Source organism: Narcine bancroftii, unplaced genomic scaffold, assembly GCF_036971445.1.
Source record: "Narcine bancroftii isolate sNarBan1 unplaced genomic scaffold, sNarBan1.hap1 Scaffold_266, whole genome shotgun sequence".
Taxonomy (NCBI): domain Eukaryota; kingdom Metazoa; phylum Chordata; class Chondrichthyes; order Torpediniformes; family Narcinidae; genus Narcine; species Narcine bancroftii.
The window spans coordinates 159,093-231,181 of record NW_027212001.1 but is presented as its reverse complement, the minus strand read 5'-3'; the positions used below and the strand labels follow the sequence as shown (position 1 = coordinate 231,181).

General features: G+C 42.3%; 1 long non-coding RNA gene across 1 annotated transcript; it reads right to left on the bottom strand.

The window, feature by feature from the left end:
- Nucleotides 1–31,152: 31,152 nt before the first annotated feature.
- On the bottom strand, nt 31,153–58,382 carry LOC138750788 (uncharacterized). Its single transcript, XR_011349505.1, has 3 exons — nt 57,985–58,382; nt 33,525–33,659; nt 31,153–31,266 (listed from the first exon to the last, which is right to left on the bottom strand). It is a non-coding gene; the product is annotated as an uncharacterized lncRNA (long non-coding RNA).
- Between the last annotated feature and the right edge of the window lie 13,707 nt (nt 58,383–72,089).

The window sequence follows — 72,089 nt, the reverse complement described above, 5'->3', positions numbered from 1 at the left end:
AAATAATTATCCTTTTTTTTATGATGTGGAGTTTATATTTGGAATATATGGGTTTGGATATTAAATAAATGATATGTAAAGGGTTGGCACACCAAACAGTAACCATTAAATACCTGGAAATATATTTTTTTACCTCTGAGGGGGGTGGGTGGGATGGATAGTTTAGGTGTGGAGTGCAGGTGTTGGGGGGTTGTGGTGAGGAGTTTGTCTGTTTTTTTGTTGTTATACTTTTTTATGTTTTATGTTTTGTAAAATTTTTAAATAAAAATTTCAAAAAAGAAACAAGCTTCTGCGCCACATCGTTGATGGTAGAAACACCAATGGGTGCTATCTTCATTCCCATTGTCTCCTGGCAATGGATTTGATCTACACTGGTGCCAGTCTAATGTTGAAATTGCATGGTCCTGCTGCTATGAGTGGGATCTGATGACCTGTCCTACAGATGTCATGCTTTCTTGCTTAGCCCGCTATAGAATGTCAGCATGGGCTGCGACTTTCTCTGGGTCACTGAAATCCTCATTGGACAGCAGCACGTGGATATCTTCTGGCATCTGCTCCAACAAAATCTGCTCGAACATGATGCCCTTCCGCTAGCGGAAGCATTTCATTCATGAGCACGGAATGGGTCCTGTCTCCCACGCCATCCATGTGAAGTGAATGGGCTACTCACTCATGTCATGAGAGGCCAAAGGTGAGGATGAGCAGACTCTTGAGTGCCATATACTTGCCCTCCTCTGAAGGCTGCTGCAATGTCTTGATCCAGGACACTTACTACATCGTAGCATCACGTGGAATCAGATGTTATTGGCCCCAACTGGAATTGGGCTTCTGCTTGGTCAAACCATACATGTGGCTGTGTTTGTGTTGGAGTCCAAATATCATTTGGACTGTTGGGGTCACCAAGGAGCTACTGAGCTACTATAGACATCAGTGTACATGTTAAGGAATTGCTGTACACATTGTCAATTTGATGTACACACTGTGGAGTCTAGTGCAAGACTGACACCTCCAGGCTTGCATGCTGGGCTTGTATACATCACTACTGCTTTCACATGGGAAGTGATGTCATCAGTTCAGAATTTTAAAAATTGTTGTTTTACACAGCACATCTGCCATTTTTCGAACTGGTTCACTTGTTGGTAAGTGGGTCGCCACAACATAATTCTTGGAGTGTGGCCTCACATATAGAAAGACTTGCAAAGCAATATTATTGACTTATTGGCCTTCCAAATTTTGTGTATAGAAGTTAAGATGTTATGGTGAAGTGGTATGATATTTGTGAGTCACCATTTGGAGTATGGAGTGCAGTTTAATTGAGCTAACTACAAATAAATTACAATTAGATTGAAAGGGGGCAAACCAGATTTATAAAGATGTTGCCATGATGTGAAAAAATAATAACTTGCAGGGAAAGGTAAAACAAGTTGAGGCATTATTTCCTGGTGAGTAGAACAAGGGAGTTTGATGGAGGTAAAAAAAAAATCATTGAGATGCGTGTATAGAACAGAGGAACATAAGACAATGGAGGAGAGGTTGGCTGTCCAGCCCATCATGCCTGCTTCACCATTTAATGAGAGATCATGGCGATCTGATGATAGGCTCAACTCCAACGACCTGCCTTTTCCCCATATCCCTTAATATCCAAACTATGTAAAATCTATCCACTGCTTCAATGGGCAGCATATTCCATAGATTCACCACCCTCTGGGAAAGGCACATCCTCCACATCTCCATGATTATGCCCTGAGTTCTATTCTCCCCCACCTATGGAATCAAGGTAACTATCTCAGTCCTATCTATCCCTTTCATAATTTTATATGTTTCTATAAGATGCCCTTATTCTTCTAAATTCCAGCAAGTACTGACCCAGGCAAATATCTATCCTCATAGACTAACCCCATCAGCTCTGGAAGCAGCCTGATGAATCTTCTCTGAACTGCCTCAAGCAAGGAGACCAGAACTTCACGCAATACTCCAGTAACTGCCTCAGCACTGTCTTGTACAGTGCAGCATAACATACCTGCTCCTAAACTCAATGCCTATAGCAATTAATGCCATGGTTTAATTTGGTTTTTTTGATAACATGTTGCACCTTCAACTCTAACGGCCCGCCGAATGTGCCATGTTCAAAGTGGCCACCCGACATCGGGAGCCCGCAGCCTACACAGCCAGCTGAGATGGGCTATGTGCTTCTAAGTCACTGCTCGACTCATCAGCAAGCGGCTACAACACCCCACTCCAATGGGCTGGCAAGCGGCAGCCAATTGGGTGGTGCTAAGGAAACAGCCACACCAGGGGATTAGAAGGGCTCACTGATTGGCTGTTTCCCAGGTAGCACTAAATGACCAATCCCAGGAAGCAGATTGTAATGCCACCAGTTGGGTGGGATGATGTCGTCAGAGATGGGCTTCTGAGCCCTTTATAAGCAGAGCTACCAGCACAATAAACTAGTGTTGAATTCACTCCCGTAGTGTGTGTTTCTTCTTTGAGCGTAACCTCTCCAGCAGCAGCAGCCGCAACAATGGTGACCCTGACTGGTCCAACCAGCATCGTGGATCTGAGGAATGAGCAACCAATATGGTCTCATTGAAGCTGCCCAGCTTCTGGACTTCACAGCCATGGGTGTGGTTCCAGCAAGCCAAGGCGCAGTTCACTGTACAGAACATCACTACTGATGATACCCACTTCTACTATGTGGTCACCACCCTCAAGCAGGACACGGCAGCACACATTACCATCTTCCTCCAGAACAAGGGAAGTATCAGGCCATCAAGGAGCTACTAACCCAAGCTTTCGGGCTTTCTTGGCGCGAGGGTGCTGCCTGTCTGCTACACATGGACAGTTTTGGGGACAGAGCCCCGTCCACCCTCATGAGCGACATGCTTGCCTTGAATGATGGCCATACCCCTTGTGCTCTATTCAAGCAGATTTTCCTGGAGTGGTTACCCAAGGACCTGGCTATTCATAGCCGAAGAGGACCGCAGACCCCAGAAGGGTAGTCACCAGAGCCGACCTGCTCTGGACACAAAAAGGGACGCCTGCATTTTGTTAGACCATGTGGCTTCTTCTCGTCAATATCTGCTTACCAGGAGGCCACTCAACAGACTGCCCAGCATATCTTCCTTCGAGCCTGCAAACCCCAGTGAGTCTTATTGCTTCTACTATCAGCGATGGGGTGCTGAGGCCTACTGATGCCAATCACCCTGTGGGTTCCCGGGAAACGCCAATTCCAGCCGTCATTAATGGCTGCGCTGGCTGGCCTACACAGCAGACTTCTCCACGTCCGAGATACAGTGTCAGGCCGATGCTTCCTGGTCGACACCAGGGCTGAGGTCAGTGTCCTCTCCTCCCTTCATGTCCGACGCATGCCACCAGAAGGTAGGGCATGGATTATGGGCTGCCAATAACTCTTCAATATGGAGTTACGGCACCGAACTATCCCCCCCCATTTCGGCAACTGCCACTTCACTTGACGATTTGTCTTTGCAGACGTCCACCAACCTCACCTCGGGGTGGACTTCCTGAGGGCCAACTCCCTCCCAGTCAACGTCAAGGGCCGCCAGATAGTACACACAAAGACCTTCAGACCCTTGCACTGGAAGGCACCAAACTGACTGCTCCCCACCTACACTTGGTGGTAAGTCCAAGTAATGAGTTCGGCAAGAATGCCCTTCGGCCTAAAAAACGCCGCACAGATCTTTCAAAGGCTATGGTTGCTATGGGCAGGGATTTGGAGTTTGTGTTCATCTACCTCGATGACATTTTGATTGCAAGCCGTAACCATGCTGAACACGCTGCTCACATCAGACAATTGTGCCACAGGTTGAGTGAGTTTGGCCTGACAATTAATCAGTAAAATGCCAGTTCAGCAAAGACTCAATCAACTTTTTAAGTCACAGGATAGACTGCCACGGGGCTAAACCACTACCCAACAAGGTTGAGGCCATTCAGGACTTCCCCAAGCCTACACAGGAAAGGGACGGCAAGGGTTCACTGGCATGGTGAATTTTTAATGCAGATTACAGCCAGGGGAGACTCGTACCATGAAACCTTTATTCTTCCTTATGACCAGTACGAAGAAAACAATTTCATGGAACCAAGAGGCATCTGATGTGATCCAGGAAACAAAAGATGCCCTGGCTAATGCTGCCCTCCTGATACACCCTAAAGCTGATGCCCCCACCGCTCTCTCAGTGGACGCTTCTGACACAGCAGTAGGGGGACTCTTGGAACAGTGGGTGAGTGGACATTGGCAACCCCTTGCATTTTTCAGTAGACATTTGCGGGTGCCTGAACTGAAATATAATACTTTTGATAGAGAACTCCTGGTATTGTACCTGGCAATCAGACATTTTAGATACTTGAGGGCAGGAAGCTCCAAATTTTACAGACCACAAGCCCCTCACCTTCGCCTTCATTAACATTTCCGACCTGTGGTCAGCCAGGCAACAGAGGCAACAAATATAATTTCATATATTTCAGAATTTTCTACTGACATTCAGCATATTTCAGGAAAATGCAACGTGGTGGCTGATGCCTCATCATATCCCACATTATAGGTGGTACACACCTCAACATTGACTATAAGGCTTTGGCTGAAGAACAAGCAGTGGACAAGGACATCGATGTGTATTACCCTGCAATTACCAGGCTCCAGTTGGAGGATGTACAGCTTGGCCCTGGGGGACGGCTGGGGGGAGGGCAGACCCTCCTGTGCAACACATCTGCGGGTAAGCCTCATCCCATCATTCCCATTACCTGGAGGAGGTACATTTTTGAGGCCATACACAACCTGGCACACCCCACCATCATAACGACCGTCAAAATGGTTGCTTGATTCATCTGTCATGGCCTCTGCAAAGAGGTCAGCCAGTGGGCCAGTACACGGTGCCAGACCTCAAAAATCCATACCCACACTAAAGCCACCCCCCCAAGTCATTTCAACCACCACGACACTGTTTCAGCCCCACATGGATCTGGTGGGGCCCCTATCAGTTATCCAGAGGTGCACAGACAGGTCGACCAGATGGCCAGAAGCCATCCCTTGTCAGAGACCTCTATGGAAATGTGCACCAGGGCCCTCCTGCACAACTGGGTGGCTAGGTTTGGGGCTTCAGAGCATATAACCTTGGACCGGAGCTCCCAATTTATCTCCGGCCTTTGATCTAATCTCGCTAACACCTTGAGTACTCAGCTCCCACCTGGAGCCAGTGGTTTGGTGGAGCAATTCCATAGACATCTTAAAGCAGCTCTCATGGCCAGACCCAATGGCCTGAACTGGGTGGATGAGCTCCCGTGGGTCCTCCTGGGGATCCGGACTGCTCCTAAAGAGGACCTGGCGATCTCTGCAGTCAAAATGGTGTACGGCGCACCATTCAAGATTCTGAGGGAATTCCTGACCGCCAAAGACACTGGGGACGATTTCCCTGCCGTTGCCTTTGTACCGCCTGAGGGACCATCTGGGCACACTCACCCTGACAAAGCAGCATGGCTCATGGACGATATTCATATCTAAAGAACTTTAGATTTGTAAATATGTATTTGTTGGACGTGGGGATATAGATCCCCTCTACAGAGAACTTACGAAAGCCCATACAGAGATATACGACACAATGGGTCAACGTCTTTTGGATATTGGGGGGAGAAACGAGACTTTCACCCTTGACCAGCTCAAGCTGGCATTCCTTTACTCTGACCACCCAATCCATGACCAACCCCTATGCCGAAGGGGCAGGCCTCCCAAGTACAAGGCCTCGCCGAGCATCAATTCTGGAGGGGGGGGGTGCAGTTGTCATGTAACGGGCCGCTGAATGCACCATGCCTGAAGCAGTGACCCAATACCAGGAGCCTGTGGTCTACACCACCAGCTGAGACAAGCTACGAGCTTCGAAGTCGCCGTTCGACTCACCAACTCACAGCTGCAACGCCCCACTCTGATGGGGTGGTCAGCAGCAGCCAATCGTGTGCAGCTATGGAAACAGCCACACCCAGTAATGAGAATGATTCATTGAATGGCCGGTCCCTGGGTAGCACTAAATAACCAATCCCAGGAAGCGGATCATAATGCCATCTATTGGATGGGATGATGACATCAGAGATGGGCTTCTGAGCCCTTTATAAGTAGAGCTGCCAGCACGATAAACCAGTGTTGAATTCACTCCCGTAGTGTGTGTCTCTTCTTTGAGTGTAACCTCTCCAGCAGCAGCAGCTGCTGCAAAGCCAACATTTTTGCGATTCATGAACAAGCAATCCCAAGTCCTTCTGCACGTCAGCACGCTGCCATCACTTGCCATTTAAATAATAATCTGATCTTCCATTTTCCTTCCAAAGTGGATAACCTCACAGTTACCAACATTGTACTCCATCTGCCAGACCCTTGGCCACTTAAACTATTTATATCTCTCTAAAGACTCTCTGTGTCCTCTGCACGTTTTGCTTTTCTACTCAATTTAGTGCAATCAGCAAACTTTGATGCCCGACACCCTGTCCCCTATTCCAGATCGTTCATGTTTATGAGTGAATGCAAAGTATTAGGCGAGACAAGAACTGGAGGACATGGTTTGAGAGTCAAAGGATAATGTTTTGAAGGAGACATCATGGGAACTTCTTCGTGTAGAGTGGTGAAAATGTGGGAGTGCAGAGTGGGAGATCAAATTTTACATTTGACACAAATTTGGAGAGGCAAATATATTGGAGAGCTATTTCCCGGGCCCAGGTCAATGAGGCGAGACTGAATACACAGGTTGCACAGACTAAATAATCCGAAGAGACTGGGTCTGTGGTGTTCTGGATCTTGGTGTTTTCAACTTAAAAGATGAACCAATGTCTGTTGCGCCATCTGCTTAATTGACTGTTCATCATGTATTTCAGATTCCAGTTCATCAGTTTTGTCTGGTTTAGTTTGCCAATAGTAGAGGGAAGATAGCAAGATCGTTACAACATCAGTACGATCATCCTTCATTTTAACAAGAAACAGAACGTTAAAGAGAGACATTTGTGTCTTTGGTCTACATGTACTCTGCCCCTTACACTGAATTGCTTTAGTATTTTGGGGATATAATGCTTTGGACCCTGGTGTCTCGTAAATTTTAAATGTCATCAAAAGACCTACCATGATCTCTTTATTGATCTCAAAAGGATATTTTATATTACCACATCATGCTTTCTGTCATGATATTCCAAGTTGTTATCCTTGGAGAATACCAATACAAACCACTCATTCAGTATATTGTTCTCCTTCTTCACCAAGATTTGGACCCCAGCCAGTCATTACAAGTGGGGAAACACTTCACGTGTGAATGAGTGGTGCTCATCTACTGCATCCGATGGCTGGGTTGTGACCTTCTCTACATCGCAACAATGGGACAAAAATTGGGAGATCACTTTGGTGAGCACTTCTCTCTGCATCAGTGATAGGGATCTCCCAGTGGCCAACCATTTCAATTCTTCACCCTACTCCCATAATAACGTCTGGCAAATAGCTTCAAGCACTTGTAAATCAGGGCCATCTGTAAATTGGAGCGGCAACATCTAATATTCTCTCTGAGTACTTTCCAGGTAGATGGTATTAATATCAACTTCTCTCGTGTCTGTGAGACCAGTCCCCATTCTACCTGTCTTGCATATTCCTCGATCTGCCTTCCCTCTCTATTCACAGAGCAATCCCCTCTCTCCTGTTTGCTGTCTTATCCACCTATTACCTCTTTCCTGTGCGCCTGGTCGCCTCTGCCTGCTCCCCTAAAGCCCCAGCATTTTATTCAGGCATATGCCTACATTTTCCTCATTTTAATTGTGGGATAAGACTGGAACCTTGGTTATATATCTTTGCATTTTGCTGTATAATGTATGCTTTTTGATCTATGAAGTTTCTGTAGCATTGTGTTTGTCATTTAACCCGATGAAAGAGCATTTCCAGATTTATGGAGGGGGTAAAGAGTCCACGTCAGCTGCAGGCTCGTTTGTGGCTGACAAGTCTGATGCGGGACAGGCAGACACGTTTGCAGCGGTTGCAGGGGAAAATTGGTTGGTTGGGGTTGGGTGTTGGGTTTTTCCTCCTTTGCCTTTTGTCAGTGAGGTGGGCTCTGCGGTCTTCTTCAAAGGAGGTTGCTACCCGCCAAACTGTGAGGCACCAAGATGCACGGTTTGAGGCGTTATCAGCCCACTGGCGGTGGTCAATGTGGCAGGCACCAAGAGATTTCTTTAGGCAGTCCTTGTGCCTTTTCTTTGGTGCACCTCTGTCACGGTGGCCAGTGGAGAGCTCGCCATATAACACGATATTGGGAAGGCGATGGTCCTCCATTCTGGAGACGTGACCCATCCAGTGCAGCTGGATCTTCAGCAGCGTGGACTCGATGCTGTCGACCTCTGCCATCTCGAGTACTTCGACGTTAGGGATGAAAGCGCTCCAATGGATGTTGAGGATGGAGCGGAGACAATGCTGATGGAAGCGTTCTAGGAGCCGTAGGTGGTGCCGGTAGAGGACCCATGATTCGGAGCCGAACAGGAGTGTGGGTATGACAACGGCTCTGTATACGCTTATCTTTGTGAGGTTTTTCAGTTGGTTGTTTTTCCAGACTCTTTTGTGTAGTCTTCCAAAGGCGCTATTTGCCTTGGCGAGTCTGTTGTCTATCTCATTGTCGATCCTTGCATCTGATGAAATGGTGCAGCCGGGATAGGTAAACTGGTTGACCGTTTTGAGTTTTGTGTGCCCAATGGAGATGTGGGGGGGCTGGTAGTCATGGTGGGGAGCTGGCTGATGGAGGACCTCAGTTTTCTTCAGGCTGACTTCCAGGCCAAACATTTTGGCAGTTTCCGCAAAGCAGGACGTCAAGCGCTGAAGAGCTGGCTCTGAATGGGCAACTAAAGCGGCATCGTCTGCAAAGAGTAGTTCACGAACAAGTTTCTCTTGTGTCTTGGTGTGAGCTTGCAGGCGCCTCAGATTGAAGAGACTGCCATCCGTGCGGTAACGGATGTAAACAGCGTCTTCATTGTTGGGGTCTTTCATGGCTTGGTTCAGCATCATGCTGAAGAAGATTGAAAAGAGGGTTGGTGCGAGAACACAGCCTTGCTTCACGCCATTGTTAATGGAGAAGGGTTCAGAGAGCTCATTGCTGTATCTGACCCGACCTTGTTGGTTTTCGTGCAGTTGGATAATCATGTTGCGGAACTTTGGGGGACATCCGATGCGCTCTAGTATTTGCCAAAGCCCTTTCCTGCTCACGGTGTCAAAGGCTTTGGTGAGGTCAACAAAGGTGATGTAGAGTCCTTTGTTTTGTTCTCTGCACTTTTCTTGGAGCTGTCTGAGGGCAAAGACCATGTCAGTAGTTCCTCTGTTTGCGCGAAAGCCGCACTGTGATTCTGGGAGAATATTCTCGGCGACACTAGGTATTATTCTATTTAGTAGAATCCTAGCGAAGATTTTGCCTGCAATGGAGAGCAACGTGATTCCCCTGTAATTTGAGCAGTCTGATTTCTCGACTTTGTTTTTGTACAGGGTGATCCTGAGGCAGTTTTCCTTGGTCCCAACAAAGCTTGAAAAACTCATGCAGTTTGGCATGCAGAGTTTTGCCGCCAGCCTTCCAGACCTCTGGGGGGATTCCATCCATACCTGCTGCTTTGCCACTTTTCAGTTGTTCGATTGCCTTATATGTCTCATCCAGGGTGAGAACCTCATCCAGCTCTAGCCTTAGGGGCTGTTGAGGGAGCTGGAGCAGGGCGGAATCTTGGACTGAGCGGTTGGCACTGAAAAGAGATTGGAAGTGTTCTGACCATCGGTTGAGGATGGAGATCTTGTCGCTAAGGAGGACTTTGCCGTCTGAGCTGCGCAGCGGGCTTTGGACTTGGGGTGAGGGGCCGTACACAGCCTTTAGAGCCTCGTAGAAACCCCTGAAGTCGCCAATGTCTGCGCTGAGCTGGGTTCGTTTGGCGAGGCTAGTCCACCACTCATTTTGGATCTCCCGGAGTTTGCGCTGAAGATGGCTGCATGCGCGACGGAAGGCTTGTTTCTTCTCTGGACAGGACGGCTTTGTAAGGTGAGCCTGGTGGGCAGCTCGCTTCTTTGCCAGCAGCTCCTGGATTTCCTGGCTGTTTTCGTCAAACCAGTCTTTGTTTTTCCTGGAGGAGAAGCCCAGTACCTCTTCAGTGGATTGCAGTATGGTAGTCTTCAACTGATCCCAGAGGGTTTCAGGGGACGGGTCCGTGAGGTGGGTTGCATCGTCGAGCTTTGCTTTGAGGTTTGCCTGGAAGTTTCCTCTCGCTTCGTCTGACTGCAGGTTTCCAACATTGAACCTCTTTCTGGGGGCTTTATTGTTCCTGGGCTTTGGCTTGAAGTGAAGGTTAAGCTTGCAGCGAACCAGCCGGTGGTCAGTGTGGCATTCCGCGCTAGGCATGACCCTGGTGTGGAGCACATCTCGTTTGTCATTTTCTCGCACCAGGATGTAGTCCAGGAGGTGCCAGTGTTTGGATCGGGGATGCATCCAGGTGGTCTTAAGGCTGTCCCTCTGCTGAAAAAGGATGTTTGTAATGACAAGCCGCTGTTCTGCGCAGAGCTCCAACAGGAGGCGCCCATTGTCGTTGCACTTGCCGACGCCATGCTTGCCCAGGATTCCTGGCCAGGTTTCTGTGTCTTTGCCGGCACGAGTGTTGAAGTCGCCCAGGATGACAACCTTGTCGGCTCTAGGGGTGCGTTGGATGAGGTTGCGCAGGTCGGCGTAGAACTTGTCCTTTTCTGCTGGTTCCGCCTGGAGGGTTGGAGCATAGACACTGATGAGGGTGATGTGACGCTTGTTTTGAAGGGAGAGTCGCATGGACATGATTCGGTCCGAGAGGCCTGTCGGAAGGTTTTCGAGTTTGGAGGCATGAAGCCTACACCAGATAGGCGTCGTTCATCCGAAGGCTTGCCAGACCAGTAGAGTGTGTAGCCCGCGCCGCGTTCTTGGAGGCTGCCTACATCTGCCAGGCGGACTTCACTGAGAGCGGCTATGTCGATGTCAAGTCTGAGGAGTTCATGTGCAATGAGGGCAGACCGATGTTCAGGTCGGTGGCTGTCAGCCTTGTCTAGCATGGTTCTGATGTTCCAGCATGCTAGCTTGAGTTTGTGAGCATCTTTTGAGGGGGAGGACGTGGAGGGGGAGGACGTGGAGGGGGAGGACGTGGAGGGGGAGGACGTGGAAGGGGAGGACGTGGAGGGGTAGGACGTGGACCTGTCCTCGGGCCTGCGCAAAGGAGCTTTTAGGTGGAGTGCAGTGTGCGCAGTACTGGCCCCACCCTTTACACCCATGGTTCGTGTGCCGTGGCCAAGCAAGCTGGGACGTGGCAGCGAGGTCCTTGGGTCGTAGGTTTTATATTGGAGTGGCCTTCTCCTAAGCAAGAAACCTGCACACACATATACACACACAGAAATGCACATAAATATTTTGGGATGATTTATTCTGTAACAAGTGTGACGGATTATATTGTGTTTGTATTGTTTATAAATATGTTTGGGGAGATAAATTGAGTAGGTTTTTTTAGTATAGGTCACATACAACACTTTAAAACATCTTATTTAAAATACTGGAGCTCTGCTCATGCTGGACATGTTGGTGCCAGGAGCCTTTGCAAGAGTTTTGGGGAGTGTCCAATTGACTTCACTAATGGATTGTTGTTTAGAAAATGGCAACAGATGAAAGAACTCGTCAGAGCTGCAGACTATCTGGAGTGGAACTTGCTGTTCTCATAGGGTCATGTGGTTTTGCAAGAAGAGAGAGTAAAACAGTCTCTCTGTATCAGAGAGAGAGAGAGAGAATTCAGTTCTGCTGTTTTACAGTCAGCAGCAGCAGCTGGGACTGGAACAGGACAAGCTGGAAAGTTTGTGGAAAACCCCATTTGGAAGATGGGTTGTGACTACTTATTTCAGCCTGGTCAAAGCCCTTGTGGTTCATGCAAGAGGAGAGGACTGACTGTCTAATGTTTCACTTGAAATAAGAGAAACAAAAAGGAACGAAACTCTGTGGTGACCTGAAAGAAAGAGGTTGTCACCTGGAGAATCCTAAGGGAGCAAGTTTCTTCAGCAAGACACTGAAGTGTCTGGTTACAAGGAATCAGTTGTGGGTGTCCAGCGAACAACAAAACTCTCTCTGAAAACTGACAAGAACCTTTCTGAGTGGTAACCGTTTATCTTTCAAGCACCAAAGCCTGATGAACTTAATGTAAAATTCTGTGCACAGTATAAGAATTGCCTGCAACCAGTAAACTTGGAGGAATGAGAAATGAGATTGGACTGTGAATCAAATAATTTTTTTAAACTTACACACACATTACATACACGTGAGCTTAGAATTAGAATTAATGATAAGATAATGTTTGATCCTGTTTTCATGTTTAAAGATAATTAAAAGCAACTTTTGTTTAAGTTACCTTGGTGAATATCTATTGCTGCCGGATTTTGGGGGTCCCCTGGGCTTGTAACATAAGATACTGTTCATCAATCCCACAGCTGGCAGAAACAAGCTATTTACCAACTAGGTAGTCTTGGTTTTGCTAGTCCAGGAGCATGGTTTTGGTGGATCTTAGGAAACGACATTGTGCTCTGGATGGGATGATACAGCAAGCAGGATATTGTCAATTCTGCTCCTGTACAAAAATGTCAAGATAGATCCCGGTAGCCTTGCCTGAGTCAACCTCCTTCCTGAGTAATGAGGAGGTTTTGTGGGTTTGGGATAACTCCGATATATGCAGGACCTTGTTATCCTCACGACTAAAACATGAATGTGTAATGGAGAATCCTTGACCCTCCTCCTTCTGAAGTTTACAATCACCTCCTGTGTTTTATTTCTCCACATTGAGGCTCAGGGTATCGATCTCTCACCATTTTAAGACCTTTCAAACAAAAGTGCAGTCCCAGCATTATTTCTACTTGGTGTGAATTCAGACGACTGAGGCCAAGTATTTCCAAACGTCAATATATTTGTGGATTATTTGAAAAGTTCAATGCTGTTGCTCTGTGAGTGAAACCAGAGATCTGTGAATGCGCTTCCTTAAAGATTCAGAGATTTATGGACCTGTTTCATTTCAGTGAATGAGAAACAAACGGATTCAGGCCTCGTGTCAGATATTATTTCTCACCCTCTGATATTTCAGGAACCAACCAACTCTGCAAAAAATAATGGCTAGATTTCCCCGTGACTGAAATTGGCGCACACATTTCAGCTCCCCAAATGCAAAATGTGACTAAATTCCAGGATTAAGCACTGTGAATTTGAAGCCTTTAATGTCTTCTCATGACCAAATGAGGGGAGTTGAAACACTTCACACTCCAGAGCACTGACTAGTCCTCAGGTAGTGGTCGATCATCATGAGAACATCTGCCATGTTTCTGCTATCCCGAATATGGAATTGGGCAATTTATCAGCGTTGCATGAACCAACACCATGCTATCTGTAATCTGATTATTACATTGACTGTTACCATTTTCAAAGGATCATCCTCTTTCACAATGACAGGGCAAAGCAGCACACAATGTTGCTGTCACTACAACACTGGAATTTTAGGGAAAGAAGCCATTCTGTCCACAAAAACTTCCTACTTTCTGGTCTGTCATATTATATATGAATTTATTTTTTCTTTCATCTTTCTCTCTCTCTCTCTCTGTTCAGTTTCCATTAATTTGACAGAACAAGTGCACCCGAAGGATGGTGCTTAGCCCACTGCTCTACTCGTTATACACCCATGACTGTGTGGCCAGGCACAATTCAAATGCTTTCTACAAGTTTGCTGGTCTCACACACCACAATTGTTGGCAGAGTCACAAATGTCAATGAGGAGGCATACAGGAGGGAGATAGATCAGCTCTTTGAACAGTAGAAGGACAACAACTTTGCACTCAATGTCAGCAAAACCAAGGAGATGATTGTGGACTTAAGGTGGAAGTCAGGGGAACACGACCCAGTCCTCATTGAGGGCTCAGTAATGGAGAAGGTCAAGAACTTCAAATTCCTAGGCGTGGGGAGGTGGGGGGGGGGTAGTGCCATGTGATGACATGGGGCTAGACTTAAATTCTCTACTCACTCCAAAAAAGTTTTAAAAAAGAGTAAAGAAGCCTGAACCGACTGCAAGAAAATAGAAGAGGAAGCTATCAGAAGGCCTTCTGAGCAATAAACAATCCCTCATAAGAAAGATAAACTGACTGTTACTTTTAAAGAACTTGAACAAGATAAAGAAGAGAGGCTGACCTCGAAGAAGCATCCTGGAGCTCTCCGGATGGCAAGGTGACAGACCTGGAGTTGGGGAGACCTTGAACATTGCTGTACAATTTCTCACCCGAAAATGGCCGACTGCCACGGGTGAAGAAGTGACACTGTGCATGCACGACTCCTCACACATGCCCAGACACAAAAAAAACATGTAATTTTTTTAAAAAGCTCAAGAAGCCTCCAGCTCCAATGATGAAGAAGAGGAGCAGGAAGAAGAAGAAGAAATGTACGTTGAACACAGAGTTTTGGCCAAACAACTGGAGAGAATAAAGGAGTCTTACATGTCTACAACTGAAATGAAGAAGTATTTGGATTCATTCCAGCAAACCTTATTACAGTTAACAATGGCAGTTAAAAAATGTAATGAGGGTATAATTGAAAATAATGGTTCTACGAAGAAGGTGGAGAGAATTCTGTTGCAAATGGAACAAAAATTTGAAGTGATGGACACAGAAATTAAAGGCAATGTATTTGAAATTCAACATGTTAAAGAGCAAATGAAGAAGTTTCAAGCTGAGGCCGCTGCAACTAAAGAAGCATTAACTCATAACATTGACAGGTTAGGAATCTTTAGAAGAAATAATATAAAAATTATGGACTTAAAGAAGGTGACGAAGGGGAAGATGTGAAGAGATTTTTACAACGTTGGATTCTGCAAACTTTGGCAGGGTAACTGAATTTCAAGGAGATATTGAGATTGAAAGAGCTCATCGAGCATTTTGACCTAAGCCACAGCCAGATCAGAAGCCACATTTGATTCTGGTCAAGTTGCTTCGTTATGAAGTGAGGGAGAAGATCTTGGAGCTGGCTGTGAATCAAGCAAAGGATTCAATTGCCATTGATTTACAATGATAATAAGATTTTCTTTTACCTTGACATAAGTTTTGGTTTGTTGAAAAAAAGAATTCAATGCTGTTAAAAATGTGCTATGGGAAAATGGTTACACTTTTGATTCGAATACAGTTAATGCTAGATACCAAATGGTTCAGAATAATTTTCTCCATCAATTAAATTATACTCCATATAAATTAAATGGATTTATCCTTAATTATTATAATAAGTGCTTTTGATGAACCAAAGAAATAGGGAGGTTTTTTTTTGCTTTCTGTGTGGTCTTGTGAAAAAGTGGAAAGGTTTTGGAACAAACTGAATGTATTATTAGGGCAAATTATGAAGATAAAGGTACGAAAGGATCCAAGAATATTTTTACTTGGATATACTTATGCAAATGATATAACATTTAAATTGGACAAATACCAAGAAATTTTTTTTCAAGTTTTGCAATAGCAACTGCAAAGAAATGTCTAGCGATATCATGGAAAGATGAGAGAGAAGTTTTATTAAGTAGATGGTATAATGAGATGAGCAATTGTATACCTTTGGAAAAAAATTACTTATAGTTTAAGGGATCGAGTTGATTTTTTTAATAGTATTTGGAAATCATATATGAATTTTATGGATAATTTTCCATCCATCTCTTCTATCTTATCCACTCCTCTTAATCAGTAATTTTAAATTAACAATTAATGACTGTCTCTGCTAATATTATTATATATTAAATAGTAGGTGTTTCTTTCTTTTATTATTTTGAATGGGAGGGGGAATGAGGCGAAAAAATAAAAGTTTTTTTCTATCATTGGTTATGGATATTTTATTTAGGAATATTTCTTGAGAGATAAATTGGGAAAAGTTAGAATAGGTTACACACATTTTAAACAGTTCTTATTTGAAATAGTGGATAATTCACATATAGAGTTACTTCACAAGTGGGTGTTAATTGAACCCCAACCAACCAATTTTCCCTTGCAACCGCTGCAACCATGCCTGCCTGTCCCGCATCGGACTTGTCAGTCACCAACGAGCCTGCAGTTGACGTGGACATTACCCCTCCATAAATCTTCGACCGCGAAGCCAAGCCAAAGAAGAAAAGATTGTGGAAATAATGAACTATTGTCTTTTAAAGCAAAGGCTCAGGCATAGTATCTGCTGATACATTTTTGCAAGGCTTTTGAGAAGAGTGCTCACAAAGAGGTCACTGATGGGTTCTTGTTTACCTAAACACAACAGATGAACCAGAAGGCTGACTTCTATTGTTTGATGGAAAGGTCAGGGTTTTTTGTAAGCAGTCAGAGAGAAAGAGAGAGGGAGAGACAGAAAGCTGTAACCAGCAGGGGAAGCTGTGTCAAGCAGAAGCTGTTGGAATTGAAACAGAAGCTCCAGAATGGAGGATGGTTGAAAGTACTGGCTGTCTGGTATTACTCTTGGAATAAGTAAAACAGAAAGGAACTCTGTGATAACCAGAAAGAAAGAGAACTCGGATGGGACAAGTTTCATCAGCAAGACACTGAGGTAACTGAGGGAAGTACCTCAGTTGTGGAAATGCTGGAATAACACATCCCTCTCTACAAAACCTATAAGAACCTTCCTGAGTGGAAACCATTTTCCTTTTGCGCACCTGTCCTGTGTAAACTTGTACCTCTCACTTTGTTCATTTTAGATTGGCCACAGTGTTTGAGCTACTGAAAGAAAATAGACACTCACACCGAGAGCAGTTCAGTTTATACAAATGTTTATTACGAATTTAAAAGCTGATTTCAAACTACAATATGCTAGCCCTTCCCAACTATACTTATCAAAGCCTGGACTGGTCCCAACTGCCAAAGCAAGACGAGACAATGACTACACACTTGTAGTAGGTTGTCAGGGTGCCAGTAGCAGCTTCTCCACCTCCCTCGACCGGGACGTTAGCTGGACTCTAGAAGTTCTTCTTCTCAGCAAGAAGAAGTTCTTCTTCTTGCTGAGAGGTTTCGCCAACTCTCAGAGAGTCTCAAACTTCAGCAGTGGGACCATGGCTTATATTATCCAAAAGTTGTATACTTCATAGCTTAACTCTTTGAACAAATGATTTAATTATCTTCAAGGTCTCCTGACAGTCTGCGACCAACAAAAGAAAATTGCATCCTGGGCCCCATGGTGGAATTTAGGTGTATCTACTAATTCATATCCATCCCTGGGCCTCATAGTGTAAATTAGATTATGTCAGCTGATTCTAAAAAAACAAGCAGGTTCTCAGCCTTGCAGAAGCAAAGGCTGCAAAAGTAAAAAAACACGGTTTAAATCTTCCATTACATTCAACCCCTTGGTCACAGGCTGTCAGACACGAGACTTAACAAGCATAAGAGTACAGAAGGAGCAAAAAAGAGAAACTAAAACTATAATAAGCACAAAAATAAGCAATAATGCGAGCAACCAATGGAGAATAGTGTGGCCCAATCCCCCAAATGTACCAGTTAACCATGAAAAAGGATTCCAATCAAGGCTCAAACTATCCTTGTGGGCCACAATACCCAGACTGAAGCTCACAAACAGATTTTGAAACATGCTGAACAATATCAGATATATTCGTGGATACATCGGGCCGTGTCCCCCACAGGCAACTCCCTCAGAACGTTCTTGGCATTACAAGTCCAATTGCTGGCATCAAAGCAGCTGTTAAGCCAGATCAGCAGGAACGCAAGATGGAGGATCTGGAACAAAGAAGCCTGACATATGTCACTCATGATGCCATAAGCGTTCAGTATTGAAACAAACTAAACCATCCTGTCCTTCAATAGCTACCCACCGAGTGTTACCCTGGGCAGGTGTCACTATTTCCCCTTTTGCAGGAGGGCCACTACTTGGTGGTGGCACCCATACCTTTTGTCCGGCATTCTCTGGCTCGGGAATGCGGGGCAATGACTGTTTTCCCTCTGGAATAGGCTGTAGTTCAGAAGCGAGAAGAAGTTGGTGGAAAGGTGTACCTCCCTTCAAAGGCTGATAATTCAAATTGTCGACTGCCTGCTGCAGCACACGGCATCACCCCTTCAGGGTCTCCAGTGGTGTTAACAAATGAATTTGTTCCTTCAGTAAGCTGTTCATTCGTTCAACTAACCCAGCAGCCTGCGGGTAATAAGGAGTATGGTAAACCCATAAAATACTGTTGTCAGCTGCCCAATCACAGATTGCCTTCCCGAAGAAGTGTGAGCCATTATCAGACTGAATTTCCTCTGGTACATCTTAACGAGAAATTAAATGGTTTAGTCCTTGGATAGTGTTAGCTTGGTCAGCTGTCTTGGTGGGAAAAGCAAAAACCAGGCCTGAAAAGGTGACAACCATTACTAGGACGTAACGTTTACCCATACAGTCTGGCATAGGGCCTATGTAATCAATTTGCCAGATCGCAGCTGAGCGAGCTCCCTGTCTTATTCGGCCATGCGGACTACGTGGAACAGTGCGGGACTTCACAAGCTGGCATGCTGGGCATGTACGCACGGCCATGCGGACATCATCCTGATGGATGGGTAAGGCATGTGTACGGGCCCACATAGCTGATCCCTTCTCCCCCAAATGGCCACTCTGTTCGTGTGCCCATCGAGCCAGGGGGATGGTATCGGTGCGGCTGATAGTGGCAAAGCTGATCTGCTACTGCATTATGTTGTGCCATGGTTCGTAGTCACATTAGTGTGGGCGTCAACATGATATACGGTTATCTCACGATGATGGGAAGCATCCCACAACAACTGCCACAACTGTTTGCCCCATACTGGGTGGTCATGTATCAGCCAGTCGTTCTTTGGCCAATCAGGCATCCATACCATAAGTCCATTAGCCACAGCCCAGGAATCAGTAAACAAGCGAAGAGGGTGATCATGGGGGCTAGTGGTAAAGTGACCGCCTTCAACTCAGCATACTGACTGGAGCTACCATCCCCCTCCTCCAATAAGTGAATTCCTGACCTGGGATGGTAAGCCACCGCCTTCCACTTCTGCTTTCCTTGCACTCACTGGTTGCCACAATCAGTAAACCAGGCATCCTCTTGCTCTGCTGGAGTGAGCGAATCATATGGTTTACCCCACTGAACTGGTGAAGGGGGAAGGGGAGGGGACAAGGCGGGTTTAACATCCTCATGATGAGATGGAAGATCAGCCACCTGTTCGTGTATGCGGCCCACCCCTTCAGGCCCTCTGGTTGCACGACTCTGAATATACCACTTCTATTTAACAATAGAAGACTGCTGAGCCCGCGAGGCTCTGTTCAATATTGGAAGTGCAGGTCGCAACTGGACATCTACATCACCTGTCATTCTTTCCATTTCCAGCAGGGCCCAGTAACAGGCCAGTAATTGTTGTTCAAAAGCAGAATAACGAGTGGCAGCCTCAGGCATGATTTGTGACCAGAATCCCAATGGGACTCGGTGGCCCTCTTGTTTCTGCCAGAGGCTCCAGGAGGCCACATGATCAGTAACGGAGTCCTGTAGTTCATAGGGGGTATTTGAGATGCGGGGAGAAATGGGCAGGGCCTGAAGAATAGCCTGCTTGGCAGACTGGAATGCCCTTTTCTGATCGTCACCCCATAAAAAGTCTGCTTTCTTTCGGGTAACCTTATATAGAGGACGTAAAAGCAATGCAAAGTGTGGAACATGGCGTCGCCAGAATCCCAATAACCCCAGGAAACGCTGGGTCTCTTTTTTGTTAGTAGGAGTGGTCAAGACTGCGATCTTATTGCGAACTTTATCGGGAACCACCTGTTCTCCAGAATGCCACTGAATTCCAAGGAAGATAACTGTTTGGGACGAGCCCTTTACCTTGGCGGGGTTAATGGCCCACCCTCTTTGCATCAGGGTATTTTGGACACTCTCCATACCCTCCTGTACCATCTCTTCCGTGGCCCCTTGGATCATCACATCATCAACATAATGGTGAATTGAGAGGGAAGGCGATACTGGCACCGTCTCCAAACCACGGGCAATTAGGCTGTGGCAAATAATGGGAGAGTGTACATAGCCCTGAGGGAGGTGGGTGAAGATATACTGGTGTCCCTTCCAGGTAAAGGTGAACTGATCCTGTGAGTGTACAACTATAAGAATACTGAAGAAGGCATTAGCGAGATTAATGACAGCATACCATGTTCCTGAGTTCGCAGTAGCAATGTTTTCAATAAGGGTAACAATGTCTGTAACTGCCGAAGCCAGTGGTGGGGGATGTTTGTTCAAAAAACGATAGTCAACTGTCATTCTCCAGGAGCCATTCGGCTTCTGCACCGGCCAAACAGGGTTATTAAACGGCAACGTTCTGGACCTCACTACCCTTTCTTCTTGCAAAGCATCAATGGTGGCAGTAATCTCTTCCTGCCCCCAAGGGAGGCGATATTGTGGAATGCACACTGGTTTCGGGGGGGTGAGGCACCATCACAGGATCCCACTTAGCCCGACCCACCACTAGTCTTTTAGTAATAGTCCGAATTCCAAATGTAAATCCCCCCTGGCTAGTATTAAGGGCCGTACCGGCCAACATATTAATACCCAGGATATACTCGTCAGTGGCAGCCACCAGGGCATATAACCATATAGGGGAAGGGCCATCACCCACCGTGGCGCGGACTTTTATTTCCTTCGCTAGGGTGATCGCTCCTCCCATCCCCTCTATTCAAAATGTCGGTCCAGTCCAGAGGTCGGGGTTACCAGGAATCACCGAGTGCTCCGCATCGGTGTCGACCAAGGCCAAATATTGGCAGTCATTACCCTCACCCCAATGGATTATTAACGGTATGTAGGGCCGCGTGTCCTCGTGTATCCGCCGTATCTCAATGGAGTGGACATGGGGGCCCTGCCCACACCCTCATGCTTTAGTAGCATTCGGGGGCTTCCAGGCCCACATGCCACTATTATCCATAAGAGGCTTTTTAACCAATTGTTGTATCTCATCACGGGTAACTGGAGCAAGAGAAGCTGACTTGATAGGAGCAGCAGTGGGAGCAGAAGGCACAGCTGGGCCAGGAGGACTCAGCAGCTGGGGATGATGTTCCCCTGCCTTCCTCTTATAAAGGGCATAAAGGACCGCGGTAGGTTTCCCATCAATATCACTTTTAGGTACGCCTAACTTTAACAAGGTCTTGTCGTTCCCTTGTTAGCAGCAGCCCCTCTCTTTTCATCCTGCTTGTCTGATTTAACCTGGGTTGTACGTGAGTGGATTTTACCTCCCAACTCTAATTCTCTAAGCCCAGATAAGGCGTGCACTGCCTCAGACACAGGGTGCCCAATTAGCGGACTAGTTACGGACAGAACCAGTCCCCGTACAGTGAGTTGGGTGGAACTAACCAATCGGGTATGCATTCCGGCAGTGAATATCTCTTCATCAGGGCTCCCCCCATGTACCCACAGCCTCAAACGCCCTGCATATAAGGCAGAGGCCAGGGCCTGCTGACAAATTACTGCTATACCCTCCTCTGGGATTCCCCAATTGTTCTGCAAATGTAAATCCCAATCTACTGGTGATGGGTATACATGTAGCAGGGCATCACCTAGAGTAGTAAGTAAGTAATCCACCTCTCTCCCTCTACCCCGCAGCTCAGCAATGACCCGGATATCAGTAGTCAATGTTCCTAATCCCAACAATTCCTCAGGGGTTAAATATACATTACCCCCTCCTTGCTCCCAAACACGCAGGAGCCAGACCGCCAGAGTTTCTCCTGCCTTTTGCCTAAATCGATCTCCAATGGCAGCGAAGTCACGTATCATTGACTGTTTCCGACCCCTGTTCCCACTTTGACCCACAGGGTCCTTTGCCCAGTGGACGGGATGAGGCCTAGGCCATCTCGTAGAGGGGGTCGGCCATAGAGCATAAGCAGGGGTTCGGGTATTTTCCCCTGGGTCCGCTTGGGAGACCGGGGTATCTATCCTTTCAATCTAGAGAATGGATTACATCATCCACCCTTCCGTCTGTTTGGGAAGTCTGCTGTCTTACGGGGTATGCGTGAACAGCAGGTGTAGAGGGCAGTATGTTAGACACATGCTGAGGAGAATCTGCATTATTACCATGGTCATCATTCCAAATATTCCCGTCCCATTCATCAATTACATCAGGATCGTCGCTATTCCTTATCATGGCACGAATACGATGTACGATGTACTCCATGCCTTTCTTTATCTGCACAGAGCTGCTGCCGGGGTTTAATATTACGGCAGATTGTTTGGACATGCTTATCCTCCCATTCTTTGGCTAGACCCTGACTGGTGCGAACAATCTTGCTCATCATGGAAAAGCGTTGTCGCAGGGCTTCTAGTTCCTCCATTAGTTGCTCTCTCTTATGCTGAGATTCTACTTCTTGCTGAACTGGTTCTGCTGAACAGAGTGGCGTAAGGCTGTGGCCAGCAGCCAAAAACCATTTGTTAGCATCCCCTTTTTACCAGGAAATTTACTTTCTCGAAGGAGAGTGGCAACCCGCTCTAACTTCTCATCCCAACTGAGGGGTGGTCCAAACAAGGACAGGGTATTGGCCAATATGCCAAACCCATCGTCTTTGGAAGTCCATCTCGGAATCAAGAACTGCTCAGGGCTCACCTCTTTCTTTTGGCAAAACATCTTGAGACCAACCCTGCTCACAGCGCCAATTGTCCTGGGCAAACTTGGACCTCTCACTTTGTTCGTTTTAGATTGGTCACAGTGTTTAAGCTACCGAAAGAAAATAGACACACACACCGAGAGCAGTTCAGTTTATACAAATGTTTATTACAAATTCAAAATCTGATTTCAAACTACAATACGCTAGCCCTTCCCAATTATACTTATCAATGCCTGGACTGGTCCCTACTGCCGAAGCGATGCAACAACTGCACACGTAGTAGGTTGTCGGGTCGCCAGTAGCAGCTTCTCCACCTCCCTCGACTGGGACATTAACTGGACTCTAGAAGTTCTTCTTCTTGCTGAGAGATTTTGCCACCTCTTGGAGAGTCTCAAACTTCAGCAGTGGGACCATGGCTTATATTACCCAAAAGTTGTTTACTTCATAGCTTAACTCTTTGAACAAATGATTTAATTATCTTCAAGATCTCCTGACAGTCTGCGACCAACAAAAGAAAATTGCATCTCTGGGCCTCATGGTGGAATTTAGATGTGTCTTCTGATTCAACTGCATCCTGGGCCCCGTGGTGGAATTTAGGTATATCTACTAATTCATATGCATCCCTGGCCCCTCAGTGGAATTTAGCTTATGTCTGCTGATTCTAAAAAACAAGCAGGTTCTCAGCCTTGCAGAAGCAAAGGCTGCAAAACTAAAAAAACACGGTTTAAATCTTCCATTACAGCACCAAATCCTGGTGAAGTTCATAAATGTTAAATTCTGTGCACAGTATAAGAATTGCCTGCAAACAGTGAGCTTGGAAGCTCATTCTTCAAGTGAAATTGGACTGTGAACCAAAGAACTTTTCTAAATTTATCAACATCCATTGCTGCTGTTTTTTCAATTGCCCACGAAAACTCGCATTTCAATCAACCAGACAAGACCTCATAAAATGTTATGAGCCCAGAGGACCCCAAAACCCAGCAGCAATAGATATTCACCATAACAAATGGTTTCTTAAACAAAAGTTGCTTTTAATTATTTTTAAACATGAAACAGAATCAAACTTTAACATCTCTATTATTATTAACTTACTTAACTTACCCCCCTTCTAATTCGGAGCACACATGGATGAGGAAAGTACAAATACAGAGGATTATAGTAAAATATATAGATGAGGGAAAATTTGTTGAGTGAGACTCAAAAGATTTTACAGAGGATAGATCTGGTGAGTTGCAGTTGGAATTGGAGAAATTGAGGGTGCAAGAAGAGAGAAACATAATTTTGAGTTGTAGAGACAACAATACGAGACCGTCCAAGCTGAAAGGCAAAGAGAAGAGGCTGCCAAGTAAAGAGCAGAGCCTGAAAAACAGATGATATTTCAGGCAGAGGAAGCTGAAAAAGAGGAAATATGAGTTAGAGGTAGCTGAAAGACAAAGAAAATATGACTTGGAAAAGATTGAAAGGGACAGACTGTATCAATTAGAAAAGATGAAAACTGAGAGGGAGGAAAGTAAGAGAGCTGAGGCTGTAACTCCTGGGGAGAGGTTCTTGGTTAGTAGAGGTAAATCTTTTGATGAGCGAGATACAGATACATATTTTCAGCTTATTTAAAAGGTTGCTGAGAGCTCAAGATGACTAAAAGAAAAGTGGCCTCTAATGCTCCAAAGTGTATTGAAGGCCCATTTTTCTGGCCTGGTTTGTGGAAGGATGTTGTAAATTGGTGCAGGACATGTCACTTTTGTAAGGTTGTGGGGAAACCTAAACAGGGTTTTCCATTGGCTCCATTACAACCTTTTTCTGTTGTTGGGGAACCTTTCATCAAAGAAGAGGTAGAAAGACTGCTTCAAGAAATCTCTTGGAGCCTGCCACATAGACCACCGCCAGTGGGCTGATATAGCCTCAAACCGTGCATCTTGGCGCCTCACAGTTTGGCGGGCAGCAACCTCCTTTGAAGAAGACTGCAGAGCCCACCTCACTGACAAAAAACAAAGGAGGAAAAACCCAACACCCAACCCCAACCAACCAATTTTCCCTTGCAACCGCTGCAACCGTGCCTGCCTGTCCCGCATCGGACTTGTCATACACCAACGAGCCTGCAGCAGACGTGGACATACCCCTCCTAAATCTTCATCCGCGAAGCCAAGACAAAGAAGAAATAGGCCCCTTGCAAAAAACTAAGCCTGGAAATCAGTACTTATTAACAATTATGTGTACAGCATTGAGATTTCTAGAGGATATGCCATTAGAGAATATTAAAGCCAAAACAGTGGTAAAGGCCCTGGAAAGATTTTTCAGTTTTTGGATTACCTAAAGGGATCCAGAGGGATCAAGGGGTCTTTCAACAGTTGATTTATGAGTTGGGAATAAAGCAGATCACTTCATCTGTGTATCATCCTGAAACTCAGAGAGCTTAGGAAAGATTTCAATCTACTCTTAAAAATATGAGAGATTTATTGTCTGGAGAATGGAGGAGATTGGGATGAAGGTATTCATTTATTGTTATTTGCAGCAAGGGAGGCTGTGCAGGAGTCATTAGGTTTCAGCCCCTTTGAAATTGTGTTTGGCCATCAAGTTAGAGGCCCTTTGATGTTAATAAAAGAACAGTGGATTAATGAGGATGTGAAGTTGTATTTGCTGGATTATGTTTCTAAATTTAAGGATAGGGTACAAAAAGTGTGGACTTTGGCTCGAGAGAATTTAGAAATGGCTCAAGGTAAAATGAAGCATTTATTTGATAGGAAAGCTCATGAGGAATTTTAAGACAGGAAGTAAAGTTTAGATTTTATTTCCAACACATGACAATGCTTTGAGAGCTAGATTTACTGGACAGTATATCTTTAAATCAAAACTGAATGATGTTAACTATGTTGTTAACACTCCAGATCGAAGGAATAAAACTCAGGTTTGTCACATAAATATCTTGAAACCTTATTATGAGGATAAGGGTAGTGGAGAACAATCTGTATCTGAGGTGTTAATTGCTGAGAGGGTTGAGGAAGTTATGGATCATAAGATTATGGGAACAGAATCTTGTGAGAATATCCTTAAAGAAACCATGGTTCCTGTGCACCTGTCTAACTCAGCATTTTTGGAAAATTTGGAGGAAAAGTTAGGCCATCTTAAGTCACAAGAACAGATGCAGTTGGAAGAATTAATTTTGAAATATACAAATTTGTTCCCTGTTGTGCCGAAAAGGACATCAGTGATTTATCATGAGGTGGACATGGGAGAAGCAAGTTTCATTAAACAACACCCATACAGAATAAACATTCAGAAAAATAAAATCATGGATCAGGAGGTGGAATACATGTTGGGAAATTATATTGATGAGAAAAGGAGGTTTTACCAGAAGCATGTATTCAAACAGTGGAAATTAAGGAGAGCAGATGTACCAAACCTGGTAAGGGTGTCATAGATGTTTTCAAACCTTTTATGCCAGAAGGCTTGGTTTCAGAAAGGAGGGAGAATTGCAGGTTCCTGTTAAAATTCTTAGAAATACTGGGGCTGCTCAGTCACTGTTGTTAGAAAGTGTTTTAACTCTGGATCAAAGGACTGACATGGGAGACAACTTTGATTAAAGGTGTTGGAGGTGAGGTGGAGTCAATATCTCTTCACAATATAGTGATAAATTCAGAGTTAATTAAAGAACCTGTTGTAGAAGGAGTAATTTTAAAATTCCCCATGCAGGATGTCTCATTTACATTAAGGAATGTTTGGCAGAGGATAAAGTTGGGTCAGTTTCAAGATTAAAAAATCGGCCTAGTAAGGATGAAGTTGAAAAGGATTGTGAGATGTATCCTGAATGTGCTGTAACAAGGTCTTTGTCTAAGAAAATGATGAGAGCTGAGGAAGATCCAGTTGATAGAGACTTGCCCAGTGCTTATAAAATAGCTTTGAAAGAGCAGGATAATTGTGAGAGTAAGAATTTCTCTTTGTCAAGAAAAGAGTCAATTCAGCAACAGAAAATAGATACAGATCTTATGGACCGAGGTGAAAAGAAGTTAATGAATAGGCAATTAAAGAAATGACTTGTGCATATTACTTGAAGGGTGAAATGTGAATGAAACCTTGTTTAGAGGAATAAGGTAGTGGAGAGCAATCTTTATCAGTGGTGTTAGTTGTTGGCAGGGTTGAGGAAGTTATGGATCATAAGATCATGGAATCAGAATCTTGTGAGGGTAACCTTAAATAAACCATGGTTCCTGTGCACCTGTCTAACTCAGTAATTTTGGAAAATTTGGAGGAAAGGTTTGGCCATCTTAATTCACAAGAACAGATGCAGATGGAAGAATTAATTTTGAAATATACAAATTTGTTTCCCGATGTACCAAAAAGGACATCAGTGATTTATCATGAGGTAGACGTGGGAGATGCAAGTCCCATTGAACAACACCCATACAGAATAAACATTCAGAAGAGTAAAATCATGGACCAGGAGGTGGAATATATGTTGAGAAATGATATTATTAGACCTTTTAGAGTCTCAGATTAGAGTTCTCCTTATATTTTGGTACTGAAACCAGATGGAACTGTTAGGTTCTGTACAGATTACAGGAAGGTTCATTCAGTAATTAAAACAGATGCTTATCCTATTCTGAGAATAGATTATTGTATTGATAAAATTGGGAGAGCTAAACTTCTTACTAAGTTGGATTTGTTGAAGGGTTACTGGTGTGTGCCTCTAACTGAGAGAGGAAAAATATTTCAGCTTTTCTTACTCCATCTGGTTTATACGAGTATAATGTGTTACCTTTTGGCATGAAAAATGCCCCTGCATCATTTCAAAGGATGATTAATTCAGTTATCCAAGGGTTAACACATACAGATGCTCATATTGATGACTTGGTCACAAAAAGTGACACAGGGGAAGAACATTTAAGGGAATTGGACAAATTGTTTTCAAGATTATCCAAAGCAAACTTAACTGTTAATTTAGCAAAGAGTCAATTTGCAAATGCCACTGTAATAAACTTGGGTTATGTAGTTGGTCATGGCAAAGTTGCACCTATTCAAGCTGAGTGAATGCAATTTCTGAGTTTCCTATTCCCAATAGCAAGAAGGCAGTGAGAAGGTTTTTAGGAATGGCAGGATATTATAGGAAGTTTTGCAGAAATTTTGCAGAGGTTGCTCTTCCTTTAACCAAACTTTTGAAGAAAGGGGAGAAATTTCTATGGACTAAAGTTTGTCAGACAGCATTAGAAAATTTAAAGGAGAGGCTATGCTATTACCCTGTGTTAAAATCTCCTGATTTTTACAGACCATTTTCTGTAGCAGTGGGCGTGAGTGAGGGAGCAGCAGGTGCAGTTTTATTGCAAAAACATAATTAAATTGACCATCCAGTTGCCTACTTTAAAAAAAAAATTAAATATTAATCAAAAGAACTATTCCACTATTGAAAAAGAACTGTTGTCTATTGTACTGTTTTTTCTGTGCCGAATTTTGATGTATATCTCAGTACCTCTCAGGAACCAATTGTTTTTTTAAAACTTTATTGAACAAAATATAAAATACAAATAAAGATTAAAATTTAACAATACATGATTTTCTCCCTATATATCTTCCTTCCCCCTCCCCTTCCCTCCCTCCCAACCCCCCTAATATCTACCCCAATGAAAAAATATTTTAAAAACTGAGCTAAAGTGTATATATATATATATATATATATATAGATATAGATATATCTATAGTTTATTTAATGATGTGGAGAGTGCCAATCTCATCTAAAGAAAAAAGCCATTATATTCCCAAACTCAGACATTTCAAATATGGATTTCACATTTTAATAAAGAAATAATTATTATTACATAAATTATGTGTTCTTTTCCAATGGAATTCAAAATTTCAACTCTGTGTACCATCTTTGAATGTTCAATTCAGTTTCATTCTTCCACGTAATTACTGTACATTTCCTAGCAACTGGTAAAGCTAAATGAATAAATGCCATTTGAAATTTGTCTAATTTTAAACCTAAAGTCAATGTTGTGGTATATCCCAATAAAAATAATAATGGATAAAGTGCTAATTTAAATTTGAATAAACCAAAAAGATGTCACTTTTTCACAAAGCCAAACTGATTGTAGAAAAGTACCAATCTCTTTTCCACATTGGAAACACACATCTGAAGAACTAAAACCATATCTTTTTAAATTCTCAGGAATTTAAAATCTATATCTCAGATTGATTAATCTAGTCATACTATCTTCACTCTCCCATTATCCTCATTCTCCCATTTATTTTTCATTTTATACAAATCAGGTTTATTAATCTTCTGTTACACAAATCATACATTTCTGAAATAAAACCTTTTTCAACCCCATCAGTTAATAAAAGATCAAACTTACATTGTTTAGGTTATTTCAACTCATGCCCTAAATTATCTAATAACCAAATATGAACTTGATAATATGCAAACAACATGTTTGACATAATTCCAAACTTTTCCTTTAAACTATTAAATGACAAAAATTATCCCTCTTCATAACATCTCCCACCAATCTGATACCCTTCTGTTCCCATGATCTCAAATAATGATTATTCACTGAAAAAGGAAATAATTTATTATGACATAATGGGGTTTTAACCAAAATTTTACCTTTAGTTCCAATAATTTGGTCCCTACTATATCATATCTCCATCAAATGCTTCAACACAGGTAGATTATAATTTTGTAGAAGACAAGGATTCCATTTATAAACATTTTGTTCTGAAATCTGGGCCAATTCAACCTTAGACCAAATAGGGGATTGATCCATATCAAACATCCTATTAATAAATTTTAACTAGGCTGCCTCATAATGATTCTGAAAATGTGGTAATTGAAGTCCCCCTAAAGCATACTTCCATGTCAACCTTGATAATTTAACTTTCCATAAATATAACTGTATCATTGTGTTTAATTCTTTACAAAATTCCTTTGGAAGCTTATAGATTGAAAAAGATACTGTATATGAGGAAAAATATTCATTTTAATACAATTCACACACCCCAATAAAGTTAATGGTAAATCTTTCTACCTATTTAAATTAAATTAAATTTTATTTAATAAAGGTATATAATTTAGCTTATATAAATGTTGATAATCGAAATCAATAACTATTCCTAAATATTTAATCTTATTTAACCATCAAAATTGTGTCATCTGCTTACAATCTGAATATTCCTCATTTGCTACTGGCAATATTTCACTTTTCTCCAATTAGCTTTATAACCTGAAATGTCCCCATACTGCTCCAATCACTTTTGTAGATAACCCAGAGATTCTTTAGGAAGTGTTAAGTATATTAAAACATCATCCACAAATAAATTAATTTTATATTCATCTAAATCTACTTTAATACATTCAATATTAACATCTTGTCTAATTGCTTGAGCCAATGGTCCTATTACTAATGCAAATAAGGCTGATGGCAAAGGGCATCCTTGTCTAGTCGAACTAGTTAACATGAATGAGGATGATATTTGTCCATTTGTCACCACCCTGGCTGATGAATTCTTATATAAAGCTTTAACCCAACCAATAAAGAGCTTAAATTTCTCTCAAACTTTAAGTAAAAATAACTCCATTCCAATCTATCAAAAGCTTTCTCAGAATCTAAAGCTACTATCATTGGTTGATTGAGTGGCTTTCTAGAAGCATTAATCAGAGAAATTAATTTAGCAATATTAACTGCTGAATATTTATTCTTAATAAACCCATCTACATGAACCAACTGTGGCAAAAATTTAGCTAATATATTAAGTAAAACCTTAGCTACTATTTTGTAATCTACATTCAATAAAGAAATTGGTCTGTATGAACCAACTTTTAATGGGTCTCTGTCTTTTTTTTGGAATAACACTAATTAATGCTTTAGAAAAAGATTCCAGAAAAAAAACCCAGTATCAGTCGCTTCTTTCAAAGCATCCATAAATACAGGAAGCAGTAAATCATGAAATTCTTTATAGAATTCTGAAATAAATCCATATTAACCTGATGATTTCCCACTTGGCATAGACTGCAAAGCTTCTTTCATTTCTAAATCAGTAAAAAAAATATCCAACTCTTTCATATTTTTTCTTCCAATGATGGTAAATCCAAATCTGACAAAAATGTCTCAATTCAGGCATTATCCTGCACCACCCCAGAAGTATACAAATCCTCATAAAACAAACTAAATTCTTAATTAATCTCCTGGGGTTTGTAGGTAATAACTGAACCTTTTCTAACTGCATTTATTGTCCTGGAAACTTGTTCTATCTTCAACTGCCATCCTAAAACTTTATGGGCACGTTCCCCTAACTTATAAAAACATTGTTTAGACCTTTGTAATAACTTTTCAAATTTATAAAGTATTATAATGTAACTTTAATTTAGTCAAAAAAGCCTTTTTATCTTCCATCGAATTTTGTGGTAACTCCTTTTCTAAAACATTAATTTTCTTCTCCAAATTTTGACTTTCTACCAAATATTGTTTTTTAATTTTAGTTGAATAACTAATAATCTGAACTCTCAAATATGCTTTTAAAGCATCCCATAAAATAAATTTACTTTGTACTGAATCTTAATGAATTTGTAAAAAAGATTTAAAATGATCTCTAATATATTCAATAAATTCAGGTTTCTTTCACAACATTGTGTTAAATCTCCAACAATATGTAGTTCCTCCATTTTCAGAACCTATATAACAAGATTAATAATAAAAATGATTAGACAAAATTCTACTTTTATATTCAGCATGTGCATTACAACTACCTTGTAATTGTGCTGATACTAAAAATAAATCTATTCTAGAAAAAGGTTTGTGTCTAGCTGAATAAAAAGAAAAATCCCTCACTGTCGGGTGTAATCTCTTCCAAATCTCTTCCAAATTTAAGTCTTTCATAATTATTGACAGTTGCTCAGCCATCTTTGTTCTCTTCAGAGTTTTTGGAGTTTTTTTCCAATGACAGATCCAAACAATTAAAATAACCTTAATGGAATATTTGGGAGATAAACGGATAAAGTTAGAGTAGGTTACATATACATATACATATACACACACTTTAAAGCAGATCTTGTTTGAAGTACTGAAGAATTCATTTTGAGGAACTTTACAGAAACTATGGAGAATGTTGTGCACATTTCACGTCAGTGCTAATTGAAAAGATGTTATTAAAGCAACAAGCAGGAGACACTCTGGCTGTTGAAAGCTCTTTGCAAGGGTTTTGACAGAGTGCATAGAAAGGTCACTCCTGGGTTTTTGTTTACCTAAAGACAACAGCTTAACCAAGAAGACTAACTCCTATTATTTGCTGGAGAAGGTCAGGGGTTTTGCAAGTGAGAAAGTCACATGGGCTTTCTGGCAGTTGGAGAGAGAGAGAGAGAGAGAGAGAGAGAGAGAGAGAGAGAGAGAGAGAGAGGAAGAGAGAGAGAGAGAGAGAGAGAGAGACTGGGCAGACAGCTGAAATAAGCAGGAGAAGCTGGTTGGAAATGAAACAAACTCCAAGTGGTGGATGGCTGGAAGTGCTATCTGTCTGATGTTTCTCTTGGAGTAATAGGAACAGAAAGGAACTCTGTGGTAGCCTGCTGAAAGTTAGTTAGCTTTTACATTCGATTCAGTCTTCGCAACAGAGTAGAGTATTGGTTGTAAATTGAATTTTTTTTTCAGAAGTGTGGACAGCGATGAATGTGGATGATGAAGGGTTTTTAATGGAATTGTTTTTAAATCTGAATGAAGCGAATGAGAATGTTCTGGTGGGTGGTGTGTTATGAGCCCAAAAGACCCCAAAACCCAGCAGCAATAGACATTCACCAAGACCCTGATGGGGCAAGTTTCATCAGCAAGACATTGAGGTGACAAATGGTGGTTCCTCAGTTGTGGAAATCCTGGAATAAGAAATCTCTCTCTGCAAACCTTCCTGAGTGGTAAACATTTACCTTTCGAGCACCAAACCCTGGTGAACTTTATACATGTTGAATTCTGTGCACAGTATAAGAATTGCCTGCAACTAGAAATTTGGAAGAATGAGAAGTGAGATTGAACTCTGAACCAAAGAACTTTTCTTACATTTACATACACATTACATATGCGTGCGCTTAGAATTAGAAGGGGGTTAAGTTAGGTTAGTTAAGCTAATAGAGAAAAGTTAAAGTTTGATTTTGTTTTCATGTTTAAAGATAATTAAAAACAACTTTTGTTTAAGTAACTACTTGTCTTGGTGAATGTCTATTGCTGTTGGGTTTTGGGGTCCTTTGGGCTCGTAACACACCACCCACCAGAACATTCTCATTCGCTTCATTCAGATTTAAAAACCCTTCATCACCCACATTAGGTGCATAAACATTTATCGCTGTCCACACTTCTGAAAAAAATTTAAATTTACAACCAATGCTCTACTCACTGTTGCGAAGACTGAATTGAATGTAAAAGCTAACTAACTTTTTATGTATTAAAATAGCCACACCTTTTGCTTTTGAATTAAAATGAAATGCTATTACGTGCCCTACCCAGTCTCTTTTCAATTTCTGATGTTATTTTTCAGTGAAATGTGTTTCTTGTAAAAAAGCAATATCAATCTTCATCTTCTAATATAAGCTAATTCTCATTTCCTTTTAATTGGATTATTAAGCTCATTAACATTAAAATTTGCAAATATTAAATTAGCCATATCTCTAAATCACCCCAATAATTGCACCTCACACGGCTCTACAATTAAAAAAAAGCTCCTTCAAAAAAATTTTTTAAACCCAAAAAAGAAGAAAAAAACACAAAAGAAACAAAAACAAATACCCCCCTCAAAAAAGAAAAACTACAACAAATAGTGTAGTAACTCCCTCAGTTATATGGGTGTGGCCAATGCCACCACTGGCAGATGACTTCAGAAGTGGCAGAATTGTTCACCTCCCTCCAAATCAAACACTACTGAAAAAAAACATATTTTTCATGTTTGACCCACTTCTTTCAATATACAATCGACTTGATCATCATCGTCGATATCAATCAACTGCAAAGACTCCAACTCTTTCTTTCCATTCTTCACCTCTGAAAGCTTCACAAGTGGCTGATTCATCAAATCCTGATGACCTATTGTCTGGCAAAGAATTAACAAAAGTTAAAGCATCGTAATCATTTTCAAAAAACTGAGCTTGATAATTCCCGTAAAAACCCTTCAATACTGCCGGATACCTTCTTCCATTATACAGCTTTAGCTGAATTAAATTCTTTACGTCATTTGATTATATCATGACTTAAATCAGCATTAAAAAACACCCTATTAACCTTAACCATTAAAGGGCTCAGATTTTTCCAGGCATTTTGCACAGCGAGACACAAAATCATCCCACGGTCCTGATACCTAGGAAAAAATATTTCCTTATCACTCGGTGTACTCTATTTAATTCCAAACCGTCCAGAAATGCCTCAACCCCCAACACCTCAGGAATCCATTTCTGAAAAAACTTTACTGCTTCTGGTAGCCCCACGGTTTTAATATTGTTTATGTCAACTCTGATACTCCAACGAATCTATCTTCTTCAACAACTCCCTCTTTTGAATTTCCCAACCAGTAAAAGAATCCTCAGTGTGATCCATTCTTTCCTTATACTGATCCACCTGATCTTTACAGTCAAAAAAAGCTTCTTCAATCTTCTTAAATTTATCTTGCACATTATCAACAGCCTTCAAACATTTATTAACATCCATTTTTTACTGACAAGACATCTGTTTTTCATGGTTGAAATTTCACCACATATGTCATTAATTTTCCCTTTGATTTCAACAAATTGCTCATTAACGGCAGCAAAATCTTGATTCAATTGCAAAGCCAAATTTTTCAACTGTTTGGCAATGTTCATTAAAACTGGATTTGTTGCTTCAGCTCCAACAGATGCAGATGTTAAAACTTGAGGCCTAACTTCCATTAGTCTAGCTGCCTCCGTAAGTAGTTCTTCTTCCTCTTCACCTGGCTCTGGACCACTTGACTTCAGGTCTGGGACCCCCCCCCATCCCTCGCCGCTGGGCTGACCACATCGGGGCGGCAAAGGCCGTGTCCTGCCACAGCCCAAGCCCAGTCTAATAACATGACTGGCTCATCCGCAGCACACATGTGAGCGTCACCAGACAAGTCGCTGTGCACGGCCAGGTCATTGGCCACATACATGCACCCACTACTGTGCATGTCGCTGCGTGCCTCTGGCCCGCCAACCGTGCATTGGTCTCTGTGCATGCTCAGAAAATAAGACAGGAGCACCAGGAACGTTGGCACCATCTTGGAGATCAGGATGCAAGGTAGGCGCCGGCGTTATGTTTAACCTGCTGGAGGAAGTCCTCTGAGGCTTGGACATCACTTCACTTGACTCCTGAGGCTCCTTTTGGAAGGTAGGGCAAGGTTCTTCTTCACTTTCAGCTCATTTAAATGTCGTTTTCTTCACTAGTTATCTTTTTATTTTCTTCATTGCTGCTATAGTCAATGTTTAATCAACTTCTTAACACTTTTTAAAAATTTTGTCAAACATTTATAAGTCGGGGAGAGGAGTTTTCTAACGTCTTTTTCCTATGCCATCTTGCCACACCCACCTCAGGAACCAATTGTGATATTTACTGACAATCCTCTGGTGTTTTTGAATAAAATGAAGAACAAAAACAGAAGATTGTTAAACTGGAGTTTAATATTACAAGAATACAATTTGCAAATTATTCATATCAGGGGTTCAATTAATGGCAGATTGTTTGACAAGATGTTAAAATTGATTCTGTATTAAAAATACTCTCAACATCATTACTTTAGTTCAGTTATAACTGAATTTTAACTCAAGAGTTAAAATTCCTTTAAAGGGGGAAGGTGCGACAGAATATTTAGGAATATTTTTGAGAGATATATTAGGAAAAGTTAGAGTATGTTACATACACACACTTTAAAACAGATCTTATTTGAAGTACTGGAGAATTTCATATTTACAGAAACTGTGAAGAATGCCTATGGGTGGGTGTTAATTGAACTGCTGTTGTGGAAATAAATGAACTATTGTCTTTAAAAACAAAAGCTCAGACATGCTATCTGCTGAGCATCACTGCCTGGTACCAACTATCAGGACAAGAATTAACCCGAGAGGGTTGTTAACTCGACCTGCGACATCACAGGCACCAGACTTCACTCCATCAAGGACATCTACTGAGTCGATGTCTTAAAAAAGCAGCCTTATCCTTAAAGACTCCCACCCAGGCCATGCCCTCTTCACTCTGATACCATCACGAAAAAGGTACAGGAGCCTATAGTTGAGCACTCAATGGCACAAGGGCAGCTTCTTCCCCGCTGCCATTAGATTCTTGAATGATCAATGAACCACAGACACTGCCTGACTTTCCATGCACTGTTATTTTTATTTTTTATAGTAATGTTGTAAGATGGTTATAATACGAATGCTGCCATAAAACACCAAATTTCATGTTTGTGACAATGAAAAATTGATGTGTGTGAAGGAATATAATTATATAAAAAGAAAGGGGAGGGCAATAGGTCAGAGATTGGTAGATAGATAGATAGATAAATAGAGAGATAGAGAGAGAGAGAATTCACTTAATTAGTGGCAGATAGATAAAGTTCACTTAACTATTGACCTAATGTGAACACTCAACCTCCCCTCACTTGTCAGGAAGGCACAACCATAAAATATTTGCAGGAATGTACCCTTGTCTCAAATTATTGAGATAGGAGAAATTAGATGGGCAGGTTTTTTTTCATGGACTGCAGTGTGACAGTATAGGCGTGAAATTAAGAGGGCACAGCCTTCCTTCCCATGACAGCATTCTGAACCCACAGATTATAATTGAAGGTAAGATAGGGAAAATGTAATGGGGTAAAATGTGAAGCCTGCAGATGCTGGTATTGGAGTAAAAACACTCAGAAATGTTGTAAGAACTCAGCCAGTATCACAGTGTCCAAAGGATACATTGGAGCTGGCTGCTACAAGCTATGGCTCTGTGGAGCCTATAGTGCAGGAGAGGTTCTAACTGTGTGCAGGTCAGTTCAGAAAGAATGACATGAACCCCAGTTGGGTGGAGTTAACACTGAGCTTTATTGGGCTCACAGCCCTGCTTTTATTCTCAAGATGAGGGGCATGGTCAAAACCCTCTCAGCACTGACTAATGTGTTTGTGATCCGCTTTCCCTGATAGCTCTTTTGGTTGTGGCCAATTGGAGGCAGTGCTGTGGGCCTTGTGCAGCCTGCTGGATCGTTGCATTCGTCCTTCATTTTGTGAGGCCCCATAGGGGAGCTGCTAAGGGCTGCCACAATATTACTGACATTTTGAGCCTGAACCCTACTTAAAGGAATAAGCAAAAAACAGGAAGGCATTAGATCAAATACTATCAACTGGCTGGGGAAGGAGTCCAGACCAACAAAAGGTGCCAATTGCAAATGATAAGAGGAGAGGTGAGAATGGACTTTGACACTGTTAAAGGAGACAGAGGGAAAAGGTAAGAGGGAGAGAGAGAGAGAGAGAGAGAGAGAGAGAGAGAGAGAGAGAGAGAGAGAGAAAAGGCGATGGAGGAATTTGAGGGGGGGGAACATAAACCAGAAAGGTTGATGTTAATGCCATTTGGTTGGAGGGGGCCCAGACAGAAGATGCAATGTTTTTATAGATGACACTTCTCAGCTCCTAATATTTCGCAATCTCAAAAGATGTCATCTTCCAAGAGAAGTAAAGCCTCGATATTCCAAATTGTATCTTATTCACCCAAATAAATCAAACTTTATAATTGAAGTAATAATAGCTTTAATTTTTCATTGATCAAAGAGAATAAACATTTTCATAGCTTCGCACTTCATAATGAGCATATTGTAAATGTTAATGAGACTCAACTTCAAACAAATATAAACAAACAAATATGATGATAAATGATTAATAATGAATAATAATGATTAATTCAAAGAAAAGTTTCTGGAGTGCTCACATCTCTTCCGTGGTCATTCCAAGAATGAGAACACACTCCTGGTCCACTAGGATATGACTACACTGTTATATTCTTAAAGGGAAAGACATAAAACATCCACAAATCATAAACACAAGGTTTGAACCTCTACAGTTTTTCCTCTTGTCAGACTAGCAGTGCATGGGACCATAGAACTGGTACTTGAGGGCAATAGTATATGGAAGTAGGGTAGGCAAATGTGGACAGCCATGTGGTTTGGAAAGTTTTGTGGGTGTGGGCTAGGTACAGAGACATTGAACAGACAGCGTTGTTGCATGAACGAGTTTGAATGAAGAAACTGTTTCCCTGCTGTATGTCAATTATTCAATGTGAATAAAACTCGGAATGTTTGGGAACATTTAGTTTAAAACTCATGCAAGTTTCAATGTGATTTACGCAGCTTCCCCGCTAATGTAAACAGAAAAGCAGCGCCCTGTTTCAGCTGCTCCCTGAATTTCCGCTGTGTCAGTGTGTAGATGCATGTGTTGGTGCACATACTGAGCATTTGCAAGATATATCCGAACTCCTGCAGTATATACATCGGCGTATTCAAATAGTGGTCCGTGTAACTATAGTTGACCATTTGCCAGTTCGTGGAATATACGACAGAGGGAATCCACAACAATGTGAAATTGGCAGACAGACAGAACAACAAAACCAAGGACCTTCTCCTGTGTTTCATCTCCAGGTCCTCCTGTTTCTCACTGCCTTTCCGAAGTTCTCTGCGAACTTTATTTGCCCTTACGATGTGTCTGATGGTCAATCCATTGAACAAAATAATTAAACCGATCGGTAACAACGGTGTAAAGATGCTGTCAAATATCTCGAATGCTTTCCACGCTGGTGAAGTGAAGTATTCAGCCTTCAACTCGCAATTCCACGGCACGCCGACAATTATGATCTTGGGCTCCATCATAAAATAAAACGGGACGCACCTGGCGCCGCTCACTGCGACCACAGTGACCGTAACAACGGCTGCCGTTCTCTCCCTGCAGTATCGTTCGCGCAGCTTCTGGCAACTGATCGCAATAAAACGATCGAATGTGAAACTCACTGTCAGCCAAACAGAGCAGTCGATGGTTGCAGACCACAGTACACTTGTGACAGCGCAGACCGGGGTCATGTGCAGGAACCTCGCATAGGTATAGAGGTAATTAATCTGCTCCAATACAACAACCACTACAACCACCATCAGATCTGCCGTGGCCATTCCTACCAGGTAGCGGGTGATGCATTTCGAGAGTCCGCACTTTCCGCGGGACACGATCACAATCCCCATGATATTGACTGCGAGGAAGAAAAGAGAGTTAGTTCTGTGAGAGATGAGTACAACTGATATAAAAATATGAAAATGAAGAAACTAAAATTGATACATGGGTAGATGAATAAAGCCAGTATGAACAGGATAAGACATGGATATTAGAATGCAGGAAGCAGAATCAGTCTGAGTAAGATAAGAATCTCCTTAGACAGAATCAGCATGTTCACTGTATGAATGAGATAAGGATAGACAATAGATAATAGAATGTAGGAAGTAGAGTTAGTCTGAATGAGATAAGGGTCTTCTAGCCCCAGATAGAATTAGCAGGTTTGCATATGTAATTAGTAAGCCTTAGACAGTATTAGCCAGTTCTACATATGAAGGGGACACAGCCCTGAGGGTCGGGAAGGTGTAAATTAGAACAAGGACAGGTTTGTGAATAAGGACAATGAAGATAATGACATGATGAGACACCGACAGGATACCCCCTGGTCCTCCAAGAGCACAGAAACAGCACGTAGGCAGGCAGGATTGCCTAATGCCAAACCTCTCCAGGAGGCAGAAGAATGTAAGGGGGAGGGTTTTCCTATACTGAAATGAACTGTATAAAAGTTGGGTGAGCCCCAGTGTATGTGTGTATTCCCAGGGTAAGGGGAAGCACCCAACTTGGCATTGTTGTATAATAAATGTTCTTTGTTCTCAATTTTTGTCTGGAGCAATTTCTGTGAAGGTACTTCTGTTTCTAACAAATGGGGGCTCGTCCGGGATCCCACTCCCTCCACTGACAAAGTGCCCAATGACGGGGGTAGGTGCACCCCAGCTGATTCAGCTGGACTCACGGACGAAGGGTGACAGGTCAGTGGATGAAGCGAGTGATATCCGAGAAGAGGCATTGAGAACAAACAACGAGAGGACGTTAAGGAAGCACGCTAGAACTAGCTACTGGACCTCGGTAAGAGAAATTTTACTTACCTGTTAATATGGGAGGTGTGAATAGTAGGGAAGAGAATCCTGGTGAAGGATGTGAGAATCAGATAACCAAGCAAAGCCCGTTGGGATTAATGTTATCTGATTGGGGCGCGGGGAGAACCCGTGGAAAGGACAAACTGACCATGGTCAGGTATTGTTGTCTGGAATGGGTTAAAAGCCCGATTAAAGGGAGCTCTGTATACTGGCCAAAGCTCGGATCCGAGGATGACTGGATGTGTCAAGCATTGAACATCTGGCTCTATCAAAACCAAAGAGATAATATTGAGAGCAGGGAATATGCAGCCTGCTGGCTCAGGGGATCGTTTGATCAACTGGTTTTGAATGAAAAATAATGCAAGGACAAGAGAGATGAGGAACCTTTTGTCCCTGAACCACAAGGATGGGATGTGTTACATTCCCTTCCTCCACCTTATGTTCCTCCTATGCCGGCTCCTATCTTTCCCCCCCTCCTATGCTCCACCCTTCTGCACCTTCCCCTCCTCCCCCACAGCTAGAGAAAAGAGAAGAAAATAGGAGTGGTATGATGACCCGTTCATGAAGCACTCGATTACTACCTCTATTGACAAGAAAGAGAGGCGACTTTAATTCAGAAGTGTGAGACCCTCCAGGAACAAAGGGCAGAACCCTTTGATTCATTTCCCAGGGAGCAGGAACCTAGACCTAATAAGCCAGAAACTAACTGGATGAGACCTCTGCGGGAAGTTCCCGTGGGAGAGGGTCTCGGTTTCGTAAATGTACCCCTGACCAGTACAGAGGTGCGTAACTTTAAGAAAGATTAGATCAATTTTTGGGACCAAATACATAGACCTGGGATGAGCTAACATCTTTCTTTAAAACACTGTTTACTTTGGATGAGCGTGGAATGATTCGCCAGGCAGGGATTAGAGTCTGGGATAAGGAACACCAAGGGAGACCAGAGGCGATACCCAGAGAAGCTAAATTTCCCCTGGCAAAACCAAATTGGGATAAGAATACTAATGATGGTTGCACATTAATGGAAGAATATAGGGTTAATTTGATAAAAGGAATCAAGGAATCTGTTCCAAAGGGACAGAATTTTAAGAAAGCATTTGAGGTTCCCCAAGGTCCCGAGGAGACCCCCTCTGCATTTCTGAATAGATTGCGTACGGCCATACAGCAATATAGGGGTCTGGGCATAGAATCCCCAGCAGGTGAACAACTAGTATTAACAGGTTTCATTACAAACTCATCCCCAGACATCAGAAGGAAATTACAGAAAACTGAGAATTGGCATGAGCAAGGAATAACCCAGCTTCTACAGATCGCACAAAAAGCATTTGTCCAGAGGTCTGAGGATAAGCAGAAAGGAAAGGCTAAGATTTTGATGCAGGCAGTCAAGGGAGTAGTGGAGGAACAACAAGGAAAGGGTAGGGACTGTGTGCCAGCTTCTGGACATTGGGAGAAGCGCCGGGAGTGGGAGAGTAAAGAACAGAGATAATTTCAAATCACAACTTCTCACTTCAGTCACTGACCAATAGTAATTAAAATTCATGCTGAAATGTAAATGTCATAAATGATCATTTATCAATACTGTAGAATGAGCGAATTTAACTACCAGTTAATTTCATTTTATGAAATAAATTGTATTCAAACATGATTTTGCACAGGGAGTATGTGAGAGTTGAACGATGTTATAACATTTGCAGGGAGAAATGTTCGTGCTAATAGGGTGAGTTCTATACGTCTTATTTTTAAGTGTATGTAAGATAAAGAAAGGATCTGATGTGTAAAGTTGCTGGATCAGCCAGTTGAAGGGGGAGTGTGCATGTCCCTTTAAGCGCATTGTGGCACTTGAAACTGACGCTTCAGGCTCCTGTCTTGCAGTTAGCAGTATGGAGCCCTATCAATAGATTTAGTAAATTTCTTCTACACATTCAGCAGTCAAGGTCCGTGAGTTTACAGATCGCCCACCTCTGGAGAATAAAGAAACCTCTGGGGATTCCAATAAGTTAATGATTGATTTCTCTGGTGCATTTTCCTCCGGAGAGAAATTAATGCCTCAGCACAATTTCTCTGTATTGCCGCTGTAATTTAGTTCATGATAACTTCCCCCATTCATCAGGTTTATATTTAAATCCGGTCGTGCAGAAGTTACATTGTAAATAATCACGGAGGTAAACCCTGCGCGACTGGATTTAGCTTAAGGCAGAAATAAACCTGCGAACTGGTCTATGGTGGTGTGTGAGTACTGCAATAGGTGGAATATGATTTAAATTGGTGGCATAGTTCAGAACAATTGGGTGCATAGGAATAACAATATCATTAATAGCTCACAGATCTTGTACCAGATGCTATTCAGTATGTCTCAGCTTAACGACTGCAAAATTGGCATGTTACAGAGTGATTGGCATGGCACCAATATTTCTTGATTCAATAATGACTCCACAAACTCCAGGATTCATGCAGCAGAACTTTAAGTGGAATATAATAGAAACTAGCCTGTACTTAAATGCTTCATAAGATCATCTTTTAAATGTTTTTTTGGTGCTGGTTTTACAGACTGTTTTAAATAAGGCCAGCTCCTGTGAGCTGTGGCGCAAGGCATTTAATGTTTACAATTACAATAGCGATGCTAAATAATCGTCAAATTCGTTGCCGTCGGCAGTGACAAAGATATGTCTTATTCCCACTCGGCTATTTTAAAGAAAAATTCATTTAGAATAGAGTAAATTTCACTCGCCGAATCATTATGGCTAATTGTGTACTTAAGGCAGAACTAAAGGTTGAATATGTTTCAAGTTCTCTCGCAGGGGCTCTTGTGCTGCAATGTCTGTTATGTACTCACTCTAACAAATTGCAGGTTGGTTGCCCCATACAGACAAGCAGCTTCAACTGTGTTTTAATAAGGTCTAATATATTCAAAACCCATGGAAATATGGTTTGTGTTTCTTTTTACAATAATTCTAAATATAACATTTACACTAACACAAAGAAAAGTCAGATTGTTATGGTAAATGGTATCTTGCCCCAGAACGATTTTGGAAACTATTGTTAAAAAAAAACAGATAAGGCATTAAATTGCAGCTATTCACTTTTAATTAGCATTTCACCAAGTAAACAGGATCGTGAACTAATAAATCCTGGGAATACATTGGCAGTTAATTAAGACAGAAGGGTTTATTAGTTCCAAACCCACCCCTGGAGTATCCTATTCATTCTATTAAACCGGGTGATTGGGTTTATGTCAAAGCATGGCAAGATAACCAACTAAAACCTGTCTGGGATGGCCGCTATTGTGTACTTTTGATTACAGACACTGCCGTGCGAATGAAAGAAGAAGGCTGGAGCCACATCCAACAAATTAAACCAGCTACCTAATAAGCCAGAAATAACAACATTGATAATCTACCCTCCACCTGGCGTGCAGTCCTTCATCCTTCTGATCTCAAAGTTACACTATGCCAGGATAAAGTGCCGTAATGTTGTTTTTACCATTTACTGTATTGTTTACTTGTTGCTTCCCAATTTCTGGGACATCACTTAATTACTCACAATGTATTAAGTCCTCCCGGAATAGGGGCAGCAGAGGTGACATTTTTTTTTCCTTTAGAATGTAGACAAGGCATAGATATAATGTATAGTCATAATGGGATATGGGTTAACAAGGGATTCCAACACGGACCAGGGGAATTCAACAGCTTTAATGGAGTAGATTTAATTTGTATTTTAGCCTACACAGGTATTAAAGACAGGAGTTTTAAAGGGACAGCACAAAGGAGATGGTGGGATAAAGACAGACAGAATAGTAGTCAGGATGGTACATGTGGCAGAGATAGAGTTAATACATATGCTAATGTACACAGACAGGCTTGGACTCACAAGTTCAATGATACTTATGCTAATGTTAGCAGACAAGCTGCAACACACAGGTTAAACGATAAGAAACAACCCTCCCCAGCTTGGTCTCTTCTCAAACATCCTTTGGGTCCCTCAGGCATTCAGAATGACAAGCACCATCTCGTTAAGGGGAGTTCCAGTTGTAAATGACACGAGCTGCTACAGAACACCGCAGCTGCTTGGCATTTAAATCATTTAATCAGACTCCAGACAGCCTTGGACATCATCAAATGGAGAGCAATGGCCCTGAATTTAGGGGCTGAAGAAAAACGACAGATACGAGCCACACTTCAACAAAACTGCCTGGCTCTCGATTACTCGTTGGCTGCTGAAGGCAGCGTTTGTGAAAGACTGATTAAGGACAATGCTCACAACGGTCAGGCGGATAAAGACACTTCTTCAGGAGTTCGAAAATCTTCCCATGATCAGGTACAGACTTGGCAACCTTGGTCCAGTGGGGGATGGACTAGACTTTTATTGGTAACTGGAGTCTGATATCCACAAGCTGGACTCGCTATTCTGACCATTATGGTGCTCCCCTGCCTAAAGACTTGTGTTCACTTTTTAATCCATCGACCCCCTCGTCAGAACACTATCACCCAAAGAATGTATGTTTCCCAACTTCTATCTGATGACACTGAGACTGCAGTTCGTTTACTGACCAGCTGGGAAAAAGACCAAGATACAAATAATACATTTTCAGTTAAGAGATCAGTAATACTGATCTAAAAGAAAAGTGAGGATTGTGACAGATGAGTACAACTGATATAAAAATATGAAAATGAAGAAACTAAAATTGATACATGGGTAGATGAATAAAGCCAGTATGAACAGGATAAGACATGGATATTAGAATGCAGGAAGCAGAATCAGTCTGAGTAAGATAAGAATCTCCTAGCCTTTCGACAGAATCAGCAAGTTCACTGTATGAATGAGATAAGGATAGACAATAGATAATAGAATGTAGGAAGTAGAATTAGTCTGAATAAGATAAGGGTCTTCTAGCCCCAGATAGAATTAGCAGGTTTGCATATGTAATTAGTAAGCCTTAGACAGTATTAGCCAGTTTTACATATGAAGGGGACACAGCCCTGAGGGTCGGGAAGGTGTAAATTAGAACAAGGACAGGTTTGTGAATAAGGACAATGAGGATAATGACATGATGAGACACCGACAGGATACCCCCTGGTCCTCCGAGTGCACAGAGACAGCACGTAGGCAGGCAGGATTGCCTAATGCCAAACCTCTCCAGGAGGCAGATGAATGTAAGGGGGAGGGTTTTCCTATACTGAAATGAACTGTATAAAAGTTGGGTGAGCCCCAGTATGTGTGTGTATTCCCAGGGTAAGGGGAAGCACCCAACTTTGCATTGTTGTATAATAAATGTTCTTCATTCTCAATTTTTGTCTCGAGCAATTTCTGAGAAGGTACTTCTGTTTCTAACAGTTCCAACTGCGCCAAACTTCATCTGCATTTCCTAATTGACATCCGGTGAGATCATTGAATGTTCCACTGCCATCAGACGACATGGTTCTTGCCCCAGCGATCGGCGGCCAGGTTCGAATCCTCACGGTTGTTACTTCTCCCCGTGACTGCGGGTTTCCCCGGGGGTGCCAGATTCTTCCCACCGTTCACAACCTACTGGGGTTTGGAGGTCAATTGGGCGGCGCGGGCTGTTGTCTCCATTTAAAAATATAATAATAAATAAAAACAAATGGCCACCCAGCGCCTTTATCCCAGGGCAAACACCAGGGACACCCGTGCAAAATGACGGGAGGGGAATTTAGGGGTAGTTTTAAAAAAACCACGGTGAGTTGAGGGTGCCTGGAATGCCTTACCAGGGATGGTGGTGGTGGCTGGAACATTAGGGCATTTATCGCAGATAGGTCCGTGGATTAAAGTAGAGATTTACGGGGTAGGGAGGCTTCAGAACTTATCATGGAAGTTATTAAATAAATCGACACAACATCGATTGCCAAAGGGCCTTTACTGTGCTGTGGTGTTCTATGTTCTATGGTGTATGTCAGAGTTTTTTTTCTTTAGGCAGACAACATGGTAACAGGCCCTCTCAGCAAACAAGCCCAATTATACCCAATTGTCCTCCCCCCCCTCCCCCCCCCCCGGTTTTAGAGGGTTGGAGGAAACCTGAACCCCATGTAGACACGGAGAATGTATAAACTCCTGACAGCCCAGAGATTGAGCTGCTTGCGCAGTAACGGCACTGGGCCAGTCACCCTGCCAACCGTGCTCAATGGTCCGGGTACACAGACGTGGCGTTGCAGAATGGAAATTCCTACTGTGAGAAACAGAAGTACCTTCACAGAATTTGCTTGAGACAAAAATTGAGAACAAAGAACATTTATTATACAACAATACAAAGTTGGGTGCTTCCCCTTACCCTGGGAATACACACACATACTAGGGCTCACCCAACTTTTATACAGTTCATTTCAGTGTAGAGGTACCCTCCCCACCCCCCAACATTCTTCTGCCTCCTGGATAAGTTTGGCATTAGGCAATCCTGTCTGCCCACGTGCTGTTTCTGTGAAACTTGGAGGACCAGGGGGTATCCTGTCGATGTTCCATCATGTCATTGTCCTTATTCACCTGCCTTTGTCCTTATTCACACCTTCCCAACCCTCAGGGCTTACTAACTCTTATATGCAGAACTTGCTAATTCTGTCAAAGGCTTACTAATTACATATGTGGAACTTGCTGACTCTCTCTAAGGCTACCCTTATCTTATTCAGACTAACTTTACTTCCTACATTCTATTATCTACCCTTATCCTATTCATACTACTGGCTTTATTCATTACACATATTTTCATATTAGTTTTACTCATCTCTCACACTACCATCCTAACTCCATGACTGCGCTCCAGCTGTGAGGCTGGGGAACACCTGCAGCCGACCTTCGAGCACTTTACAGAGTCCAGGGCAGACAGTTACGGAGTCCGGAGGACCCCAAAAACCAGCAGCAATAGATATGCACCACAACACAACACATCAAAAGTAGTTTTTAATTATATTTGAACAGGAAAACAGAATTGAACTTTAACTTATTACATAACCTACCTAACTACTTAATAGTTAGCCCTCTTAACCCTCTAATACGAAATGCAGGTGTGTGTGATGTATATTTAAGATTAGAAAAGTTATTTGGATCACATTCCATTTTCACTGGTTGCAGGCCATTCTTGTACTGTGCACAAAAGTTAGCATTAACAACGTTTACCAGTCTTTGGTGCTTAACAGGCAAATGGTTACCACTCAGGTGGGTTCTTGCTGGTTTTCAGAGAGAGATTCCTTTTCCAGGGCATCCACAACTGATTCCTTCTCAATCAGTCTTGCTGACGAAACTCGCCCCCTTCAGGGTTCTCCAGATGATTCTCTTTCTTTCAGGTCACCGTTCAGACCGCTAATCTCCTTCTTTGACCAAGCAGCCTTCCAGACAGCTTGTCCTTCTGGAACTGATTTTTGTGTCTCCTCTCTCTGTTTCACCCCCTCCCTCTCTGAGAGCAAAACTCTTCTCCTCTGCCTGCAAATAGCACATGTTCTCCCAGGCAAGCTGCTGTCATATATGTGGCCTCCTGCAAAAAGCATTTTGCAAAAGTCCTGCAAATATTCTGTGTTTTAAAATGTGTGTGTGCAAGCTGTACTAACAATTCCTCCCAAACCACCTCCAAATACTCTGTCACAAGAGCTGAAATATTCCTTCTTCTCTCAGTTAAAGGCACACACCAGTAACCCTTCAACAAATCCAACTTAGTAAAAAATTTAGCTCTCCCAATTTTATCAATACAGTCATCTATTCTCAGAATAGGATAAGCATCTGCTTTAGTTGCGTAATTTGTCAAAATAATTATTTATAGTTTTTGAGGTGCACCAACAGTCAAAACATAGATTTCTTCAGAGCAAAATCCATATAAAATTGATTCTATGTTCTCATCAAACTCCTACATTTTTGTCTATATACTTCTGGAACCAACTCATAAGCTTTCAATACTGCTTGTTTAACAGTATCATAATTTGTCACTTGCTCTGTAGTCAAACTACGGTATGCAATTTGTGCTTTTCCCTTCAATACACTTTGAAGCATTAGAGGCCATTTTTCTTTTGGCCATCTTGAGCTCTCAGCAACCTTTTCAAAAAGCTGAAAATAAGTATCTTATTCTCTCTCATCAAAAGGAAGAACTAGATTTACCTCTCTGCTAGCCAAAAACCTCTTCCCGGGTGCTACAGCCTCAGTTCTCTTACCTCCCTCCATCTCAATTTTTATCCTCTCTAATTGATAGTCTTTCCCTTTCAATCTTTTTCAAATCATATTTTCTTTGTCTTTCAGCTACCTCTAACTCATATCTCCTCTGTTTTTCAGCCTCTTCTCTTTTCTTTCCAGCCTATTTTCTTTGCATTTCAGCTTGGTCTGCCTCATACTGTCTCTGTTTCTCAGCCTCCAACAGCTCGTTTTTTCTCTTTCTTCTTCCATCCTCAATTTCTCCATTTCCAATTGCAATTCCAATTCCAATCTATCCTCTGGAAACTCTTCTAAGTCTTTCTCGACAAATTTACCATCACCTATATAATATCTCACTATTATACTCCGTATTTGTACTTTCCTCATCCAATGCTTTGCTTCAGTCAGTTTTAATTCGTTAGAAATAACCATCAATTCCCCTTTTCTCTTGGTCTGCAGCTCTGCAGGTGATGGTTGTGACAAAAATTTTTCCACACACAAGCTTTCAATTAGTTTCGAAAAAAACCAATTGACTAATAACCCACAAAAAACGTGTTAAAATCTGAAAAAGACGAGCCCCATAAAATGTTACAAGTCCAAAGAACCCCAAAACCCAGCAGCAATAGATATTCACCACAACAAATGGTTACTTAAATAAAAGTTGTTTTTAATTATCTTTAAACATAAAAACAGAATCAAACTTTAACTTATCTCTATTTTTGATTTACTTAACAAGCCATCTTAACCCCCTTCTAATTCTGAGGACACGTGTATGTAATGTGTGTGTAAATTTAAGAAAGCTCTTTGGTTCACAGTTCAATCTCACTTCTCAATCTTCCAAGTTCTCTGGTTGCAGGTAATTCTTACACTGGGCACAGAATTTAACATATATAAAGTTCACCAGGCTTTGGTGCTTGAAAGATAAATGGTTACTGCTCAGGAAGGTTCTTGTAGGTTTTGTAGAGAGATATTTGTGGTTCCAGGATTTCCACAATTGCTGATGAAGCTTGCCCCATCAAGGTTCTCCAGATGATTACCTCTATCTTTCAGGCTATCCTTTCTGTTCCTCTTATTCCAAGAGAAACACTAGACAGCTCATTTTCTCCTTTTGCATGAACCAGAAGTGTAGGCCATCCTCCACTGAAGCTTCTGTTTCAATTCCAACAGCTTCTGCTTCAGTTTCAACAAGCTTCTCTGCTTGTTACAGTTTTCAGTGACCCATACACTGACTGAGACCACTTGCTTTACCCTTCTCTCTCTCTCTCTCTTTCTCTCTCTGACAAAAAACTCCTCCTTTTCCATCAAACAATAGAAGTCAGTCTTCTGGTTCATCGGCTGTTTTTAGGTAAACAAGAACCCATTAGTGACCTTTCTGTGATCACTCCAAAACTCTGCAAAGAGCTATCAATAGACATCATGTCTTCTGCTTGATGCTTTAAAGACAATAGTCCATTTATTTCCACAGCTTCTGTAAAATCACTGAATATGAATTCTGCAGTATTTTCAAATAAGATCTGTTTTAAAGAGTGTTTATGTAATCAAATCTATCATTTCCAATTTCTCTCCCAAAAAATATTCCTAAATATTCTGTCACAGGCTAGCACCTAACCTTCCAGCAGAGCATCAGGTACCGCAGCCTCAAGGAACAAATATACTCGAGCAAGGAGCTACGGGTGTCGCAGCTCATGCTCAAATGACAATGACCAATCCTATGGAAAGGGCTGACGACATTCAAGCTCGCCAGAACACACAATATAAGGATCTTCCCAAAAGGAGAGTATTTCAAAAAAGTTCAACCCTGTGAGTCGATCCTTGAGATATCAACCATTGAGGTCCTTTCATGGTGATGGAGAACAAGCAACAAGTCAAGGATCTCCACAAATGCCATCACTTACTACCCAAGGATTCTCACCAAGACCATCACTTACAACTCAAGGTCCTTCACCTATGGCACCAGTTCAAGGTCCATTTTCTCCATTCACCCTAAGGCAACCAGTTGCAAGCCATGGTGGAGAAGACAATATAATATGTATAGAAAAACAAAATAAAATCTCTGCTCTGTTAGCACAACAACAAGATTTATATATTTACCCAAGAGGGAAATTACAGTTTTTATTGGAGATCCATTACAATATTTGACATTCATGAAATCTTTTGAACATCACATTGAAAGTAATACTAGAAATACCAAAGATCGTCTCTATTATCTGAAACAGTAAACTGGAGGACAGGTGGAGGAGTTAGTCAAATGTTGACAATATATGAATTCATAGCAAGATTTTAAAATGGCAAAATCATTATGGCGATGAACATTAAATGGCAAGGGCCCACATAAAATCAGAGGATGCAAAGGCTTGACAAGCATATTCACTCTTTCTGAGAGGATGTTGAAACACAATGTTTACATTTGCAAGAGCTGAATTTGCTTATTTGTCGATTATTATAAACAAATTGTCTTATAAGCTGAAGGATTTATGGAAAACCAAAGTTGCAGAACTTAAGATGCTTCCTGGAAGGGACGCCACTTTTGAGGATGTTGTACAATTTTGGAATGACGTGCATGTTAACACTATACCAATATTTGGAAATATTAAGAATATTTCAGTAGTTCATAAAGATGTAAAGAAGTCTAAGTTATTGTCTCAACAGAAACCAAAGGGAAGTACCTTTGTTACTGCTGTGTCAGATCCAAGCACAGGGAAGAACAAGGAAACAAAGGAGAAGGAAGATCAGACGGTAGAGGAAACCTGTTTTTATTGAAAAGATGAGCATGTTTTATAAAGATGTTCACGATTGGAGAGAAAGTTGCATGACAAGAAATTAACCGTTTTAAAGAAAAATGGAAATTGTTTTGGCTACTTGTGTAAAGGGCACATCAACAAAACTTGTAGCAAGCGATTCATTTGTGATATACACAGTTTAAAACATCCCAAGTTACTGTAGACTCAATGAAGTAAACTTGAGAAGGAAGTCAAACAATCTGAATCCAAGACTAACCAGACAGTCAGAGAGGATGCTTCAGCTTTGGTTGAGACAAACAGTCTTACTGGGGCCGGTGACAAAGCCATCTCAATAGTTCCTGTGCAGGTTAAAGCCAAAAAAGGGAGCTTCATACTGAAGACTTGTGCATTTCTTGATCCAGGAAGTACTGCATTATTTTGTACTGTTGAATTAATGAATGAACTTAACATTCATGGAAAAAATATCACAGATCTTATGAAGACATTGAATGAAGAAAAGAACATTGAAACTAATATCGTTTCAGGTTTAGAGATTGCTGGATTGAATAGCAATGAATTTTGCGATCTTCCAAGTGTATATACTCAGAAGACTATGCCTTTGAATAAGGATAATATTTCATATCAGGATGATATCAAACAGTGGCCTCATATAAAAGATGTTTGCTTACTTAAGATTTATGTCAAGATTGAGATGTTAATTGGATTAGATGTACCAAAAGCTCTCAAATCTTTTGAAGGAATAAGGAGTCAAAATGATGGACAAAATGTTGTGAGAATGTTGTTTGGATGGATGATTAATGGACCATTAGGAGGAAAAATGAATAATGATCAGGAGTCATCGAATGTTAATGTCAACAGAATTTCAGTTTTGAAACTTATGATCTGTGGGAACAACCATTTAAAATCAAATTTCCTGAATGTCTCACAGATATTCAAGAACCTTCAAAGAAGGACAAGCAGTTTCTGGATTTAGTTTCAAATTCTGTGAAACATGTTGATGGTCATTACTGTTTAGCATTACCTTGGAAGAAAAGAGAAATTAGTATTCCAGATAATAAAAGAATTGCAGAACAGCATATGCTGAATTTGAAGAGAAAATTCAAGAGAAATCCTTCCTTTCATTTGGAATATACGAATGTCATGTTGGGCCTGATAGCCAAGTTATGTAGAAAAGGTATAGGAAGATGTCTTGGAACATAAATATGGTAGAAAATGGTATTTACATCAGCATGAAGTTAAACATCTACAGAAGGAGAAACTATGCATTGTATTTGATGGTGCAGCATCATTTCAAGGAGTTTCACTGAATTCTCAACTTCTACAAGGTCCAGACCTAACCGGAACTTTAATAGGTGTTCTGATAAGATTTTGTAATGAGCCTGTTGTAATTGCTACAGATTTGAAATGATCATTCATCAATGTTTTGGATTGTTATTGTGGTCTTATGGGGATGACAGTAAAGGCATGATTGAATACAGAATGACAGGTCATTTATTTGGAGCAACTTAATGCCAGAAGAAGTGAAACATCCAATTATATTAGGAATTTCATATTTATGATTTAATTGTTTGATATGTACATGAGGAAACAGGTCATGGTGATTGTAATCATGTATTAACAGAATTACATCAGAAATACTGGATTTTTGGTGCTTCAGCGTTGATCAAAACATTTATATCAAAATGTGTAACTTGTCTATGTGCAAATGCTAAACCTGTACAACAACAAATGGCAGATTTGCCACAGGACAGTGTTTCACCTAATGAACCCCCTTTTGCAGATTTATTTTGGAAAAGATGGACTAAAGAATATCTTTCATTATTATAAGAATTAAAAAAATGGTCTTGAACTAAGCACAATTTTGTGTGCGGAGACATTGTAATTATCATGGACAATTCTTCACCAAGAAATGCTTGGTTGGTGGGGAAAATCATGGATACAGTTCCAGACAAGAAATGTTACATTCAGCAAATGTGGAATAAAACCAAGACGGGTTACTTAAATCAACCTATTACAAAATCTGTCTTTTACAGGAACCTGAAAGTTTTGTTTTCTAATCTTATACTAACTATATTTATTTGTGTATCTGTACAGTAATTATTATATATGAGCCATTAATGTCCATTTTAATAATTAGGGGCCAAAATGTAAAGTGGAAAACCTTGTGTTTTTAACTCTTGGTTAAATTTGTGCCTATCCCTTTAAAATACTATTGTTTGCAGTGTTTCCATAGTGACTAGGTGCTGACTAATGGCTGCTCATTATTCTAGAGGATGCATGAAAGATTTTTCTTTGAATTGTGTTTCTCTTTAAATTTTTTTATCTATATTGTTATGAATCTCTTTAAAGTTTGAGCTTCTTTATATGCATTTTATATCTCTAACATTAGAAATGCTTTGTTATTCATTGTTAAGAAAGTGTTAATGTGAAGTTATGCAAAATGTTTGGCTGTTTTATCAACTACTTAAAGCAGCAGTCACAGAGTTGGATTTATTAACGAGATCGATATTTGAATTTGAAAGTTGATATTTTTAAAATAGGATACATTAAAATAAGGAAAGTCTTGTCTACATCTGGCTTCCCTGCGTGGCCTGCTATTAGTGATAGATCCAGCGCTTTTTCTCCCCATCGTCTTCCGTGACATGTTTTCTTCAATATTTTTGAGCGTGGCTCGAGGTTCCAGCGGATTTCATCTTTACCATATGAAAATCCTGAGATCGCAGGACTGGGCCCATGACAGCGGCACCTATGTATGGTAACGCCTTGAGGGTTTCCAGACTCCAGGGAATCAGAAGACTGACACAGCAGACCAGAAACAGGAAAGACACACCCAGTTTGAGAAGGAGAGGCAAAGGAAATGACTCACGGGACAGTGCACACAGCACTGGCACAGGGAGGAGCTCTGCGGCTGAAGAACACACAGGCGGCAGGCTGTTGGCGACTCATGGAGAGCAATCCACATTGCTACTGGCAACTGCAGTCGAGAGATTCACATGGGCTCCGGACTGCTGAAGAATGGTTATGGGAACCAGATACGAGAGGGTGCGAGGGCACTAAGGACTTCCTGATGGTGCAGGAGGTTTGGATCTGCAGCTCATGTTCCCAATGATTTGGACTGGATTCGATGTGGCTGCAGAGGTTATGGGATCACTGGAGGTCAATCAACGACACTGAGTGATTTGGGGAGGGGGGATTTGCTTCCTCTGACAGTAACGGTTGTCGGGATATTTGTGCCTACACCTAGACTGAAGGAAGTTTTGTGTAATATCACATGTTTTGTTTTATAGCCTGACAATAAAAGCAGCTTTAATCTTTAGCAATGACGTATTTGAGAAGTGGAATCATAATTCACAATTGGACCCGACAGAAGCCCAAGGAAGGACAAACGAGGAGACCCCCCACTTTATGGTGAGAATCAAAGAGAACTTTGATTTCTACCTGATAGTTCTTGTGATGTTGGAACCAAAGGGTTAAGTAATCATGGAAAATATGCCTACGTACTATTCATTATGTATTCATTAATCCATTACTATGTAACAATTTACTATTTACTTCAATTATAAGGTGTAAGGGAAATATTAATGCAATTAAGTAACAGCCACAGTATGTAGAAAAGTTGGCTGATTATAGTATGTGTAGAATTTGCTGCCTCCAAATACAAAGAGAGAGAATACTTTCTTCCCCAAGGTTACACTAAAACAACAGAATGTTCTGGCCTTGGGGATTAAGATAGGAGTGCAACACCATAGATAATTGCAGAGCAGAAAATTGCTTGAGAAAAATTTTATGCAAGGAGCCTATCAAAGAAAGCCAACTTTTGTTCAGTGTAACAATGTTGATCTATATAAACAGAAGAGACTGGACAGTAAGAGTCAGTCTTGGGGAATAGCTCACTGAGCAGGTGACCTATGAACTAACGACTGGACCAGAGTTCTGTTAAGCTTTATTCTTGTGCTATGAAATAAACTTATTGTGAAACCGAATACCTTCTCTTATCACTTCATTCAACGAGCACGCTGGACTCAGTTGACACATAGACCAAATTGAGGGGAGGGTAAAGCCAGAGTCCGACAGTGACCTGTATGTTGCGCATAAACTAAAAATGATTTCGAAGCTGCCACAGTTGTTGCTGTAAAGTTTTAACTCTCTTTATCGCCAAGAATATGTACGAATAGTGAAGGGGAAGTGAGAGCAGGTAAAAATGACAGAACAACATCAGTATCAGCAAGGATTTCACTCCAACCTTCGGATTGGCACCGTTAGTGTGGTGGTCAGAGCAGCACCAGTGGCCCTGATCGAATCCGGTGCTCTCTGTGGGGACTTTGTCTGTTCTCCCCATTTCTGTGTGGGTTTCATCTGGGTGCCCCAGTTTCCTCGCACCCTTAAAAATGCACCAGGGGATGTGGGTCATTTGGGGTATTTGGGCAGCATGTGCTCGTGGCCCGGAAAAGCCTGGTACCTGTATGTCGAATTTTACAATTATATGCAGAACGCAACATTTAAACTATTGCAACACATGAAAGTGTCAAACAAAATATCAATGGCATGAAGCTTCAATATTCTGGAAACTGTATTCAAAGAAATTGCATATTTCTCTTTCATTCTTTGAAACGATATAAAATACCCAGCCTCAGAACAATTTTCTACCAATCTAATTCCTTTCTGTTCCCACAATTACAAAAACTGATTAAAGGGAAAAAGCTTATTTTGAAATAAAGACGATTTAGTCAAGATTTTACTTTCCGTACCTATAATTTCATTTTTCTTAGTCCACAATTCCATTAAGTGTTTCAACACTTGTAAATTATAACTGTGTAACAGTTGAGAATTCCATTTATAAATAAAGTGATCCATTCTCTTCTCATTAATCTGAGACAATTCAATCTTGGCCCAAACCAAATATTTATGCACTTCAAACATCCTATTAACAAATTTCGACTGCGCTGATTCATAATAATTCTGAAAAGGAGGAAGTTGCAATTCTCCTAAAGCACATTTCTAGGTCAATTTCTGCAACGACACCCTCACCATTTAACCTTTCCATAGGAATGTCCTCACCACAACATTGAAATATTTAAAGAATTTTTGAGGAACCCTTCAAAGAATAGATTGGAAAAGATATTGAATATGGGGAATTCAATATACATTTTCACATGATTAACACGTCCTGTCAACGTTATTGGTAAATCTTTCCACCGATTTAAATCATATTTAATTTTAGACAACAAAGTTAAGTAATTCAATTCATATAAATGATTATAATTATCATCTCTTATAATACAAAAATATTTAATCTGATCAGACCACTTAAATTTCGCAATATGCCTACAAAATGCATAAAGTGCATCCGTCATTTATAATGTGATCCACATCCGCCAAAGGCATAATTTCACTCTTATCCTAATTAACCTGATATCCCAATATTTCATTGTACTTGCAAACTCCCTAAAAATTTCAAGGGTTGTGTTAAATATATCAAAACACCATCTGCTAATAAATTTATTTTACACTCATCTGGTTTCACCTTAATACCTTTAATATTACCATTTTGTCTAATTAACTGAGCCAAAGGTTCAATGACCAATGCAAATCGAGCTGGTGACAAAGGACAGCCCTGACTAGTCGACCTAATTAATACAAACAAAGTAGATACCTGTCCATTTGTCACAACTCTAGGGAAGGATTTTTATAGAAAGCCTTAATCCACCCAATAAAAAGAGGCCCAAATGTAAACGTTTCCAAAAATTTAAACAAAAAACCCCATTCCACTCTATGAAAGGCCTTCTCTGCATCAAGAGCAATTACCATATGAAATTTCTTCAAACACTTTGTTTTCTTATCATCTGGATAGAGCTTTATTGTTGGATAACTTTGGCCATACGTTATGGTTGCCTTGATGGTCTAGATTTGAAAGTTTACTTACTGAAGGTGGTAAGAGAGGATTTATATCTGAGATGTATGCCTTATTACAGCATAAAATGCTTAAGATGGATATCTATAAATCTAAGTTAAAATGGGAAAAAAGATTTATCTTCATCTATTTCTCAGGATGACTGGATGTGAGGATAGTATGACTAAATTAGTAAATGTAAGATATAGATTGGTCCATTATAATTTTATACATCAGTTATATTTAACTCCTAAGAAGTTAAGGAAATAGAAGTTTGTTTCTTCTGATTTATGTTTTAGGTGCCATAAGCAAGTTGGCTCTTTTTTGCATTCAACTTGGTTGTGAAAAAGAGTGAAACGTTTTTGGAATAGAATTAAGGAACTTTTAGAAACTTTATTAAATTTAAAATTTCACTTGATCCTATGGTATTTTTATCAGGTTATATTAAGAAATTGAGTTTGGAATTAAAATTAGATAAATCACAAATTGTTTTCTTGAGTTTGGCTTTAGCAGTGGCTTGAAAATGTTTGGCAATTGGAAAATGAGGCTGGTTTGAGTATTCAACGGTGGCATTCGCAAATGAGGTCTTGCATACCGTTGGAAAAGATCGTGTATAATATACATAATAATAATTATTTTTTGTTAAAGTTTGGAGGCCGTATATGAGATATAATTTGTAATAGTTTCTTTTTCCCACAATTGATGGGGTTGCACTAAACGATAGCGATAATAGAAGGTTGTTATGTAAATTGGCCAATGGCCACCGTGACAGAGGTGCACCAAAGAAGAGGTACAAGGACTGCCTAAGGTAATCTCTTGGTGCCTGCCCCATTGACCACCGCCAGTGGGCTGATATCGCCTCAAACCGTGCATCTTGGCGCCTCACAGTTTGGCGGGCAGCAACCTCCTTTGAAGAAGACCGCAGAGCCCACCTCACTGACAAAAGACAAAGGAGGAAAAACCCAACACCCAATCCCAACCCACCAATTTTCCCCTGCAACCGCTTCAACCATGTCTGCCTGTCCCGCATCGGACTTGTCAGCCACAAACGAGCCTGCAGCTGACGTGGACATTTACCCCTCCATAAATCTTCGTCTGCGAAGCCAAGCCAAAGAAAATGTAAATTGATCTCCACTTTTACTTTCTTTTCTTTGGGGTAGTTTAGCGGAAGGCTGGGAGGGGGACTATATTATGTATTTATATATAATTTGATTGTATTCAGATTTATAAATAAAATTTCCCCCCCCCCACCAAAAAAAAAACCCCATTCTGAAAACGGTGCTCAAGGTGCTGGGTGTGAAGACATTGCAGCAGATAGAGGGAGATGGGTCAGCGCGGCGGCAGGTGAGGCTGTTGCAGCCACCGTGGTTTGGATGGTTTGTCTGCGTGGGTTTCCTCCGGATGGTCCGCCCAAACGTAGATTCATTCCACCGTGCTGCAAAAAGACATTGTCACCAGATTAGAATCTTACCGGGGATGCCGAGCGCTGCCAGAACCGGATAGTAAATGCGAACGATGTAGAAAATCGCTGGATACCCCATCTCCCGTGCGCACAACCTTCCAGCTGCTCACACGCCTCCCTTTAAGGAGTGAGACGAATTCCCCTGAGACAACCACTGAACAAAGAGTTCCACGGGGGATCCTTCTCTTCCCGTCCGATGAACTGTGATCGTCAAGGGGTATTAGCTTCAACCTTTCCTATGGAGAATGTTGGGAAGTGTGTGGAGCTGCTTAATTCCTATTGGACTTGCTATGACTAATTTTTAATTGCCAGTCCTCCAATTAGGTCACATTAAGCACACACTTGAGTTTCGTGGCTGAATGAATGTTCACGTCTTTCTGGAAGGGAGAATGTCACGCCGACTTTGCAAAAATCACAGGCGATAGGAATGAGCAGAAGACACTTTTACTCTATTGACAAATGTTTAATGACGCCAACACTTGCCTACAAGGACAGATCGCTCCAGCAGGGGACCAGGCTCTCCCGACCATCTACTCCACGACGAAAAATTCTCCCGCCTCGTCCCATCTACCTGTACCCGGACTGTCGCACTCGAATCCCCGCCTCTCTGTGTGTCTCTCTCTAAAATTCTCTTCAGTGTTCAAATGGAACTAGCATTTATTTCTTCCGCTACAAGCTCATTTCGGACTCTCACGACCCTCTGAGATGAAGATCCCGCCCGTCACGAAGTTTCGCTTAAAACTTTCGCCGTTAGGTTGTCCATTTTTTCCTGTCTCTCACGGACGGGCTCGGAGAAAAAGCCCGCCTGCTTTAACTCATCGAGGTTTTATCAAATTTCCCCCGATTCTCCGACGCTCCGGGGCAAATGATCTCATCTATTGAACCTTCACCGAATCTCACCTGCTCAATTCTCGGCCACATGGTTGTCAATATTCTCTGCACAAATGACTCCAGGGTTCTCGGGGCTTGGATTTAGGAAGACGAATGTGCCAAAAGTTCTTGTTACGGCCCAGCCTACGTACAACACCACTTTCAATAAAGTATATATTTGTTATTTCAGATTCCTCACCATTTACCTTTACGTTCTACCCTGGATTTTTAATTTTTTTACAGATGGTCCACAGCACATGCATCTCTCTCCTTCCTTACTGTCCACTGCACCCCAACCAACCGTAGTGTTATCTGCACGTTTGCTGATTCATTTTACCACATTATTGTGAGAGATAAGTAAAACTGATATAAAAATATGAAGATGAGGAAACTAGTATAGATATATGTGTAATGAATAAAGCCAGTATGAATAGGATAAGAATAGATATTAGAATGTAGGAAGTAAAGTTAGTCTGAATAAGATAAGGGTCTTTAGCCTTTTAGACAGAATTAGCAAGTTCTGCATATAAGTTAGTAAGCTCTGAGGGTCAGTAAGGTGTCAATAAGGACAATGACATGATGGGACACCGACAGGATACCCGCTGGTCCTCCAAGTTTTACAGAAACCGCACGTAGGCAGACAGGATTGCCTAATGCCAAACTCATCCAGGAGGCAGAAGAATGTAAGGGGGAGGGTACTTCTATATTGAAATAAACTGTATAAAAGTTGGGTGAGCCCCAGTATGTGTGTGTATTCCCAGGATAAGGGGAAGCACCCAACTTTGCATTGTTGTATAATAAATGTTCTATGTTCTCAATTTTTGTCTCGAGCAAATTCTGTGAAGGTACTTCTGTTTCTCACAAATGGGGACTCGTCCGGGATCCCACTCCCTCCACTGACAGAGTGCCCGACGACGGGGTTAGGTGCACCCTGGCTAATTCAGCTGGACTCACGGACGGCGGGTGACTGGTCAGTGGATGAAGCGAGTGATATCCGAGAAGAGGCATTGAGAACAAATAATGGGAGGACGTTAAGGAAGCGCGCTAGGAATAGCTACTGGATCCCGGTAAGAGGAATTTTACTTACCTGTTAGTATGGGAGGTGTGAGTAGCATGGAAGATAGTCCTAGGGAAGGATGGGATGATCAGATAACTAAGCAAAGTCCGTTAGGATTAATGCTATCTGATTGGGTTGCGGGGAGAACCCGTGGGAAAGACAAACTGACCATGGTCAGGTATTGCTGTCTGGAATGGGTTAAAAGTCCGATAAAAGGGAGTTCGGTATATTGGCCAAAGTTCGGATCCGAGGATGACTGGATGTGTCAGGCATTGAACATCTGGCTCTATCAAAACCAAAGAGATAATATTGAGAGCAGGGAATATGCAGCCTGCTGGCTCAGTGGATCGGTTGATCAACTGATTTTGAATGAAAAGGAATGTAAGGACAAGACGGATGAGGAACCTTTTGTCCCTGAAACACAAGGATGGGATGTGTTACATTCCCTTCCTCCACCTTATGCTCCTCCTATGCCGGCTCCTATCTTTCCCCTCTCTCCTATGCTCTACCCTTCTGCACCCTCCCCCACAGCTAAAGAAAGAAGAAGAAAGTAGGGGTGGTATGATGACCCATTCACAAAGTATTAGATTACCACCTCTATTGACAAGAGAGGGAGGAGACTTTGATTCAGAACAGTGTGAGACCCTCCGGGAAGAAAGAGCAGAACCCTTTGATTCATTTCCCGGAGAGCAGGAACCTAGACATAATAAGCCAGAAATTAACTGGATGGGACCTCTGCGGGAAGTTCTCATGGGAGGGGGTCTCAGTTTTGTAAATGTGCCCCTGACATTACGGAGGTGCGTAACTTTAAGAGAGAAATGACCTCCCTGATAGAGGATCCTCAGGGATGTGCCGAACAATTAGATCAATTTTTGGGACCAAATATATATACATGGGATGAATTAACATCGATCTTTAGGGCTCTGTTCACTTTGGATGAACGTGGGATGATTCGCCAAGCAGGGATTAGAGTCTGGGATAGGGACCACCAAGGGGGACCAGAGGCGGTACTGGGGAACTTAAATTCCCCCTGGCAAAACCAAATTGGGATAAGAATACTGATGATGGTCGCACATTAATGGAAGAATATAGGGTTAATCTGATAAAAGGAATCAAGGAATCTGTTCCAAAGGGACAGAATTTTAAGAAAGCATTTGATGTTCCCCAAAGTCCCAAGGAGACCCCCTCTGCATTTCTGAATAGATTGAGCATGGCCATACAGCAATATGGGGGTCTGGATGTAGAATACCCAGCGGGTGAACAATTGGTATTAACGGGCTTCGTTCCGAACTCAGCCCCAGACATTAGAAGGAAATTGCAGAAGACTGAGAATTGGCATGAGCAGGGAATAACACAGCTTCTACAGATCGCACAAAGAGCATACGTCCAGAGGCCTGAGGATAAACAGAAAGGAAAGGCTAAGATTTTGATGCAGGCAGTCAAGGAAGTCATGGAGGAACAGCAAGGAAAGGGTAGAAACTGTGTGCCAGCTCCTGGACGTTGGGAGGAGCGCCAGGGGTGGGGAAGTAGAGACCAGAGCAGAGGGAGTGGTAGAGGAGAATTACGGGGACGACGACCATTCCCGGGACCCCGTGGAGACCCAGGTAGAAATTGGGAAACAGGAACAGTAGTTTGCTACCATTGTAAAAAGGAAGGACACTTTAAGAGAGAATGCCCAATGCGAGCCAGGGAGATGCGATCTTACGCCCTGATGGAAGCAGATTATGAATAGGGTGGTCACGGTTCTCAGTCAATGCACACCGTAGGGCTGCACGGCGAACCATTGGTAAATTTAAGCATAGGACCCCACAGTGACAAGATGGCATTTTTAGTAGATTCTGGGGCAGCCCGGTCTAGTATTTTACAACCGCCCAAGGGTATTAAGATAGAGGGGACCGTGATGATTTTGGGAGTAGGAGGAAGAGATTTTATGGTCCCTGTATTAAGAGATGTAAGAATACAAATGGGAGAAAGGATAATAACAGAGGATATTTTACTAGTTCCCCAAGCTGGAGTTTGTTTGTTAGGACGAGATTTACAGGACCAATTGGCTATCGGCACCAGACCACAGGAATCGGGTATCGGGGTTCAATTGTATGTATTAAGCGAGGAAGATCGAGAACTAATAAATCCTGGTGTATGGGCAGAAAAAGGCAATAGAGGTGTGTTAAATATTCCTCCCCTGCAAGATCCTGAGCAAGTAATTAGACGAAAGCAGTATCCAATTCCGATGGCTGGCCGAAAGGTGCTGCAGCCAGTAATTGACCAGTTGGTGAAAGATGGTATACTCGAACCTTGTATGTCACCTTTTAATACCCCAATTTTACCTGTCCAAAAACCAGACGGTACCTATCGATTAGTGCAGGACTTAAGGGAGCTGAACAAAATTATTCTCACCCATCACCCGGTTGTACCTAATTCCTATACAATAATGGGTAAAATCGATCCCCATAGTAAATGGTTTAGTGTGATTGACCTCAAAGATGCTTTCTGGACCTGTCCGTTAGCAACAGAGAGCAGAGACATGTTTGCCTTTGAATGGAAAAATCCTTTTACTGGACGCAAGAATCAATACTGGTGGGCGGTCCTTCCCCAGGGCTTTACAGAATCACCAAATTTATTCGGCCAGGTCTTAGAACAAATATTAGATGAGGCTCCTCGGAGAGAGAATTGTCAGTTGATACAATATGTTGATGATTTGTTAATTATGGGAAAAACGTATGAATTAGTTAAACAGTATACTGTTGAACTTTTGAATTTTCTGGAGAATAAGGGTCTCAGGGTGAATGAATCCAAATTACAATTTGTTCAATTAGAAGTTAAATACTTAGGTCATCTGGTAAGTCAGGGAACTAGGAAAATAAGTCCAGAGAGGATACGTGGTATTCTACAGATCCCACTTCCCAAGAATGCCCAAGAACTTAGGAAATTCCTTGGTTTAATGGGATACTGTAGAATCTGGATTGAAAATTATTCTAGCCTGGTCAAATTGCTCTATGACAAACTCACAATTCTAGGGGGAAAAGCTGTTGTCTGGACAGAGGAAGAGATGAAAGATTTTAACTTGGTGAAACAGCGCTTTACCCGACCTAAATAATCCATTTGACCTATATACCAATGTGAAAGGAGGTGTAGCCACCGGAGTACTAACACAAGAGAGAGCAGGCTGTAGACAGCCAGTTGCTTTTCTGTCAAAAGTTTTAGACCCTGTTTGTCGTGGTTGGCCAGAGTGTGTGCAAGCCATCGCAGCCACTGCTATTTTAGTTAAGGAAGGACGAAAGATTACGTTTGGTGCCCCGAATTCTCCAAATTCTGGCAATACCATAAATGAGTTAGAGCATGTATGTTTAGAGGTAATAGATTTACAGATCAAAATTAGAGAGGATTTAAGCAATGAGCCTTTACAGGAGGGTGAAAGGTGGTTTATTGATGGATCTTCCCATTGCATTGATGGCACTCGCTATAGCGGGTATAGTGTAGTGGATGGGAAAGAAGGAGTGGTGATTGAAGCCGGTCACCTTCCCGGTCATTGCTCAGCACAATCTTGTGAATTGTATGCCCTGCGTAGAGCTCTCCAGGGTCTAGAGAACAAGATGGGCACGATCTACACAGACTCAAAATACGCTTTTGATGTCGTGCACACCTTTGGGAAGATCTGGAAAGAGCGTGGAATGATAACTGGAAAAGGACAAAAGTTGATCCATGAAAACTTAATTGTCCAATCTCTAGATGCTCTTACATTACCTGAGGAAATAGCTGTAGTTCATGTACGAAGCCATCAAAGTGGTGACAGTCCTGAAGCACAGGGGAACAGACAGGCAGATGCAACTGCCAAACAGGCTGTGCTCATGGAGAAAATAGACATGCAGCTGTTACTGCCCACCCCACTTGAGGTTAAAAAGACTCCGATCTTTTCATGGGAAGAGGAGGTTTACATGAAAGACCAGGGAATTCGTCAAACCATTGATGGGTTGTGGTGGACGGCAGAAGGACATCAAGTACTGGACAAACCCTTGGCTCGGCAAATTATTGATCAGCTACACCAGCAGACACACTGGGGAACACAGGCACTTGTGGATACTTTTGTACGGTCTTTTCATTGCTCAGGCATATATACTATAGCCAAACAAAGTACTCGGGGTTGTCCATTCTGTCAGAGAGTAAATAAGAAAGTTATGCGCCAGGTAATGCCTGGCGGTCGCGATATAGCTGTACGCCTGTTTCAACGGATACAAATTGAATTTACAGAATTACCTAAGATAGGGGTTTACAAATACTTCCTGGTGATGGTAGATCATTTCACACGATGGGTTGAAGCTGTCCCGACCCCTAATGATCGTGCCAGCACCGTTATCAGGATACTAATGGAGTCTGTGATTCCACGATATGGTATGATTCAAACCATTGACTCAGATCGAGGTACACATTTTACCTCTCAGGTACTCCAGGGTGTGTGCAAAATACTGGGAATAGATTGGCAGCTACATACCCCATGGCACTCCCAGAGCTCAGACCGTGTTGAACGAATGAATCAGACCTTGAAAAATCAGCTCACTCGACTTCATGAGGAAACTGGCCTCTCCTGGATTAAATGTTTACCCTTAGCTTTAATTAGGACTCGCACAGCTCCTCGTAAGGACCTTGCTGTCTCACCATATGAAATGATGTTTGGTCTTCCTTACATGGGATTCCACACTGATACCCCTATCCCTGAGGCTAATGACCAGTACATATCTAAATATTTACAGGGACTTTCTACTTCTCTCCATGACTTACGACAGAAGGGTTTATTAGCTCAAACTCCACCCCTGGAGTATCCTATTCATTCTACTAAACCTGGTGATTGGGTATATGTAACAGCATGGCATGATCACCAACTAAAACCTGTCTGGGATGGCCCCTATTGTGTACTTTTGATTACAGACACTGCCGTGCGAATGAAAGAAAAGGGATGGAGCCACATCCAACGAATTAAACGAGCTGCTGAACCACAGACTAACGACATTGATAATCTACCCTCCACCTGGCATGCAGTCCTACGCCGAGAAAAAGTGCTGTAATGATGTTTTTACCATTTGCTGTTTTATTTACTTGTTGGTTCCCAATTTTTGGGAAATCACCAAATTGCTCACAATGCATTAAGTCCTCCTGGAACAAGGGCAGCAGAGGTGACAATTATTTACCTTTAGAATGTAGACAGGGCGCAGGTATAGAGTATAATCATACCAGGGGAACAGAACGGCTCTAGAGGAGTAGATTTGATTTGTATTTTGGCCTCTACATGTATTAAAAAGAGGAGTTTTAAAGGGATAGCACAAAGAAGATGGTGGGACAATGACAGACAGAATGTTAGTCAGGATTGTACATGTAGCAGAGATAGAGTGAATACATATGCTAATGTTCACAGACAGGCTGCAACTCACAGGTTCAGTGATACTTGTGCTAATGTTCGCAGACAAGCTGCAACTCATGGTTAAGTGATAAGAAACACCCCTCCCCAACTTGGTCTCCTGTAAAGCATCCTTTGGGTCACACAGACATTCGGAATGTTAAGCACCACCTCGGTAAGGGGAGTCCCAGCTGTAAACGACATAAGCTGCTCCAGAACACCACAGCTGCTTGGCATTTCAATCGTTTAATCAGACTCCAGACAGCCTTGGACATGATCACCGAACAGACAGCAATGGCCCTGAATTTATGGGCTGAAGAAAGACGACAGATATGAGCCACAGTTCAACAAAACCGCCTGGCTTTTGATTATTCATTGGCTGCTGAAGGCAGCGTTTGTGAAAGACTGGTTAATGACAATGCTCACAACGGTCAGGCAGTTAAAGACACTTCTTCAGGAGTTCGAAAAACTTCCCATGCTCAGGTTCAGACTTGGCAACCTCGATCCAGTGTGGGATGGACTAGACTTTTTATTGGTAGCTGGAGTCTGATATCCACAACCCTTATAGCAGCTGGACTCGCTATTCTGGCCATTATGGTGCTCCCCTGCCTAAAGACTTGTGTGCAGTATTTAATTCAACGGACCCCTCATCAGAACACTATAACCCATGTGTCCCTAATTCTGCCTGATGATGCTGAGACTTGTTGGAATCTAGGGGTTAAAACATTATGAAAGAAATGATTAATTAATAAGTTTATATGTACTGCATGAGTCAGGGAAAAAGAGGAATGTGATGAAGTGGCAATCACAGCATGGAGCAAAGTTGGCTGAGCAAAATTGTCTGCTCCCAAATACAGGGAGAGGAAATGCAGAAAACGATTTAGGAGGAATGCTCAAACTGAAGGAGGTGGTGAGTAGCACAGGAGACACAGGCCAGACCAGAACAAAGAATGGCCTGCAAGAAACAAAGGGAATGGAAAACCAGTCTAGGAGGAAGATTAAGGCAGGAGGAGGTGTTAAAGAGAACAGCAGAAATTGGCCAGACAGGAACAGAATGGTGATTAGAAATATCTGGGGATGAATTAATTTCTGATCCAATCAACAGGATAGTCTGGCTTGGAGGATTAAGATGGGAGTGCTACAACCCAGATATCTGCAAAACAGGAGATGACTTGTGATAACCCTTATGCAAAAAGATCTAGCAAAGGAAGACAACTTTTGTTCTGTACGATAATGTTGATCTATATAAACTAAGCCAACTGGACAATACGGGTCAGTCTTGGGGAGTAGCTCACTGTGCAGGTAACCTATGAACTAACGATTGACCCAGAGCTCTGTTAAGTTTTATTCTTGTGCTGTGTAATAAATTGACTGTTGAACCGAATACCTTCTCCTATCACTTCATTCAAAGAACACGCTGGACTCGGACCACACATAAACTAAATTAAGAGTAAGGTAAAGCCAGAGTCCGACAATTTGGTGACCCCGACGTGATGAAGATGGAGAAGTGACGGAAGAAAAAGATACGAAACACCGGTCGATTGTGGTGTGGTGATTACAACAAGTGACCATTCTACAAAGGGAGGTAAGCAGACGCCTGTTTAAATGAAGTTCTGCTATTGGCAACGATAAAATTGTGTGTTGTCACTACTCTGCAAAAGCCCTAGTTAAAGCCAAAGAATAAAACAAAAGGGGGTTGGAGTCCCCCTAGTAGAACGGGGTTGGAGTCCCCTGTAGAAAAAAGGGGGTTGGAGTCCCCCTAGTAGAACGGGGTTGGAGTCCCCTGTAGAAAAAAGGGGGTTGGAGTCCCCCGAGTAGAACGGGGTTGGAGTCCCCTGTAGAAAAAAGGGGGTTGGAGTCCCCCTAGTAGAACGGGGTTGGAGTCCCCTGTAGAAAAAAGGGGGTTGGAGTCCCCCGAGTAGAACGGGGTTGGAGTCCCCTGTAGAAAAAAGGGGGTTAGAGTCCCCCTAGTAGAACGGGGTTGGAGTCCCCTCGTAGCGATCTCGAGAGATAGGTTTAGACACTTGGCCAATTAGAATAAGGTGTATTGTGATAGTTATTTGTTTCTATAGTGTGTAATAAGTATTTGATTAAGGATCGTGTACCATAGTAGTGTATAATAAGTATCTGTATAAGGTGTATTGTGTTATAGTTATTTGTTTCTATAGTGTATAAGTATCTGTTTAAGAATCGTGTAGTGTATCATAATAGTTTATAATAAGTATTTGTTTAAGGATTGTGTACAGTGTGCCGCTGGTGTTTATAATAACGTGGGAAGGGTCGAAGTAGATTGCAGGGTGGCAAAATCCTACCAGGGGAGAGACCCAGTGAAGTACGAAGGCTAAAGGGTTAAAAATCGGAACAGAGATGGAAGGAGTAAATAGGGATGTAGGGCAAAAGTTCGGGGAAGTCAGAGGAGATTCCCCATCTGTAAACCGACAGTGGGAAAAAACAAGGAATCAATTACTGGGAGGATTACCGAAGGGAGAGGAGGTACATGCTATGGCACGGTATGAACAGATATGGAAAGAGCTGCAGAGTCAGGGGAAGGTACCGCGAGGGTTTGAAAAAATCCGGCTGGTACTGTACTTAGGAGAAGCAGAGAGGGAAGCAGCCAAGGAGGTACAGGAACATGAGGCAAAGGGACAAGGATCTATATGGAATAGAAGAAGGCTTAAACAACAAGGAACAGAGAAGGGCAGATTTACACAATATGACATTGGCTTGCATGGCTGTGGAAGCGAACCTTCAACATGATATTAAAAAGGGATCCCATATCACTAAGGAGAATACAGGGGAGGTTAAGCCATCAGCCCCGTTATATCCAAAGTTACTGGAGACATTGCCACCACCTTATCCTATTCCCCAAATGCCAGAGATGCAGATAAGTGAGGGAATAGTGAATGTCACTGAGTTAACAGGTCCAGAACTACATGAGGCGAAGGAGAGTCTTAAGAGAGTTGCGCAGGAGAGAGTGGAGGAAACAAAAGAGTGGGTGCACGAAGTACAGAACGATATATGTGCAGTAAGGGAAAATAGTAGGGGCTTGGGAAATACAGATGAGAGAGAGCTGGGACAAGAAGAGGAGAATAGGAAGGGAAATGACCCAGCGAGTGTCAGATGGGAGCGGGAGAGAGAGCAGAACGAGGAAACTGATATAGCTAGTGTGAGTGTTGAGAGTGAAGAGGAGAAACAGCCAGTCACGATCAGGGGAAGCATGATCACACACAGAAGACAGGGTCAGGATAACCCTCGCTCCCCTTTGGGATATGCGTTGCTGGACAGGGAGGAAGTACGGCTTCCAGAAAGGTTTAGACAGATGCCGCTAATTTATGAGGGTCCGCAAATTTGGGAAAGGTATCAACCCTTCTCATTCACCGACATGAATTGTATTTTGGACAAAATGCCACCTCCGACTGAGGGAGGTGGAGCGTGGATGGGAAAGTTCTGCCAATATACGATGGGACATAAGATAGCCATAGGGGATTGGAGAGAATTAAACAGCTTGGGCTGTGGGAGATACAGCAGGTAGAAATGATCGCAGGAATCACTAGGTGCCTCGATGCCGAGCCATTTGCCAACCATGCCTCGGCAGTAGGAGGGGCAATGCGGGATAAGTTTCCCGTTCCCCCCGGTGTCATGCAGTCCCTGACCTTTTCCATAGAGGAGGATGAGGAGATCTCGACTTTTTTGAGTCAGTGTAAGGAGAGTTGGATGGATAAAGCAGGAGTACACCCAGCCACAGATCCCTTGCAGACTACACTCTTTATGGCTGCAGTAACGAGCGGACTGCCAGCTATAGTTTGGGAGGCATTAGAGAATAACCCTGATATTCCTGGCTGCTCGAGTGAGCAATGGGAAAAACATTTGACCCATCACATGAAACGTTACAGGGCTAAGCAAAAGGAGGACAAACAAACTACGGAGACGGCACAAGTGCAACTCCTTAAGCTTCAATTGGAAGAGGCTAGGAAAAAGGCAAACGAGGCAAAAAAGATTTCCTCAAAGGGTGCGAACCAGATGATTCAGCAGCCACCACAGCCACCACAAGGGAATAATATGAGTTGGCACCCGGCCCCATATTGGGCACCGGGTCCCACCTACGTGGGCAGTACGGGAGGTCCAATGGGGGGATTCCGAGTAAGAGGGAGAGGTCGGGGTGCTCCACGAATGCAACCAGCCGTATGTTTTGTATGCAGTCAGCCAGGACACTGGAAGAGAGACTGCCCCCTAGCTTGGGATCCTCGGGACACTGGGGGAAAGGGGATATGGACCACCACAAAATGAGCATTGGGTCCAGCCCCAGAGATCGTACATCAGGCACCCTATGCGGCTGTAGCTCCGAAGAGACAATTCCTTTTGCTGACAGAGGAGGAGCAATATTGCCCACAGTGATGGAGCCCGAGCACCCACGAGCAGGCTAGGTTGGCAGACCCTTTCCTGCAGATTAAAGTAATGGACATGGAAGTATCCTTTTTAGTGGATACGGGAGCCAGATTTTCAACACTCACTGGCGCTGAGTTTCAAGATAAAACATCATCCTCTAGCGTCCAGCTGATAGGGTTCTCGGATACACCAGAAAATCTGCCGTTTTCTACACCACTAGTCACTTCTGTGGCGGGACAGACTTTTACACATCAATACATTTTGTCAGCCAGGTGCCCTACCAATCTTTTGGGCAGAGACCTGTTGGTCAGGTGCGGAGCATCGATCCTTTGTGGACCCAGCGGAATAGAGGTCACCTTTCCAAATGGATATTCTATGAACTGTTCAGTAACTACACTTCATTCCGGTTCTAAGATGTTGTTGGCGGCAGCTGGAGGATCCGCGTCTGAGGGACAATGGGCTGACATTTACTGGGGGCTGTTGGAACCAGAGGACCCACAGAAGGGAGGGCTGCTAAAGCTTTATAATCAATGGAAGCCGTGGATCCAGACGTTACACCCGTATACCCCTCTCTCGGACCCCCCCCCATATGACCCTCTTTTACGATAGGGATAGGGATGAAATGTATCAGCATGCCTTTTATGAAGAGGTAGAGGGCATGCTATGGGAAATTAATTCGGACTACATAGTGGTAGGAAAGGAGGGAGTGGCCGCTACAGTGGCACTGACATCTGAACAGCTGGAATGGTATGAGATGGCAGGTGAGGCCATTCCTCATGTCACCCTTGCAATTGGCACTACTCACCAGGCAAAAGATTTTGGACTGATGTGTCGGAACTTGATGTCCCTAAGTGACTGGTCCGATACCCAAATACCGACAGTGCAGTTCTCCTCATCTGGTCAGGCATACAGGATTTGGTCCCCGACATATGATCGAGTCCTCCTTGAGCATAGACAGATTGAACGCTTTCATGGTAGAGAGAAGATGGATCTCCCCGACTTGGCCCCTATGCTAGATTCTCTCCCTGAGAACCTGTGGTCAGTGGGATCAGCAGATGTGGGTTTTTGTCAGCAGGTTGATCCCATAACCTTCGAACTGTCAGATTACACCCCTATTTGGCAGAAGCAGTATCCCCACAAACCTGAAGCTGAGGAAGGTTTGGCAGATACCATTGATGGCCTTATGTATTCAGGGGTGTTGGAACATTCGTGTTCTAGTTGGAATACACCCATCTTACCTGTTCCTAAACAAGACACGGGCAAATATCGGATGGCCCATGACTTAAGGCTCATCAATGGTATTGTGCGAACACCCACAGTTTCAGTACCAAACCCATATACTGCCAAGACTACTTTAACCCCTAACCACAAGTGGTTCTCTTGCATAGATTTAGCGAATGCTTTCTTTTGCTTGCCGCTAGCAGAACCATTAAGAGATGTGTTTTCGTTCACGTATAGAGGTAGAAAGTTGCGGTATACTAGGCTTCCACAGGGCTTTACCTTATCTCCAGGGATTTTCAATCAGGTGTTGAAAGAACAGCTGGGGGGGCTAGGACTGCCAGGTGGGGTAGTTCTGATCCAGTATGTAGATGACATCCTATTAGCAGCACCTGATCATACTTCCTGTTTGGAGGCCACCTGTCTCCTGCTAGTGCAGCTGTTCAAGGCAGGCTTTAAAGTCTCTCGCTCAAAGCTGCAATGCTGCAGACAGGTGGTCACCTTTTTAGGTAGAATGGTCTCAGCGAAAGGCACAGGGATTTCCCCTGCACATCGAACATCATCCAAAACCAAAGACAGTAAAGGAGATGCTTTCGTTTTTGGGTTTGTCAGGTTATAGTAGGCAGTTTATCCCATCATATGGTGAGTTGACACATCCACTGTGAACTTTGGTGAATGAGCAGGGATTGAGGAATCTGGGAGCTACACTTGATTGGACTGCACAGGCTGAGATGAGTTTTATTCTATTGAAGCAAGCTCTTACAACAGCTATAGATTTGGCAATTCCAAATTATTAACTACCTTTCTTTTTGGATGTTTCTGGAAAAGCACACACAATTGATGGTGTTCTTTTCAGAAAAAAGGGGGTGGAAGATGTGTGCTCATGTATGTGAGTATCACACTAGACCCGACGGAAGACAGACACCCACCATGTACGAGACATGCAGCGGGAGTAGCAAAGATTCTACAAAAGGTGGCACACATAGTAATGGGACATGGCCTGACGGTATTAACAACACATAGTATTGTAGCATTTGTGAGCTTGACAGCATTTACAATAACTTCGCTAAGGCAGACGAGACTAGAAAAGATCCTGAATGCTCCAAATGTTACGTTTACCCATGAAGGCATTAACATGGCAGACAATATGGGAGAGGGAGAACCACACTGTTGTGAGAAGAGGGTAGTAAAGGA